Source organism: Amblyraja radiata, chromosome 36, assembly GCF_010909765.2.
Source record: "Amblyraja radiata isolate CabotCenter1 chromosome 36, sAmbRad1.1.pri, whole genome shotgun sequence".
Lineage (NCBI taxonomy): Eukaryota > Metazoa > Chordata > Chondrichthyes > Rajiformes > Rajidae > Amblyraja > Amblyraja radiata.
Window position 1 is genome coordinate 2,805,347 of NC_045991.1, and position 72,089 is coordinate 2,877,435.

The following is a 72,089-nucleotide window of genomic DNA, read 5'->3' on the forward strand; positions in this document are numbered from 1 at the left end:
CGCTGCATCAGTGGACATGAAGTTAAAGCAACAACTTCTATTCAAAAACACTTCCAGGTCCAAATTCATCATTATTTGGCAACTTCAGTAGGTTCTCCACTCGACACAAATGCATTATGGGGGGGGGGGGGGGGGGGGGGGCATAGGTTACAGAAGTGAAACATTTATTTTTACACCAGCACAATATAACTCGAAAAAACCGTCCGCTATTCTATACCTCCTGCCCGATTCGCCATCCGACGAGATCGGTCCTGATTTGCGAGCATGGGTCAACTTTAATTAAGTTTATTATTGTCACACGTACCGGGGTATGGCGAAAGGCGTCTTTGATGCGTGCTATCTAGTTAGGGTACTAAGACATCTAGACGGCAAATCTTCAACCAATACATTTATACAATAATTATTTGTTTAATAATGAAGCAGTATTAAACCAGAAATCGACGAATTGAAAAGCATAAGATAATTATATCAGAGAAATATGCGTAAAAGCAAAATGTTCCTGTAACATAAGCCACACTACACCCATTTTTCGTTTAGTTTGGAGATACAGCGCGGAAATTGGCATTTCGGCCCATCGTTTCAGCGCCGACCAGCAATCCCCGCACACTAACGCTATCAATCACACACTAGGGCCAACCCTAACCCTGACCCTAACCCTAACCTTAACCATAAACCTAACCCTAACACTTACCCTAACCCTATCCCAAACCCTAACCCTAATGCCAAGCCGATTAACCTAGACATCAATATGTCTTTTGACTGTGGACGGAAACCGGAGATCAAGGAGAAGTCCCGCGGAGGTCACGAGGAGAACGTACACACTCTGTACAGACAGCGCCCGTATTCAGGACCGAACCCGGATCTCTGGTGTTGTAAGTCAGCAACTGTATCCCGGCGCCACTGCGCCACTCTAAACCTGGAGGCAATCCCGCTCATAGATACTTACCAGGAACGCTAACAACTGCGAGCAGGGGATAGTAAACACGTTGAATCGCCCGAAAAGCTTGTTTAGTCCTCACCACTTCCAGCCAGTGTGATGTGAGCTTGGCTGATTCTATGACTGCCATGTCTCTAGCGGTTGTTGAAGGTACATCTGTGACCGTGTGAAGTGACTTAAGTATAGTGCGCCCCTTATTTGTACACGCGGGAAATCCACGAGGGACAACCTTTGGCGTCATTTTAATTCGAATTAACCATAACTGCTGAACAAACAAAATGCAAATCACTATGTGTAGGAAAGAACTGCAGATGCTGGTTTAAATCGGAGATAGACACGAAATGCTGGTGTAACTCCGCTGAACAGGCGGCATCTCTGGAGAGAAGGGATGGGTGACGTTTCGAGTTGAGACCCTTCTTCTTGAAGAATGACAGATGGTGATAAGCCAGAATTTAGAAGTGAGATCGATCGATTGACCAAATGGTGCCAACACAACAACCTGGCTCTCAATATCAGTAAGCCCAATGTCTAATTGCAAATCACAGTCGGATCAGGAGACTCTCATGATTGAATTTCCGTTGGCCTTGTTCCAACGAAACTGAAAAAGTGGGCGAAAGAATGAGAACTTGTGCATGGACACAATATAGAAACATAGTTAGGGCGGTCACGGTAGCCTAGCCGTAGAGTTACTGCATTACGATGAATGAATGAATGAATGAATCTCTTTATTGTCATTGCACATGGTACAACGAAATTTAAAACTCAATCCCACGGTGCGATTCACAAGAGCAATTTTAAATATATAAGAAAAGGTAAAAATATAAACATATTAAAAAACAATTACAGATAAATAACAATAGCAGCTGAGGTAGAACCATTCAGTTGAATGTGAGTGCTATTTCTTATTTTGCATTGTTAAGTTCACGTATGGCTGTGGGGTAGAAGCTGTCTCTGAGTCTGTTTGTGCGAGTTTTGAAAAACCCGTGCCGTCTGCCAGAGTGCAGCAGGTGGAACAGGTTGTGTCCAGGGTCGGAAGGGTCCTTCAGGATGTTGGCTGCCCTGCCAAGGCAGCGAGAGCTGAAGATGTCCTTCAGGGAAGGCAGTGGGCAGCCAGTGATTTTTTTGTGCGGTGTTGATGACCCTTTGAAGGGCTTTCCTGTCCGCTGCTGAGCAGACGGCATACCATGTGGTTATCCAGTACGCCAGCACACTCTCGATGGAGCAGCGGTAGAAGGACACCAGCAGCTTCTCCTCCAGATTGTTTTTCCTGAGGATCCTCAGAAAGTAGAGTCGCTGCTGGGCCTTCTTGACTGCTGTGGTGGTGTTTGTAGTCCAGGAGAGATCCTCCGTAATTAGTGTGCCTAGGAATCTGAAGTCTGAGACCCTTTCCACAGTCCCCATTGATGAATAGGGGTTTGGGGGCTGCACTGTTCTTACGGAAGTCTATGATAATTTCCTTTGTTTTTGTGGTGTTTAGGATGAGGTTGTTGTCTGAACACCACTCTGCCAGTCTTTAGACTTCCTCCCTGTAGGCTGTCTCATCTCCTCCTGAGATACGTCCAACCACAGTCGCGTCGTCCGCAAACTTGACGATGGTGTTGGTGGAGTGGGCGGGGGCACATTCGTGGGTGTAGAGGGCGTAGAGGAGGGGGCTCAACACACAGCCCTGTGGGGAGCCGGTGCTGAGTGTGATGGGGGTGGAGAGGTGATGGCCCAGTCTGGCGGTCTGGGGGCGGGTAGACAGAAAGTCCTTGATCCAGAGGCAGTTGGGTTGGGAGAGTCCTAAATCCATGAGTTTGGTGACCACTCTGCTGGGGATGATGGAATTGAAGGCGGAGCTAAGGTAAATGAAAAGCATCCTCACATAGCTCCCCTGGTGTTCGAGGTGGGTCAGTGCAGTGTGAAGAGCAGTGGCGATGGCATCCTCAGTGGACCTATTTGCTCTGTAGGTAAACTAGTGTGGATCGAAGGTGGGCGGGAGGCTGGCTTTGATGTGCTGCTGGACCAGCCTCTCGAAACACCTCATGATGAGTGGTGTGAGAGCGACCGGTCGGTAGTCGTTAAGGCCGCTGACAACAGGCTTTTTTGGTAGTGGGATGATTGTGGCAGACTTCAGGCACGGTGGGATGATGGATTTGGACAGGGACAGGTTGAAGATTTCGTGAAGACCTCGGAGAGCTGGTCTGCACATTCCTTCAGAACCTTTCCTGTCACGCTTTCCGGGCCGGCAGCCTTCCTCGGGTACACCGCCCTGAGCACCCGCCTCACTTCATCCTCCTGCACAGTGAGGGTGTAGTTGTTGTCGTTAGGGGCTGGTGGGAGAATGGTGACGAACTCTTCTGGTTCTGCCTCGAAGCGAGCAAAGAAGCAGTTCTGCTCCTCTGCCAGCGAGTCGTCGCCGTCGGCCGTCGTGCTGTTGCTGGGCTTGTAGTTGGTGATGTGCTGGATGCCCTGCCACACCCGCCGTGGATCTTTGTTGTTAAAGTGGTCCTCTATCTTCCTCTTGTGGGCCGCTTTGGCATCCCTAATGCCTTTCTTCAGGTTGCCTCTAGCAGCGCTGTACAGGGCTCTGTCGCCAGACCTGAAGGCGGTGTTGCGGTCCTTGAAGAGAATTTGGACCTCTTTTGTCATCCACGGCTTTTGGTTGGGGTACACCCGGATGAGTTTGTCGACGGTGACGTTGTCAACACAGTTCTGGATGTAAAAGAGTACCGTGAATGTGTACTCCTCCAAGTCCTGATTTCCAAAAATGTCCCAGTTTGTCCATTCAAAGCATTCTTGTAGCTGTGAGGAAGCTCCTTCAGGCCAAGGTTCAACAGTCCTGGTGGTGGGTTGAGCTTTTCTACAGAGGGGGTGTATGCTGGTGCTAAGTAAATGGATAGGTAATCCGACAGAGGCCCGGGAGCCGTTATAGAGGCCCGGGAGCCGTTACAGAGGGAGGAGCGACCTTCGTGTGGTGAGTTAAAAAACCCATCGCGGGGCTTGTCTCAATAGAGGCCCGGGAGCCGTTACAGAGGGAAGAGCGACCTTCGTGGAAGGCCCGGGAGCCGTAACAGAGGGAGGAGCGACCTTCGTGTGGTGAGTTATAAAACTCATCGCGGGGCTTGTCTCAACAGAGGCCCAGGAGCCGTTACAGAGGGAGGAGCGACCTTCGTGTGGTGAGTTAAAAACCGCATCGTGGGGCTTGTCTCAACAGAGGCCCGGGAGCCGTTACAGAGGGAGGAGCGACCTTCGTGTGGTGAGTTAAAACACCCATCGCGGGGCTTGTCTCTACAGAGGCCCGGGAGCCGTTACAGAGGGAGGAGCGACCTTCGTGTGGTGAGTTAAAACAAAACCATCGCGGGGCTTGTCTCAACAGAGGCCCGGGGGCCGTTACAGAGGGAGGAGCGACCTTCGTGTGGTGAGTTAAAAAACCCATCGCGGTGCTTGTCTCAACAGAGGCCCGGGAGCCGTTACAGAGGGTGGAGCGACCTTCGTGTGGTGAGTTAAAAAAACCATCGCGGGGCTTGTTTCAACAGAGGCCCGGGGGCCGTTACAGAGGGAGGAGCGACCTTCGTGTGGTGAGTTAAAAAGCTCACAACGTTCCATTCGCAGATCACACTTCAAATTAAGGGGGGTGGTGGAAGCCTCTGATTGGTCGAACGGACTAGAGGAAGCAGCCGTTACAAGACTAGAGGAAGCAGCTGATTGGCTTGTATCCCGGGTAAGGCTTTATTGTATTCGGATAAGGGGGAGAATGAGGGTCAGGGCAGTTTACTCCGGTAGGCGGCGCGGCTCTCGCCAGCAGCGGCCTCTGCAGTCCGTCTGCGTTTTTATTATTTTATGTCTATGTTTTAATGTAGTTTTTGTTATTTTTGTTGGGGTATGTGTGTGGGGGGGGTGGGGGTGGTGTGGGGGGGAGGGGGAAACTTTTAAATCTCTCCCTGCACGGGAGACCCGACCTTTTCTTTGTCGGGTCTCCGTTGTCGTTGGGGCTGCAACGAGGAGCGGCCTCCAACAGGAAAACCGGGGACTCCAGTGCCGACACTCACCTCACCGTCGCGGAGCTGGCCGAGTCCAGAGCGGGTGGAGCTGTGGTGGACGCTGCTGCGGCCCGACCCCCGGAGATTCGGTGGCTGCAACTGCGGGTTTGGCGGACGGCACCGGGAGCCCGCGGGTCCCTGGAGGGAGACCGCTTTTCGGGGCTTCCGCAACGGCGACTTCTCCCGCCCGAGTTGCGGGGTTGAAGAGCTCCTGGAGCGGGGCCTTACAGCACCGCCCCGCGCGGCTTGGAATGGCGGCGGGCTGCGAGCGCGCACCGGGGGCTCTAACACCAAGACCCGGTGCGCGAACTTGCATTACCCGGCGTGGTTTAATGGCCACGGGACAATTCGCCATCGCCCGCCGGGGGCTTTGACTTTGACTCTGACATGGGGGGGGAGAGTGCAGTGGAGAGAGAAGTTTTTTTGGCCTTCCATCACAGCAATGTGATGGATGTTTATGTAAAATATGTTGTGTCTTGGGTCTATTTGTTGTAATGCATGGCTGCAGAAACGGCATTTCGTTTGGACCTCACGGGGTCCAAATGACAATAAATTGAATTGTATTGTATTGTATTGTATGTATTGTATTGGATGTCAGATGTGGGAGGTCATGGAGTCTGCGTGCCCTCCAGACGTCCACATCTGCGCCAGGTGCGTCGAGATGGGGCTCCTAAGGGACCGTGTTAGGAACCTGGAACAGCAACTCGATGACCTCTGTCTGCTCAGGGAGAGCGAGGAGGTCATAGATAGGAGTTACAGTGATATGGTCACTCCAAGACCACGGGAGACAGAAAACTGGGTCACAGTTAGGAAGGGCAACGGGCAGAGGCAGGGACTGGTGAGTACCCCGGTGGCTGTACACCTTGAAAATAAGTACTCATGTTTGAGTAAGGGTGGGGGAGACGGCCTACCTGGGTGCAGCGACAGCGGCCGGGCCTCTGGCATAAAGACCGGTCCTGTTGCTCAGAAGGGTAAGGAAAAGAAGAGGAGGGCAATTGTAATAGGGGACTCTATAGTCCGGGGGTCGGATAGGCGATTCGGTGGACGCAGACAAGAGACCCGGATGGTAGTTTGCCTCCCTGGTGCCAGGGTCAGGGATGTGTCTGAACGGGTCCAATAAATCCTGAAATGGGAAGGAGAGGAGCCTGAAGTTGTGGTACATATAGGTACCAACGACATAGGTAAAAAAAGAGAAGAGGTCCTGAAAGAAGAATTTAGGGAGTTAGGTAGAGAGTTAAGGAGAAGGACTGCAAAGGTAACAATCTCAGGATTACTGCCTGTGCCACGCGATAGTGAGAGTAGGAATGTAGCGAGGTGGAGGATACATGAGTGGATGAGGGACTGGTGCAGTGGGTATGGATTCAAGTTTCTGGATCATTGGGACCTATTTTGGGGAAGGTGCGACCTGTACAGAAAGGACGGGTTGCACTTGAACTCGAGGGGGACCAATATCCTGGCGGGGAGATTTGCAAAGGCTACTGGGGAGACTTTAAACTAGTATGGTTGGGAGGAGGGACTCAAATTGGGAAAGCTAGTAGTCAGTGTGTGAGGCAGGAGGCAGAGAATGGTAGCACTCTGACCCAACATGTAGGGGAGAGAGAAGAAAAAGACAATAAACAGAGAATAAGAGAGGGTGGGATTCTTAAATGTGTATATTTTAATGCTAGGAGCATTGTAAGAAAAGTGGATGAACTTAGAGCCTGGATTGACACCTGGAAGTATGATGTTGTGGCGATCAGTGAATCATGGTTGCAGGAGGGCTGTGATTGGAAACTAAATATTCCATGATTTCGTTGCTTCAGGTGTGATAGAATTGGAGGGGCAAGAGGTGGAGGTGTTGCATTGCTTATCAGGGAAGATATTACAGCAGTGCTTTGGCAGGATAGATTAGAGGGCTCGCCTAGGGACGCTATTTGGGTGGAACTGAGAAATGGGAAAGGGGTAGCAACACTTATAGGGGTGTATTATAGACCGCCAAATGGGGAGCGAGAATTGGAAGAGCAAATATGTAAGGAGATTGCAGATATTAGTAGTAAGCACAAGGTAGTGATTGTGGGAGATTTCAATTTTCCACACATAGACTGGGAAACACATTCTGTAAATGGGCTGGATGGGTTGGAGTTTGTAAAATGTGTGCAGGATAGTTTTTTGCAGCAATACATAGAAGTACCTACTAGAGAAGGGGCGGTGCTGGACCTCCTCTTAGGAAATGAGACGGGTCGGGTGGCAGAGGTATGCGTTGGGGAACAGTTCGGGACCAGTGATCACAATACCATTAGTTTCAATATACTTATGGATAGGGTCAGAACTGGACCTAGCGTTGAGATTTTTGATTGGAGAAAGGCTAACTTTGAGGAGATGCGAAAGGATATAAAAGGAGTCAATTGGGACATTTTGTATTATGGGAAAGATGTGGAAGAGAAATGGAGTACATTTAAAGGTGACATTTTAAGAGTACAGAATCTTTATGTCCCTGTTCGGTTGAAAGGAAATAGTAAAAATCGGAAAGAGCCATGGTTTTCAAGGGAAATTGGACACTTGGTTCGGAAAAAGAGGGAGATCTACAATAATTATAGGCAGCATGGAGTAAATGAGGTACTTGAAGAGTACAAAGAATGTAAAAAGAATCTTAAGAAATAAATTAGAAAAGCTAAAAGAAGATATGAGGTTGCTTTGGCAAGTAAGGTGAAAGTAAACCCAATATTAATAGCAAAAGGATAACGAGGGATAAAATTGGTCCATTAGAGAGTCAGAGTGGACAGCTATCTGCAGAGCGAAAAGAGATGGGGGAGATATTGAACAATTTCTTTTCTTCGGTATTCACCAAGGAGAAGGATATTGAATTATGTGAGGTAAGGGAAACAAGTAGAGTAGCTATGGAAACTATGAGATTCAAAGAAGAGGAAGTACTGACACTTTGAGAAATATAAAAGTGGATAAGTCTCCAGGTCCGGACAGGATATTTCCTAGGACATTGAGGGAAGTTAGTGTAGAAATAGCAGGGGCTATGACAGAAATATTTCAAATGTCATTAGAAACGGGAATAGTGCCGGAGGATTGGCGTACTGCGCATGTTGTTCCATTGTTTAAAAAGGGGTCTAAGAGTAAACCTAGCAATTATAGACCTGTTAGTTTGACGTCAGTGGTGGGCAAATTAATGGAAAGGATACTTAGAGATAATATATATAAGCATCTGGATAACAGGGTCTGATTAGGAACAGTCAACATGGATTTGTGCCTGGAAGGTCATGTTTGACTAATCTTCTTGAATTTTTTGAAGAGGTTACTCGGGAAATTGATGAGGGTAAAGCAGTGGATGTTGTATATATGGACTTCAGTAAGGCCTTTGACAAGGTTCCTCACGGAAGGTTGGTTAAGAAGGTTCAATGGTTGGGTATTAATGGTGGAGTAGCAAGATGGATTCAACAGTGGCTGAATGGGAGATGCCAGAGAGTAATGGTGGATGGTTGTTTGTCAGGTTGGAGGCCAGTGACTAGTGGGGTGCCACAGGGATCTGTGTTGGGTCCACTGTTGTTTGTCATGTACATCAATGATCTGGATGATGGTGTGGTAAATTGGATTAGTAAGTATGCAGATGATACTAAGATAGGTGGGGTTGTGGATAATGAAGTAGATTTTCAAAGTCTACAGAGAGATTTATGCCAGTTGGAAGAGTGGGCTGAAAGATGGCAGATGGAGTTTAATGCTGATAAGTGTGAGGTGCTACATCTTGGCAGGACAAATCAAAATATGACGTACATGGTAAATGGTAGGGAATTGAAGAATGCAGGTGAACAGAGGGATCTGGGAATAACTGTGCACAGTTCCCTGAAAGTGGAATCTCATGTAGATAGGGTGGTAAAGAAAGCTTTTGGTGTGCTGGCCTTTATAAATCAGAGCATTGAGTATAGAAGTTGGGATGTTATGTTAACATTGTACAAGGCATTGGTGAGGCCAATTCTGGAGTATGGGGTATAATTTTGGTCGCCTAATTATAGGAAGGATGTCAACAAAATAGAGAGAGTACAGAGGAGATTTACTAGAATGTTGCCTGGGTTTCAGCAACTAAGTTACAGTGAAAGGTTCAACAAGTTAGGGCTTTATTCATTGGAGCGCAGAAGGTTAAGGGGGGACTTGATAGAGGTCTTTTAAATGATGAGAGGGATAGACAGAGGTGACGTGGATAAGCTTTTCGCACTGAGAGTAGGGAAGATTCAAACAAGGGGACATGACTTGAGAATTAAGGGACAGAAGTTTAGGGGTAACACGAGGGGGTACTTCTTTACTCAGAGAGTGGTGGCTGTGTGGAATGAGCTTCCAGTGAAGGTGGTGGAGGCAGGTTCGTTTTTATCATTTAAAAATAAATTGGATAGTTATATGGACGGGAAAAGAATGGAGGGTTATGGTCTGAGCGCAGGTAAATGGGACTAGGGGAGAATACGTGTTCCGCACGGACTAGAAGGGTCGAGATGGCCTGTTTCCGTGCTGTAATTGTTATATGGTTATATATGGTTATTACATCCAGAGTAAGTTTAAGTTCTGGTAAATTGAAAATATAAGTAATGCCCAGCGTATGTCAGCCATAACAGTATAACGATGCCGGATATGCTGAAAAGTAAAATGATTGATGTTCTCCGGTTAGGTTAGGCTAGGTTAAGTTAGAGATAATGCGCGCAAACAGACCCTTCGGCCCAACGAGTCCTCACCGACCTGCAATCCCCACACACCAACACCGTTCCACGCTCAATATGGACATTTTGCACATACACCAAGCCAATTAACCTGTACGTCTTTGGAGTGAGGGAGGAAACCGAATTTCTCTGAGAAAACCCAACCTGTCACGGGGAGAACATATGAAGGTCCCCTTGCACTCCGGCAATTGCAGCGCCCTAACTAAGGTTATTTTCGGGTGCTACGGCATGGGCTACTACTTTTGTATTGCACATGGGGGTCGGCAAGAGGCTGTGTCGGTGGCTCGCTTGATGCCGGCCCATTTGGACCTGAGTGAGGCAGGCCAGGTGGCCCAACCACGCCGTCAAGGGCGTTCGCCGTTTCGGGTCCCACCTAATCCTTCCTTGCAGGGTAGCCCCCCTTTGCGTGGGAATGTACGTACAAGGTCCGGCCGCCTCGTTCGGACTGCCAGTCCGTTTTTGTGCCTCTGGTTCTGGGAGGGGGTCATATGGCGGCCTCCATGTACTGTGGAGGTGAGCCATGCACAGTACATAACCTTCTGCTCTGGGGGGGTGTCACGTGTCCCGTTGACGAGAGTTAGGGGGCACGGAATGGTCACAGGTGCCCCTGGGGCTATTTAAGGCGGTAATCGCGCGCGCACGGGGTGCGGATTTGGGAGTCTTAGGGTAGGAATAAAGAATTCTGTGTTCGGACAAACTTGGCGTCCTGCCTCATTCTTTGACGGACAGCTCCGTGTCCACTACAGGTATCAATAATGTGTGTGTTTCTGCCACGTCTTGATGACTAACGATATATGAAGTGTACGGTGATCTGATTGAACACACAATTGCACTAATTCGTAGAGGAAGTACTTAAAGGTAACAACAAATGGAGACGAGGTTGAGAATTTTGGAATGAAACTTTGATTCACCTGGAACGGTGTTTTCACACCCGGATGTTGGTGAGGGGGGAAGAGTGTGATAATTTTAGTTCGCCCAGCCATAACCAGTTCTCCAATGCGCTCCCATTCACAATTCAATTTCCTGTCAATCACCGCTGCACGTTGGGGCAGCCGTGGGGTTCCTGCCTTACGCCGATTACAGCGCCAGAGACCGGGATTGATCCTGGCCAAAAGTTGTGTCTATACGGTGTTGCTGTCCGTTCTCCCCGTGACCGCGTGGGTTTCTTCAGAGATCATCGCTTTCCTTTCACACTTCAATGACGCACAGGTGTATCGCGTTAATTGGCTTGGCAAAATTCGCTTTGTTTTATTGTAAATTGTCCCTAGTCTGCGTAGGATAGTGTTAAAGTGTGTGGATCGCTGGTTGGCGTCGACTCATTGAAACATAGGTGCAGTAGAGCAAGGCACCGTCATTCAATATGATCATGGCTGATCATCTAAAATCGTGCTTTCCCCCCAGATTCCTTGATTCCTTTAGCCATAATAGTTAAATCTAACTCTCTTTTGAAATCATCCGGTTAATTGGCCTCTACTGCCTTCAGTGGCAGCGAATTCAACAGATTCACACCTCAACAGATTCACACCTCGTCTGTCTTAAATGCCTTATTCTTAAACTGTGACCTCTGGTTCTGGACTCCGCCAACAACGGTAGCATTTCCCATCATCTAATCTGTCCAATCATTTAAGAATTTTATATATTTCTACAGGACCCCTTCTCCTACTTCTAAATTCCAGTGAATACACGCCCTGTCGCTCAATTTTTTCATCATATGTCTGGCCCGCCATACCTGGAAATAACCTGGTGAAACTACCCTGTACTCCCTCAATAGCAATAATGCTTTCCTCAAATTGGAGACCAAAAGTACACACAATGCAACGGGGTGCGGACACTGTGGGCTGAAAGAGCAGTTTCCCACTGGTGTTATTAAACTAAAATTAAAACCACCAGAGAACGATCCTCGGGTTAACCAGTTCTAGATTGTCTTAGCCCTCACAGAAAAATCCAGGTAACATCAATAATGTCTTTCGTTTGGTTCGTCAAATTGAAAATACTACGCGGTCTTCTGGCATCATTAAAACCGGTTTCCGTAAAGAATGAATGGCTCCGAATCTACCTGTTGATTCAGTAAACTCCGGAGCACTGCTTGGTTAGCCCTGTCAATATCCTACTTTTGTAATGCTGGGCCATTTGAATTTTACTCGCAGTAATACAAGTTTCTACTGACCCTGTGGATGCTCCGAAACACAAACGACGTCATGTCTGTGGAAGGTCATTTTTGTAATGTTTTTTGTTGTGCACAGAAAAAAAAATGTTGGCAAGGAAGTTGCTAATTTCCCTCGACTTGAATTAACATCAGTCACTGCGGGTGCAATTTGCGCCACTGGGGAGATATTCCCTTCTAATAATAGGGGATTTATTCGTGGCCTTATTCCATAGTGTTGATGAGAGCAGCACTAGCGGCTTTAATCGATTTGAGCGGGTTCTCGACATGGAGACAACGAGGAGTTTCAACGAATTTCATCTTTATCTGTTCCTTCTGAAAGCACAACGGATATATTATAACCATATAACCATATAACAATTACAGCACGGAAACAGGCCATCTCGACCCTTCTAGTCCGTGCCGAACACATAATCTCCCCTAGTCCCATATACCTGCGCTCAGACCATAACCCATAACCCGCTGCTCGCCGTCATTGCTGTCCCCGGTATGTGCCTTGATGAAGACATTAATTCATCATATCATGCTTTGGTATAAGGATGCTGTCGTTTTGTAAGCTCCGGAATTCAAACAGATATCGTATTCTTTTGCTCAGCTTTGTATTGGTTTTGTTAAATCTTACGTTTAGATTATTTCAGTTACACATTCATTGTTCTGAGATCCCAAAAGGCGCAAGATGAAAGAAAAAGCATTTCCCAAACAGTGGAGTCCTCTCAATATTAACAACTCCGCATGTGTACAGCGCAGAAAAGGCTACATATATTTGTTGGGTCCTTAAAAAACTAGTCTAGCCAAGTGGACCATACAGTGGCGCAGCTGCGAGGGTTTAGTTTAGGTTAGCGACACAGCGTGGAAACAGGCCATTCGGCCAATCGAGACGGCACTGACCAGCGATCTGAAGAAGCGTCTCGACCCGAAACATCACCCATTCCTTCTCTCCAGAAATACTGCTTTCCCGCTAAGTTACTGCAAATTGTTGTGACGGTATTCGGTTTAAGCCAGCATCTACAGTTCCTTCTGACACAGGTACCAGTACGTGGGGCTGTACCCTACGTAAATTTTGATTCTGATGTCAGAGATACAGCGCGGAAACAGGGCCTTCTGCCCACCGACCAGCGATCCCCGCTCACTAACACCATCCTACACACTTGGGCCAATCTACAATTTTACCAAAGCCACTTAACCTACAAACCTAAAAACCTGTATTTTTGGGGGCGTTTGGAAGGAAACCGGAGCACACGGAGAACCCACACGCGGACACAGGGAGAACCTACAAACCCCGTGTAAACAGTACCCGGTTCAGGATCGAACCCGGGTCTCTGGCGCTGTAACGCAGCAACTCTACCGCTGTACCACTCTATTTGACACAGTATTTTCGTTACGTTTCCTTTCGTGGCGTTTAGTTTAGTTTAGTTTAGTTTAGTTTAGTTTAGTTTAGTTTAGTTTAGTTTAGTTTAGTTTAGTTTGTTTTAATTTAGTTTAGTTTAGTTTAGTTTATTGACACAGAATGTGAACCGCACTTTCGGCCCATCGTGACCATGTTATCTATGTGATAGTCTTGTGTTTCGTCCTGGTGCTCCGGCTTCGTCCCACATCCTGAAATCCCGCTGGTTTATAAGTTAATCTTTCCCTTGTAAATTGTATACAGTATCCTTAAAGAGTGGACGAGAAAGTGGGAGAGACCATGTGAGATTGGGTCTTCCAGGAAGTAGTTGTCCGAAGGTTCTGTTCCCACCCACGCCGCCTGTTTACATTTGTTCGCTGTTATGTCATCCACTCCCTGCAAACAGATACAATTGACAGAAGCCCATTAACCTGTAATCCCGCACGTATTTGGAACGTGGGAGGAAACAGGATCACCATTTGAAACGTCAGTCGGTCATAGGGGAACATGCAAACTCAACACAGGCAGCACCCGAGGTCAGGATCGAAATCGAATCTGAGCTGAAACGTTATTCTTGCGATAGTCATCATTCACTGGTGAAGCGGCGGATTGAACAAACATCAGAGACCCGGGGAGCCGTTGGTGAGAGGAGGAGTTGCCTGGAGCTGTAAGTATAAAAACAGCGCGGGGCTTGCGTTTACAGAGGCCCGGGGAGCCGTTGGTGAGAGGAGGAGTTGCCTGGAGCTGTAAGTATAAAAACAGCGCGGGGCTTGCGTTAACAGAGGCCCGGGGAGCCGTTGGTGAGAGGAGGAGTTGCCTGGAGCTGTAAGTATAAAAACAGCGCGGGGCTTGCGTTTACAGAGGCCCAGGGAGCCGTTGGTGAGAGGAGGAGTTGCCTGGAGCTGTAAGTATAAAAACAGCGCGGGGCTTGCGTTTACAGAGGCCCGGGGAGCCGTTGGTGCGAGGAGGAGTTACCTGGAGTTGTACGTTACCCAAATCTGTAACGTTCCATCTCACTTCCAGAGAAGGATTCTGGTGGAAGCCTCTGATTGGTGGAAGAGGATCAGAGGAAGCAGCTGATTGGCTTGTATCCCGGGTAAGGCTTTGTTGTATTCGGATAAGGGGGAGAATGAGGGCCAGGGCAGTTTACTGTTCTGGATGTCAGATGTGGGAGGTCATGGAGTCTGAGTGCTCTCCAGACGTCCACATCTGCGCCAGGTGCGTCGAGATGGGGCTCCTAAGGGACCGCGTTAGGAACCTGGAGCAGCAACTCGATGACCTCTGTCTGCTCAGGGAGAGCGAGGAGGTCATAGAAAGGAGTTACAGGGAGGTGGTCACTCCAAGACCACGGGAGACAGAAAACTGGGTCACAGTTAGGAAGGGCAATGGGCAGAGGCAGGGACTGGTGAGTACCCCGGTGGCTGTACACCTTGAAAATAAGTACTCGTGTTTGAGTAAGGGTGGGGGAGACAGCCTACCTGGGGGCAGCGACAGCGGCCGGGCCTCTGGCACAGAGACCGGTCCTGGTGCTCAGAAGGGTAAGGAAAATAAGAGGAGGGCAATTGTAATAGGGGACTCTATAGTCAGGGGGTCTGATAGGCGATTCTGTGGACGCAGACAGGAGTCCCGGATGGTAGTTTGCCTCCCTGGTGCCAGGGTCAGGGATGTGTCTGAACGTGTCCAAGAAATCCTGAAATAGGAGGGAGAGGAGCCTGAGGTTGTGGTGCATATAGGTACCAACGACATAGGTAAAAAAAGAGAAGAGGTCCTGAAAGAAGAATTTAGGGAGTTAGGTAGAGAGTTAAGGAGAAGGACTGGAAAGGTAACAATCTCAGGATTACTACCTGTGCCACGCGACAGTGAGAGTGGGAATGGAGCGAGGTGGAGGATAAATGTGTGGATGAGAGACTGGTGCAGTGGGTATGGATTCAAGTTTCTGGATCATTGGGACCTCTTTTGGGGAAGGTGCGACCTGTACAGAAAGGACGGGTTGCACTTGAACTCAAGGGGGACCAATATCCTGGCGGGGAGATTTGCAAAGGCTACTGGGGAGACTTTAAACTACTATGGTTGGGGGGAGGGACTCAAATTGGGAAAGCTAGTAGTCAGTGTGTGAAGCAGGGGGCAGAGAATGGTAGCACTCTGACCCAAAATGTAGGGGAGAGAGAAGAAAAAGAAAATAATCAGAGAATAAGAGAGGGTGGGTTTCTTAAATGTGTATATTTTAATGCTAGGAGCATTGTAAGAAAAGTGGATGAACTTAGAGCCTGGATTGACACCTGGAAGTATGATGTTGTGGCGATCAGTGAAACATGGTTGCAGGAGGGCTGTGATTGGAAACTGAATATTCCAGGATTTCATTGCTTCAGGTGTGATAGAATTGGAGGGGCAAGAGGTGGAGGTGTTGCATTGCTTATCAGGGAAGATATTACAGCAGTGCTTTGGCAGGATAGATTAGAGGGCTCGTCTAGGGAGGCTATTTGGGTGTAACTGAGAAATGGAAAAGGGGTAGCAACACTTATAGGGGTGTATTATAGACCGCCAAATGGGGAGCGAGAATTGGAAGAGCAAATATGTAAGGAGATTGCAGATATTAGTAGTAAGCACAAGGTAGTGATTGTGGGAGATTTCAATTTTCCACACATAGACTGGGAAACAAATTCTGTAAATGGGCTGGATGGGTTGGAGTTTGTAAAATGTGTGCAGGATAGTTTTTTGCAACAATACATAGAAGTACCTACTAGAGAAGGGGCGGTACTGGACCTCCTGTTAGGAAATGAGATGGGTCGGGTGGCAGAGGTATGCGTTGGGGAACAGTTCGGGTCCAGTGATCACAATACCATTAGTTTCAATATAATTATGGAGAGGGACAAAACTGGACCAAGGGTTGAGATTTTTGATTGGAGAAAGGCTAACTTTGAGGAGATGCGAAAGGATTTAAAAGGAGTAAATTGGGACAGTTTGTTTTATGGGAAAGATGTGGAAGAGAAATGGAGTACATTTAAAGGTGACATTTTAAGAGTACAGAATCTTTATGTCCCTGTTCGGTTGAAAGGAAATCGTAAAAATTGTAAAGAGCCATGGTTTTCAAGGGAAATTGGACACTTGGTTCGGAAAAAGAGGGAGATCTACAATAGTTATAGGCAGCATGGAGTAAATGAGGTGCTTGAGGAGTATAAAGAATGTAAAAAGAATCTTAAGAAAGAAATTAGAAAAGCTAAAAGAAGATATGAGGTTGCTTTGGCAAGTAAGGTAAAAGTAAATCCGAAGGGTTTCTACCGCTATATTAATAGCAAAGGGATAACGAGGGATAAAATTGGTCCATTAGAGAGTCAGAGTTGCCAACTATCTACAGAGCCAAAAGAGGTTTGATGAGAAAGAGATTAGTTAAAACAAATGTAGGTCTCATGCAGTCAGAAACAGGTGAATTGATCATGGGGAACAAAGACATGGCAGACCAATTGAATAACTACTTTAATTCCGTCTCCACTGAGGAAGACATAAATAATCTGCCAGAAATAGCAGGTGACCGTGGGTCAAATGAGGTGGAGGAACTGAGTGAAATCCAGGTTAGCCGAGAAGTGGTGTTAGGTAAATGGAATGGATTAAAGGCCTATACATCTCCAGGGCCGGAGAGGCTGCATCCCAGAGTACTTAAGGAAGTAGTCCCCAGAAATAGTGGATGGATTAATGATAATTTTTCACAACTCATTATATTCTGGAGTAGTTCCTGAGGATTGGATGGTAGCTAATGTAACCCCATTTTTTAAAAAGGGAGTGAGATAGAAAACGGGGAATTACAGTCCAGTTAGTCTAACATCGGTAGTGGGGAAACTGCTAGAGTCAGTTATTAAAGATAGGATAGCAGCACATTTGGAATGTGGTGAAATCATTGGACAAAGTCAGCATGGATTTACGAAAGGTAAATCATGTCTGACAAATCTTACATAATTTTTGGAGGATGTAACTAGTAGAGTGGATAAGGGAGAACCAGTGGATGTGTTATATCTGGACTTTAGGAATGCTTTCGACAAGGTCCCACATAAGAGATTAGTATACAAACTTAAAACACACGGTATTGGTGGTTCAGTATTGATGTGGATAGAGAACTAGCTGGCAAACAGGAAGCAAAGAGTAGGAGTAAACGGGTCATTTTCTCAATGGCAGGCAGTGACTAGTGGGGTACCGCAAGGCTCAGTGCTGGGACCCCAGCTATTTACTATATATATTAATGATCTGGATGAGGGAATTGAAGGCAACATCTCCGGTTTTGCGGATGACACTAAGCTTGGGGGCAGTGTTAGCTGTGAGGAGGATGCTAGGAGGTTGCAAGGTGACTTTGATAGCCTGGACGAGTGGGAAAATGCATGGCAGATGCAGTATGATGTGGATACATGTGAGGTTATCCACTTTGGTGGCAAAAACAGAAAATTAGACTATTATCTAAATGGTGGCCGATTAGATCTCCGTATCATAGCTCCGTCCGCACTGCGGCCTGTCAACGAAGAGCTGGAGGCATCTACTGGAGACTGACTTCGGCAGCTTCAACTGCGGCATCTTGCGGACGTTAAATCGCGGAAACCGCGATCCCCGCCGGGGATCGATCTTGGAGCTCCAACCGCGGGAACGTGCGGATTTACCATCGTGGAGTTTGCCGGCTTTGGTCGGAGACCGACTTCGGGAGCTGCAAGCCGCACGAGCTTCGCCGCCCCGACGGAGGAGCTTCGATCGCCCAGACTGCGGATGTTCCGACTGCCCCGACCGCGGGAGAATAAAGAGGAAATTGGTTAGACTTTAGTGCCTTCGATCGTAGTGAGGAACGTGGGGAATCCGCTGTTGTGGATGTTTACGCTGTATTTTATGCGGTTGTGTGCCTTGGTGTTTTTTTTCCGTATAGCTGTATGGTAATTCGAATTTCACTCTACAGGAAGTGGTGCATGTGACAATAAACTGACCATGACCTTGAAACCTTGAAATCTTGGACAGATGGAGGAAGGGAAAGAAGCGGGTGGAATTACTAACATCTGCAAACCATGTTGATAAATATGCGGAGACGTAGGTTTGAGTTGGATATGGGCTAAATGGGACTGGCCCATTATGTCAGCTTTGTCAGCGTTAAACAAGTGGAGCGAACGGCGTGAATTAGTGCCATGACTCTAGGATTCTACGACTTGCATTTTCTACTCCATTTTTCTTGCTGTCTGTATTGTTTCTGGTACCAACACAAAGGAAATCCGTGCAGGTCACATAATTTTTTATTGAATTCCGCAATTAGTACAATAGGATATTTCAACAGAATCTTCAACTATTCTTTGAACTTTGTCTGGGTCGCGGTGTATATAGCAGTGTTTAGGGGTAACATGAGGGGGAACTTCTTTACTCAGAGAGTGGTAGCGGTGTGGATTGAGCTTCCAGTGGAAGTGGTGGCGGCAGGTTCGTTGGTATCATTTAAAAATAAATTGGATAGGCATATGGATCAGAAGGGAATGGAGGGTTATGGTATGAGTGCAGGCAGGTGGGACTAAGGGAAAAAAGCTGTTCGGCACGGACTTGTAGGGCCGAGATGGCCTGTTTCCGTGCTGTAATTGTTATATGGTTATATGGTTATAGATCGGGTAAGTAAGCGCCATCTAGTGGCCAATACGCATATTGCACAATGGGGAGCCTATTTCCGTGTTGCAGTCCATTTAAACTATATATTATTATACATATATATATATATATATATGATTTGTAAATATGAATGTAATCATATATAAGTAAGTATAATCATATTATATAAAAATAATATAATGAATATAATTGTGTGTGTGTGTGTGTTGTATGAGTGCTGCAGAGGTCTGGCTCCTGTAGCAGCCTTATTAATGGGTGAGGGCAGTTCTTGTGGGTCCCTCCCTTTACTGAATCCCACTGACTGCCAGTGTGCAGAGTGGGGGTCACCGCCATAGTGGGACTGGGACACTGCCAGGCTGAGGGACAGACCTGCAATTCATCTTCCTGTCGCTTTAATAGGAAGTTGAATGAGACTGAGGTCCCTGGTTTTAAGGGCTCATGAACCTGCCTAATTAAAGGGTCAGTACAGATCCCCTGGGTTCCCGCGTTTACTGAACCCCACTGACTGCCATAGAGGGGGGGGGGTCACGGATATAGTGGGACTGGTACTGGGACTGTGCCAGGTTGGAAGACAGACCTGTAAGAGTAACATCTTATTTCTGATGTAGCTGTCACATCCTGACCAATATGAATACTCATCGAGTAAACATCAGATGTTCTGATGTTTACTCGATGAGTATTCATATTAAGCTACAATGAGCCTACATTTCTGTTAAAGACCAGCCCCCCCCCCCCACCAGGGTGCCTTTGCAAATCAAATGAGGGCTATTACCTTTAAACTATAAGAACCTAAAAAGTGTTTCATTGTTTGAGTATCTGCATTTTGTTTGTGTGTCTGTGTGATCCTGTCAAACGTGTATCTGCAGCTGTGTGGATGAAAATGTGTGGATGTGTGTGTGCGTGAATGGATGTATGTGTGCAAGTATGTGTGGATGTGTGTGTGGATGTATGTGTGTGTGTATGTATATGCGTGACTGGATGTGTGCACGTATGTCTGAGTGCGGATGTATGTGTGGATGTGTGGTTGTGCGGTGGTGTGTGTGGATGCGTGGATGTATGTGTCCATGTATTGTGTGTGCATGCAAGGAAGTGTGCGTACGGATGGATATAATACAATACAATCAATACAATCAGTTTAGCACATAAAATGCAAGTGAACTGAATTTGCCAGCAGCGGTACAATGATAAAGAACACACAAAAACACACAAAAAATTGAACATAAACATCCACCACAGCATTTATCACTGTGGCGGAAGGCAGAACATTTGTCCGGTCCTCCACCATTTCCCCCCGTGGTCGGGACCTCAATCCTCCGCAGTCGCCGCTGCGAGTGTCTAGATGCACAGACAGGTAAAAATCCAGGTAAGTCCAGAATCGGCACTTCCCCACCGGAGACCGCGGCTCAAGTTTGGTGTAGGCCGCAGGCCGTCGGTCGAAGATTTAAAGTCCCCGCCGCGCCGCAGCCAGAAGCACCGCAGGCCGCAGGGCCGGCAGTCAAAGCTCCCCTCCAGGGGCCCCGGCGAGGGACCACGCTCCTGATGCTAAGTCCACGCCGGGCCCGCGGTAGAAGTAGGCCGCGGCCGGAGGTGGAAGCTTCAACTTCTCCCGGATCCCCCACGAGGGATCCCAGGCTGCGGACGCCGCGCCAGCTGGAGCTCTGCAGACCGCGACTTCAGGATGCCGGCTGCCGCGGGCCAGCGAAACGGGGCGTTCCCCTCCGGCGAGCCCCGACGAGGGCTCGCCCGCTCCGCGCCGAGAGTCTGCGCTGCGCCCGCGCCTGAAGCCCCCGGCACGTGTCCGGGAAAGGCCACCCGATCCTCGTTGTTAGGCCACGGGGGAGGCGACCTGGAAAAATATGCTTCTCCGTGGAGGATGCAACCCAAACGGTTCCCCCCTCACCACCCCCCCCCCACCCCCCACACAAGACATGCAAAGAAACATTAATAACACACTTTAAACCACACTCTGTGTGTGGATGTGTGGATGTTTGTACGTACGTGTGGATGGGTGGGTGGACTGTCGCACTGTCATTCACCGGCACGACATTATCATAAGTAATTCACTCGTTGTTCAAATAAACAATGAAACGATCGACATTAAATTAAAACTTTATACAATCATTTATTTCCCCCAAACAAATGTTTACATTACGTCTGATCTTCATCTGAATATTCTTCATCAGATTGCAAGTTTTTTGCAGTAATAGAGTTTCTGCAGATAACACACTTACATAAATATGTACATGGGTCACCATGCTGTTAACATGACCATCTTCCTTTCCCTGTACTTGATTTCTCACAGCTTGGTTTATATAGATAGATAGATCCTTTATTGTCATTCAGACCTTTCGGTCCGAACGAAATTATGTTGCCTGCAGTCATACTCAGAATCTATAATAACAAATCATACAATAAACACAAATTACACATCCACCACAGTGAGTTCACCAAGCACATCCTCACTGTGATGGAGGCAACGTCTTAGTCTCCGTCTCTTCCCTCCTTGTTCTCCTCTGCGCTGAGGCGATCGATCCAGGCCGAAGATGCCGCTCTCCAGTCCAGCGGACCTCCGTGGTGATGTCGCCGCCGCCGAAAGCCGGAACGCCGTCTCCGCTCCCAGACGGCCCGCCACAGCATCAGCTCCGGGCAGCCGCCCCAGCTCCAGGTCCCGCAGTATCCGCTCCAGGCCGCCGCCCCAGCTCCGGGTCCCGCAGTCTCCGCTCCGGGCCGCCGCCCCAGCTCCAGGCCGCCGCCCCAGCTCCCGCAGTCTCCGTTCCGGGCCGCTGCCCCAGCTCCGGGTCCCGCAGTCTCCGCTCCGGGCCGCTGCCCCAACTCCGGGTCCCGCAGTCGCCGCTCCAGGTCCCGCAGTCACAGCTCCGAGCCCCGCTGCATCAGCTCCAGGCCGCCGCCGAAAGCCAGAACGCCGCACCAGCAAGTCGGGCCACCGCTGCCATAGCCCCGAGGACGGCCAGCCTCTCGTTGGTAAGTCCTGGCTGGCTCTGCCCCCGGAGCCTCGGGGTCGGTCGCAGGTTGGAGGCCGCCAGCTCCGCCATTAGGCCTTAACCATATAACCATATAACAATTACAGCACGGAAACAGGCCATCTCGACCCTTCTAGTCCGTGCCGAACACATAATCTCCCCTAGTCCCATATACCTGCGCTCAGACCATAACCCTCCATTCCTTTCCCATCCATATAACTATCCAATTTATTTTTAAATGATAAAAACGAACCTGCCTCCACCACCTTCACTGGAAGCTCATTCCACACAGCTACCACTCTCTGAGTAAAGAAGTTCCCCCTCATGTTACCCCTAAACTTCAGTCCCTTAATTCTCAAGTCATGTCCCATTGTTTGAATCTTCCCTACTCTCAGTGGGAAAAGCTTTTCCACGTCAACTCTGTCTATCCCTCTCATCATTTTAAAAACCTCTATCAAGTCCCCCCTTAACCTTCTGCGCTCCAAAGAATAAAGCCCTAACTTGTTCAACCTTTCTCTGTAACTTAGTTGCTGAAACCCAGGCAACATTCTAGTAAATCTCCTCTGTACTCACTCTATTTTGTTGACATCCTTCCTATAATTGGGCGACCAAAATTGTACCCCATACTCCAGAATTGGCCTAACCAATGCCTTGTACAATTTTAACATTACATCCCAACTTCTATACTCAATGCTCTGATTTATAAAGGCCACCACACCAAAAGCTTTCTTTACCACCCTATCTACATGAGATTCCACTTTCATGGAACTGTGCACAGTTATACCCAGATCCCTCTGTTCACCCACATTCTTCAATTCCCTACCATTTACCATGTACGTCCTATTTTGATTTGTCCTGCCAAGATGTAGCACCTCACACTTATCAGCATTAAACTCCATCTGCCATCTTTCAGCCCACTCTTCCAACTGGCATAAATCTCTCTGTACACTTTGAAACTCTACTTCATTACCCGCAACCCCACCTATCTTAGTATCATCTGCATACTTACTAATCCAATTTACCACACCATCGTCCAGATCATTGATGTACATGACAAACAACAGTGGACCCAACACAGATCCCTGTGGCACCCCACTCGTCACTGGCCTCCAACCTGACAAACAACCATCCACCATTACTCTCTGGCATCTCCCATTCAGCCACTGTTGAATCCATCTTGCTATTCCACCATTAATACCCAACCATTGAACCTTCTTAACCAACCTTCCATGAGGAACCTTGTCAAGGGCCTTACTGAAGTCCATATACACAACAACCACTGCTTTACCCTCATCAATTTCCCGAGTAACATCTTCAAAAAATTCAAGAAGATTAGTTAAACATGACCTTCCAGGCACAAATCCATGTTGACTGTTCCTAATCAGACCCTGTTTATCCAGATGCTTATATATATTATCTCTAAGTATTCTTTCCATTAATTTGCCCACCACTGACGTCAAACTAACAGGTCTATAATTGCTAGGTTTACTCTTAGACCCCTTTTTAAACAATGGAACAACATGCGCAGTACGCCAATCCTCCGGCACTATTCCCGTTTCTAATGACATTTGAAATATTTCTGCCATAGTCCCTGCTATTTCTACACTAACTTCCCTCAATGTCCTAGGGAAGATCCTGTCGGGACCTGGAGACTTATCCGCTTTTATATTTCTCAAAAGTGTCAGTACTTCCTCTTCTTCTGCCTCCGCCTTAGCGCAGTCGGAGGCAGAGAAGGGGGATACAACACGAAAAAGTCGCATTCCCCCGGAGGAGGAGACAGAGAACACGTTTCACCCCCTCTAACACAACCCAACAAACTAAAACTTAACCAAAACAAGACAAAAAAAACAAAGAAAAAATTAAAGACAGACGGACTGCAGGCGAGCCGCAGCTGTTAACAGCGCCGCCACTCCCGGATGATCTTGCATGAACAGTATGTTGATTCTAGCAATGTGCTAGGGGCTGGAGGCAGATCACCCCCAGTCAATGTCCAATTCACGACCTACAATTTTCCACTCAAGTCCATGTTTGTTGACCATCACCTGTCTTGGATCGAAGCAGTCTCTTTGGGACCGGCTCATCTGCTTCACCATCAGATACTGCCTCTTAAAGTGCTTCACCTGCTTCAGACTTTCCAGCGTCTTGAACTCTATTGAAAGAGGAAAAAGAAAACAGAAAATGAATGAAAAGTAAAATAAATCAACATCCTCAAATATAACTTTGCATTTTTCAAAGTAACATCATATGACCGTAAATAAAAATAATTGTTGTCTGAGTCCTATCATTACCTTTCTTCCTTCTAGACCTTGTTCGACGTATTTTTATGTTGCAGAAGTGACAATAGCACTCTGCATGCTAACCCGGGGTACACTGCTGCATCCTAATAATAGAAGATAACATGTATCAGGGAGTATTTTACATATTTTCATGTTTTATATTATGTAAGAAAATATCAACATATCAATAGGGAAATTATACATGTGCGCATGTCCAGTTAGATGAGAGGGGCAAAAGCTGCAGAAAAAAATCTCATGGTACTTACGTCTGCATGGCCTTCAATTCATAAAACGTCAACCTCTTCTTAATGTCAACGAGAATTACACTGTAATTTACTGCCATAGATAAGTTAGTTCAAGTTCAAGTGGAGGGGCAGATGCTGCAGAATATCTAGAGAAATAAACATCTCATAGTACTTAGGTCAGCATGGACTTCAATTCATAAAATTTCAACTTCCTCTTAATGTCAATTAGTCTTGCACTGTAAGTTACTACCATAGATAGAAACATAGAAGCATAGAAGCATAGAACATAGGTGCAGGAGTAGGCCATTCGGCCCTTCGAGCCTGCACCGATATTCAATATGATCATGGCTGATCATCCAACTCAGCATTCTGTACCTGCCTTCTCTCCATACCCACTGATCCATTTAGCCACAAGGGCCACATCTAACTGCCTCTTAAGTATAGCCAATGAACTGGCCTCAACTACCTTCCGTGGCAGATAATTCCAGAGATTCACCACTCTCTGCGTGAAAAATGTCCCCCTCATCTCGGTCCTACAAGATTTCCCCTTTAGCCTTAAATAGTGATCCCTTGTTCTGGACTTCCCCAACATCGGGAACAATCTTCCTGCATCTAGCCTGTCCAACCCCTTAAGAATTTTGTACGTTTCTATAAGATCCCCCCCGCAATCTTCTAAGATAAGTTAGTTCAAGTTCAAGTGGGGGGGCAGAGGCTACAGAAAAAAAAACAATCTCATAGTCACTAGTCTGCATAGATTTCAATTCATAAAATGTCAACCTCTTCTTAATGTTAATAAGACCACCATTAAGTTACTACCATAGATAAATTAGTTCAAGTTCTATTTCGCATACACTAATTCATTTCTTCATAAACATCAACCATTTCTGACCATTTATCACTCGATGGAAGCCAATTAAGTGCAGTCAATATTCCTCCGTTCTTCTCCCGTGGTCGGGGCCTGGAAACGGCCGCTACGGAAGGCACTATGTACACCCCCCCCCCCCCCCCCCCCGCCCCCCGCGGAGATGATCCAAATACACTCCGCTGCTCCGCCTTTGCGAAACGGCCGCTTCTTAATTGAGACCGCGGCTTGACTATGTTAAGTACGTAGGCCCCGCGGTCGGAGCACTTTTTCCCGGTAGGTTATCGCAGGCAGCTCCGATAATAGATGTTAAAGACGTATTAGACTTGAACAAGCTGGTTCAGTGACGATTTTAATTTTACGTTGCTATGAATACACATAGTTTAGGCCCTCAACTTCATGAATGAATTAATGAATTAATGAATTAATTAATTGATTAATTACTTAATTATTTCATTAAATAATGGATGAGTAAATGTACAGCCTCCAAATCTCTTTTTTTCACATTGTAAAAGGGTGCAATTGAATTACAGATTAATTTTCATAAATTCAGATCTTAGATCTTACCTTTCAGTTCCAGTTGATTCACAATGTTTCACTGGTTTCACGACTTGGCTGTCCTCTTTGTGTTGCAGCACCTTAGCAGCGACTTTGCTTTCAAGACTTTTTTCCACTTCTACCACTTAGCTGCACATTCTTCAGACTTCTTAATGCTTGTCTCATTAAATTCAATTACCCTGCTGCAAGTTTCTACGACATGTAATCCACAGAACAATAAAGAACCTTCATCGGAATCTCCAGTAAAACTGGCATCAGTAGAAGTACCCTCAGTCATAATGTGTGCTACCTGACTATCTACCGTGAAACAAAGCATGTGATGGGCCAAATGGCGTCCGACTCAATGGTAAACCTGCTCTGATTGGACTAAAAACACCGGAAATATTTCCGGTTTTTCTCTAATTTAATAAAAAATATGCAAGTTCTTGACGTTTCACTGATTATATATATCATATTTTTACACAATATATGAACATTTCATGTAGTTCTGTGAGTTGGGTCATGAAACTGCACAAAAAAGCTCCTCGGCCCACAGCCTACTATTCTTCAGGGGATATGTAGAACTATCCTGTGAACGGATGAAATACGGTTGACGTGGACTCGGTGGGCATATTGTATCACGACCCTGAACTTAAACTAAATAAAGTAAACTAAAGTAAACTAAAGCAAATTAAAGTAAGTAAAAGCAGACTACAACATAAACGAACCATATTATAGTCAAACTGTACTTCCTTTTAATGTGCGTGCATGTACCATGTTCCACCATATACCACGTTCCACCATGTACCACGTTCATCATCTACCATGTTCCAGCAATACCACGTTCCACCATGTACCATGTTCCACGATGTACCACGTTCATCAGATACCACGTTCCACCATGTACCATGTTCCATCATGTACCACGTTCCACCATGTACCACGTTCCACCATATACCACGTTCCACCATGTTCCATCGTGTACCACGTTCCACCATGTACCACGTTCCATCATGTACCACGTTCTACCATGTTCCACATTCCACCACATACAATGTTCCACGATTTTCCAGCATGCACCACGTTCCACCAAGTACCACCTTCCACCATGTTCCAACATGTACCACGTTTCACCATGTTACAAGTTCCACCATGTACCATTTCCACCATGTTCCACGTTTCACCATGTACCACGTTCCACCATGTAACACGTCCCACCATGGTACATAGACCATCCATCGAACTCAAAGAAAATGTTACTATTCAATTTTAATTTTCTAATGTGATTAATGTAAAACCATTACGGTGCACTTGCACAAATATGTATATCGAATTCGCCTGGTATTGCTTTATATTTAAAATGCAATTTGTGGAATTCGCAAATTCGACAATTCCCAGGAAAATATAATTCAGGGGAGATGTAGAACTATCCTGTGAACGGATGAAATACGGTTGACGTGGACTCGGTGGGCATATTGTATCACGACCCTGAACTTAAACTAAATAAAGTAAACTAAAATAAACTAAAGCAAATTAAAGTAAGTTAAAGGACACTACAACATAAACGAACCATATTATAGTCAAACTGTGCTTCCTTTTAATGTGCGTGCATGTACCATGTTCCACCATATACCACGTTCCACCATGTACCACGTTCATCATCTACCATGTTCCAGCAATACCACGTTCCACCATGTACCATGTTCCACAATGTACCACGTTCATCAGATACCACGTTCCACCATGTACCATGTTCCATCATGTACCACGTTCCACCATGTACCACGTTCCACCATATACCACGTTCCACCATGTTCCATCGTGTACCACGTTCCACCTTCCACCATGTTCCAACATGTACCACGTTTCACCATGTTCCAAGTTCCACCATGTACCATTTCCACCATGCTCCACGTATCACCATGTACCACGTTCCACCATGTAACACGTTCCACCATGGTACATGGACCATCCATCGAACTCAAAGAAAATGTTACTATTCAATTTTAATTTTCTAATGTGATTAATGTAAAACCATTACGGTGCACTTGCACACATATGTATATCGAATTCGCCTGGTATTGCTTTATATTTAAAATGCAATTTGTGGAATTCGCAAATTCGACAATTCCCAGGAAAATATAATTCAGGGGATATGTAGAACTATCATGTGAACGGATGAAATACGGTTGACGTGGACTCGGTGGGCATATTGTATCACGACCCTGAACTTAAACTAAATAAAGTAAACTAAAATAAACTAAAGCAAATTAAAGTAAGTTAAAGGACACTACAACATAAACGAACCATATTATGGTCAAACTGTGCTTCCTTTTAATGTGCGTGCATGTACCATGTTCCACCATATACCACGTTCCACCATGTACCACGTTCATCATCTACCATGTTCCAGCAATACCACGTTCCACCATGTACCATGTTCCACAATGTACCACGTTCATCAGATACCAAGTTCCACCATGTACCATGTTCCATCATGTACCACGTTCCACCATGTACCACGTTCCACCATATACCACGTTCCACCATGTTCCATCGTGTACCACGTTCCACCTTCCACCATGTTCCAACATGTACCACGTTTCACCATGTTCCAAGTTCCACCATGTACCATTTCTATCATGCTCCACGTATCACCATGTCCCAACATGTACCACATTTCACCATGTAACACGTTCCACCATGGTACATGGACCATCCATCGAACTCAAAGAAAATGTTACTATTCAATTTTAATTTTCTAATGTGATTAATGTAAAACCCTTACGGTGCACTTGCACAAATATGTATATCGAATTCGCCTGGTATTGCTTTATATTTAAAATGCAATTTGTGGAATTCGCAAATTCGACAATTCACAGGAAAATATAATTCATGGAAAATGGCTGCACAGCAAATCACCCACCGGACAGATAATCTAGAACTCGAAGAAGAGTTCCGATCCGAAGCTCCACCTAATTTTCTTTTTCTAGAGATGCTGCTTGACACGCTGACTTACTCCATCATTTTGTGTCTATCTTCGGTATGAATCAGTATCTGCAGTTCATTCCTACATAGATAATCTAACAGGATACACAATGAGAACAATGAAATGGGGGTTTGCCCGATGCGATAGGTTACCTGGGATACCAAGAGCAGAAAGGATTGGATAGCAAATTACATACAACGGGCCACCTGGCGGTTCGTGCACGTTTTGCCGGAAACGCTGCCTCGACGTCTGAGGGACAGACACTATATAGCATCATAAGGGAGAAGGTTAGATTTCATAATTAGTGACGCCAGTTCCAGCGCTTGCACGATCATACCAAGCGTGGTAACATTGGTTCAATAATTACATTTATTTATTGGATTGCATGGCAAATAGTCAAAGCAACAGTGGTTGTGTTAACGACAATCCATGCGGCAATAAATGAAGAACGATTTACAATATCAAAGAATGAATGCCAGCCTTTGATGGATTTAGGGAGAGACTAGACTAAGTGGGGCACGTTGGGTCCCAGCATCACACGAGAGAGCTGGTCAACCAACGCAATATTCCACCTCTCCACCAATTCCAATATTGCTGGCCAGTGGGCTTTCTGTTGCGCTAGTATGGGTGTTGTGGGCCGAATGGACTGATTTCCAGAGGGCTAGTATGGACATTGTGGGCCGAATGTATTTTTGGGCTGGCACCTCAGTCACTGAGGTCAGGCAGCTCAGTCACTGACGCCTGGCAGTACAGTCATTCAGACCTGGCAGGCTGGCAGCTAAGAAGCTTCCAGAAATTCTGACAAAACCAGGTGACATACTCTGTGAGAGAGGAGGGGGAGAGGGTGGACTGAATGGATTTTTGAGCTGGCAGTCACTTACGGCTGGTGGGCTGGCAGTTGACTTACTTCAATAGTGGAGAGTTCACTTCACTAGTGGAGAGCAATGAAGATATCTAAGGTGACATAGATGGAATAGAAAATAGGTGCAGGAGGAGGCAACCCCAGAAACCTGTTCATATCATATATGTTCATATCATATAATATGGTGGAGAGGGTCAATAATGTCAAATTCCTGGGCGTGCGTATATCAGAAGATCTTTCCTGGATCCAGCACACCGATGCAATTGTAAATAAGGCACATCAGTGAACCTACTTCCTGAGAAAATTACGGAGATTCGGCATTTCGAAGACGATTATCCTAAACTTCTACAGGTGCACGGCAGAGACCATTTTGACTGGTTGCATTGTGCATCGTTCAGCAACTTGAACGTCCAGGAGCGAAAATGGCGACAAAAAGTTGTGACCACTGCCCAGTCCATCACCGGCTTTGACCTTTAGATTCTGGAGTAATTCCTGAGGATTGGAGCGTAGCTAATATAACCCCACTTTTTAAAATGGGAGGGAGAGCGAAAACGGGGAATTACAGACCAGTTAGTCTAACATCGGTAGTGGGGAAAATGCTAGTTATAAAAGATGGGATAGCAGCACATTTGGAAAGTGGTGAAATCATTGGACAAATTCAGCATGGATTTATGAAACGCAAATCATGTCTGACGAATCTTTTAGTATTTTTCGAGGATGTAACTAGTAGAGTGGATAAGGGAGAACCAGTGGATATGTTGTATCTGGACTTTCAGAAGGCTTTCGACATGCTCCGACATAAAAGATTAGTATGGAGACTTAAAGCACACGGGATTGGGGGTTCAGTATTGATGTGGATATAGAAATGGCTGGCAGACAGGAAGCAAAGAGTAGGAGTAAACGGGTCATTTTCAGAATGGCAGGCAGTGACTAGTGGGGTACCGCAAGGCTCAGTGCTGGGACCTCAGTTCTTTATAATTCATCTTAATGATTTGGATGAGGGCATTGAATGCAACATCTCCAAGTTTGCGGATGACACGAAGCTGGGGGGCAGTATTAGATGTGAGGAGGATGCTAGGAGACTGCAAGGTGACTTGCATAGGTTGGGTGAGTGGGCAAATGCATGGCAGATGCAGTATAATGTGGATAAATGTAAGGTTATCCACTTTGGTGGCAGAACAGGAAAGTATACTATTATCTGAATGGCGGCCGATTAGGAAAAGGGGAGATGCAACGAGACCTGGGTGTCATGGTACACCAGTCATTGGAAGAAGGCATGCAGGTGCCGCAGGCAATGAAGAAAGCGAATGGAATGTTAGCATTCGTAGCAAAAGGATTTGAGTATAGGAGCATGTAGGTTCTACTGCAGTTGTACAGGGCCTTGATGAGACCAGACCTGGAGTATTGCGTACAGTTTTGTTCTCCTAATCTGAGGAAATACATTATTGCCTTAGAGGGATTACAGAGGAGGTTCACCAGACTGATTCCTGGGATGGCAGGACGTTCATATGAAGAAAGACTGGATAGACTCGGCTTGTACTCGATGGAATTTTGAAGATTGAGGGGGGATCATATAGAAACGTACAAAATTCTTATGGGGTTGGACAGGCTAGATGCAGGAAGATTGTTCCCGATGTTGGGGAAGTCCAGAACAAGGGGTCACAGTTTAAGGATAAGGGGGAAATCCTTTAGGACCGAGATGAGGAAAACATTTTCCACACAGAGAGTGGTGAATCTGTGGAATTCTCTGCCACAGTAAATAGTTGAGGCCAGTTGATTGGCTATATTTAAGAGGGAATTAGATGTGGCCCTTGTGGCTAAAGGGGTCAGGGGGTATGGAGAGAACGCAGGTACAGGATACTGAGTTGGATGATTAGCCATGATCATATTGAATGGCGGTGCAGGCTCGATGGGCCGAGTGTTGTCCTTCTGCACCTATTTTCTATGTTTCTATGACCTCCACACGTCGAAGGGATCTATCGTAGCCGCTGCTTCAAAAGGCAGCCGAATTCATCAAGGATTCACACCATCCTGGCCACATACATATCTCACCACTGTCATCAGCAAGAAGGTACAGTAGCCTGTACACTGTAACGTCCAGGTTCGGGAACAGTTGCTTCCCCACAGCCATCAGGCTATTAAACACAACGAATAAACGATGAGCTCTGAACTGCAAAAGACTGTATTATTATTTGTTATTTGCACTATATTTGTTATTTATTGAATTTTCTTTTATATGCGATGTAGCGATGTTACAATACCTACCTGCAGCGGCGCTGCAGTTCTGCCACTGACCGTGTGCGCGACTTTGGCGCCTTTGAGGGGGGGTGGGGGGGGCGGATTATAATGCCGTTTTCTCCTGCCTGTCGGAGTCGAATTTTCGCAGGCTGATCAGCTGCTGCAGAAAGATCGGTCCGACTTCCGTTCTCGGAAGTAAAATAAAAAGCTACTTCGAACGCCGTCAACGCCTACAACGGACCGGATCTCACGTAGGGGACAAAACATAAGTAAGTCGTTTATTTGACATATAAACTTGCTTCTTCGGATGACTTTAATCCAAATTTCATTGGCGAAAATTTGATTTTGCCCCCATACGAGCCGGATGTTTTTCCTGCTGATATGAGGTTCAAATTCACTGCAACCGCAACGTTCCAATCGATCGCGTTCAACAAAAACCCAGTCGCAAGTTAATGCCCTTTAATTTACGGGAATTAAACATTAAATTCCTTCCATTTGGGCAATAAATTAATGACAAGGTCATCCAAGTAAGATTGTCTCATTTTTGTGTGAATGTTATTTGGCCACTTAGGCTATTTAAAAATGTTAACCTTTTCTTAAGAAATGGATAAATGTTTAGATCTAGTAATTGAATGTTGTAATTAGTTACAATTGGATAACCATCTAATTATATGCTTTCATTATATTATTTCAGGTCATCCAAGTAAGATTGTTTCATATTTGATTCAGAATAATTCAGTCTATAATAACTGAAAATTTCATTCAGTTTTCTTAATTTTTAAGAAAGTAATGGGCGCTTGACTGTCCTCGATCACAGCTTTTGTGTTAAGTCAATGGAAAAGCAACAGGGAACAAGATGCTACTTTCAGAGTATGAAAATGGCCATAACTGTTTTACTACTGAAGATATGAAAGTGAATTAGGTGTCAAATTAAACTTGTTGTTATGGGGCTGTCCCAGTTAGGAGACTGGAACGGAAACCTCTGGAGACTTAGGGCCGCACCCAAGGTTTCCGTGCGGTTCCCGGAGGTTCCCGGAGGGTTTTGTCAGTCTCCCTAATAGTCGAAAGTGGTTTCCGCTTCTTCTATGTTCCGGCGATTATTTCAAAAACTACAAAACCGGCCGCGACTAAAAATAGGTTGCCGTTTTAAAAATCGGTAATTTTTTAGTCGAAGCCGGTTGCGATGCTAGTTGCCGGAGGTTGCCGAAGGTTGCCGGAGGTACAACCGGGAACCACCTGGAACCTCCGGGAACCGCACGGAAACCTTGGTAAGACCTCCCTGGTGAGAAAAGGGTTAATATTAACATAAGCATGTGACATTGGTCACACCTGGCCGTGCTCAATCATAATTGCAGAGTTTGGAAACGCCTCCCAGGTTTGTGTTTAAATTATTTAGAACCATGAGAGCAGAGAATCAAGTAGTTAGGTGGATTTTACTAAAAGTCCATCCACTGCTGTTAGCAGTAATAATAATAATAATAATAATAATGGATGGGATTTATATAGCGCCTTTCTAATACTCAAGGCGCTTAATACTCTAATACTCTAATACTCAGTAGCCCTTGTGCTTCATCAGCCTTTCAAGAAAGGCAGAAGGGAAAGCACAAGGGTGAAGAGGAAGCAGAAGAAGAGGTGTAATTGGGTGAAGCCCATCTTACAAAGAAGGTTAAGGCTTGGCCAATACGATAACTTAATGAAAGTGCTGCAAGAGGGGGATTTGGCAGCATTTAAAAACTTTCTCCGAATCACACCTGAGCTGTTTAATGAGCTGATAGAAACTGTGGGTCCCCTGCTGAAAAAAAAGGAGACCTGTATGAGGAAGCCACTGGAACCGGGACTGCGCCTAACCATCACACTCCGCTATTTGGCATCAGGGGACTCTTACAAGAGCCTCAGCTACAACTTTCTTGTAGCCCACAACACTATCAGTAAAATTGTACGAGACACCTGTGAGGCAATCATTGACGTATATGGGGATAATGTGATCGACTGCCCCAGAACACCAAATGATTGGAAGAGAGTGGCGCAGGGCTTTGATAAACGGAGGAATTTTAAACATACATGTGGGGCAGTGGATGGCAAACATGTAGCAATCCGGTGTCCACCTAAGGGAGGTTCAAAATATTACAATTATAAGAATTTTCACTCCATAGTAATAATAATAATAATGGATGGGATTTATATAGCGCCTTTCTAATACTCAAGGCGCTTTACATCGCATTATTCATTCACTCCTCAGTCACACTCGGTGGTGGTAAGCTACTTCTGTAGCCACAGCTGCCCTGGGGCAGACTGACGGAAACGTGGCTGCCATTCTGCGCCTACGGCCCCTCCGACCACCACCAATCACTCACACACCTTCACACACAGGCAAAGGTGGGTGAAGTGTCTTGCCCAAGGACACAACGACAGTATGCACTCCAAGCGGGATTCGAACCGGCTACCTTCCGGTCGCCAGCCGAACACTTAGCCCATTGCGCCATCTGTCGTCCCAAATAGTACTGCTAGCTGTGGTGGACTCGGACTACAAATTCCTGTATGTGGATGTGGGCACACCTAGCAGTGTAGCAGATGCCAGGATCTGGCGAGAGCGCCCCCTCGAGCAGTCAATGGAAAATGGAACAGCAGGCATGCCTGATCCCGAACCTCTGCCAGGAGAAGCCAACCCGGACATATTCTACAGAATGGTTGGTGATTATGCCTTTGCACTCAGGCCGTGGATGATGAAGCCATATCCACACAGGAATTTGACAAGGGATCACAGGATCTTTAATTATAGGTTTTCCAGGGCAAGGAGGGTTGTTGAAAACGCATTTGGAATCCTCTCAAGCAGATTTCGTTGCTTGCTGTATGTGATGGAGCAGGAGCCCAAGAATGTTGAGACGATTGTGTTTGCAGCATGTGTCCTCCACAACCTGATCCGTGTCAGATGTGCAGCAGCATCATCTCCAACCATGAAGCAGGGTGACTTCTTTGACGTCCGCACGGGAAACATAACACTAGGTACTTGGAGGGCAGGAGTTAATGCTGCTCCTATGGTATCAGTGCTGGGATTGCCAGGTAACACCGGTTCAAGGAGTGGCAAAAAGCAGAGAGAACATCTCTGCTCTTACTACAACTTAGCCCTGGGTGGTTTACCAAGGTGTGTGACAATGCCCTTGTATGTTGGATATTGCAGTGCCTTTTCAGAGATGTGGAAACACTTTGTTTTCCAACTAGTGTGCTGCTTGTTTTATTTACTGATTTATCAATAGGTGTAATAAAATTCCCTTGCAAATGCAGAGCACTCGTGGCGTTGTGTTTTTATCACTCATTGTAGCACATGTGAGAGGCTGAGAAATCCCTCCCTTATCTGGTGTGCTCAATAATCCGTAAACATTATTCATGATTTTTGAGACTTAAAGAGATGAGATGTTCTGCTGCTATTGAAAAAAATGGTTCCTAGACAACATTTTGGTTTGAATAAACAATTATTCTTCATTGTGCAAAGTTTACAAAAGTGATCAACCAAATTATTATCAAAACATTTTTAAACAGGCTTCATAGATTTTACATTTCAAAATGACATGACTTCAGAAAAAAACACAAACAAGTCAAGGCAGCATGAACAACAAACTTCAACAATATTTTATCAAACGGTAAACAACCAGATCAAACGTTACATTATTCATTCTCCATGTCCCGGAAGAAATCTCTTGGAACAGGTGATGCGCCTCTTGAGGAAACACCTTGATCAGAATAATCTGTGGCGATTGCAGCCAACACAGGTCCTGTGGGTTGGAAGTCAGTGTACTGCCTCTGAAATAAAAAACAGGTTTTAAAGTTTTCAGCAACACTGACCATCAAAAGCTGCAATTGACATGTATTTACACATTCTTGAACATCTCATTGTCTCTGCGGTCAGATCATGGGCCACTTGTTGATACAACTTATTAGCATGTACGGGAGCAGGATGAATTACATTGTCTTATAAGGGCTTGAACAACACATGATAACATTCAAGTGAAAGCTTATAAAGTTTTATATGTTGAGGCTGTGGTCTGGATGAAAGCCTTTGAAACATAGATCCAAATCTTAGTTGAACTTAACAAAATTCACTGAGGAATTAATTTGACACAGAGTGCAATCATTAAAGTTTCCATTATATATTTTGAACCTGCTCAGAATTGTGCCAGCGCTGCGGCATCGGATTAATTTGACGTGGTGCAACCCGCCGACGTGGCAGTTGTGGATCTGGCTGGGCATACTACAACATAAATTAAATCATAGTGATTATCTCCTCTAAATTACAGAGATTGCAGCACGGTGATCATATGAATGACAGAAAATCTAGATTGCATTTTACCGTGTCGCAGTGATTCATCATTTACATGTTCTCTACATATTTACATGTATTGCACAGGTGGGTGGACGTGAATCATGGTGGCGATGAACTCTGTCATCCTAAATAGGAACTCCTCCAGAGGTGTTTTACCCCTCCGGTCATCCTCTATGTACTTTCGGATTTCGCTCAACTGCTCCAAGATCTGAAAAATAAATAAAAAATAAGCAGCACAATGGTGGATGGAGGCATTGATTAATGAGATGTTAAATGTTCTGAAATGTTAAACTGTGCACTTACAAAACTCACGCCAACATTTTGTCCGCCAGGGTGTGGCGTACCAACAGGTGCCGATTCCCTACTTTCAGTATTGCGTTGAGCACGCCTTCTGGAGTGCCCTTCACTGGTGGAGGGGTTCATGGTTGAAGTGCCCTCCAGTGGGTCCTCCACCTCCTCACGGGGCGCAGTGGCCAATTGAGGCGCATGTTGAAAGGGGAAGAGATTTAGCTAGTGTGAGCAACATTATGTGAGCAACATTACGACTATGTCATAAGAATTACCTTTGTCCCTCTCTTTCTGCTTCTCACTCGCACAATGTGCGAGGCCAGGAATCCCCACTTTTCATTCACCCACTTCTGCCTTGGGGTGAGGTTGCTTCCAGCAGCCCCAGACTAGGTGGCCTTGGTAGTTATCCTCCCAAATATTGTTCTTTGACGCTTCACCGATTGGTAGAGCTGTTCATCTGCATGAGATGGCAATACACTGTGTTAAAATCACCTCTGAATGGTGCATTCATTTCTTCCAAAGGTAAATGTTTTAGGCACTGCAGGAGGCAAACAATCATTTGATAAAAGACCATTGAGTCATGAGTTAATTGCTGGCTAAAAGCTTCCTATAGATCAGTGATTCCCCACTTGGAGCCATGGCACATTTCAGGGGGGCACAGAAAATTTTTGGGGATTTAGGGGGCCACAGGTTCAATGAAGGGTGTCACAGAGTTGCCTCCAAAATGTCAGTTCTAATAAATTTAAATCTACATAGTTGAAATATTTTTGATGTTTGTCGAATGGAATAAAAGAGAATATATGTGCAATTAATAGACATTGATATTTTTATGGAAGGTATTATAATATCTAAGTACTTTTTTCCCGCTAATAATGTCAGGGGGGGCGGGGGCCACTAAAAAATTGAAAGATCGCAAGGCGTGCTCAACGCAATACTGAAAGTAGGGAATCGTCACCTGTTGGTACGCCACACCCTGACGGACAAAATGGTGACGTGAGTTTTGTAAGTGCATAGTTTAACATTTCAGCACATTTAACATATCATCAATCAATGCCTCCATCCACCATTGTGCTGCTTACTTTTTTATTTATGTTTCAGATCTTGGAGCAGTTGAGCGATATCCGAAAGTACATAGAGGATGACCGGAGGGGTAAAACACCTCTGGAGGAGTTCCTATTTAGGTTGACAGAGTTCATCGCCACCATGATTCACGTCCACACACCTGTGCAATACATGACAATATGTAGAGATCTTGTAAATGATGCCATGAATCACTGCGACACGGTAAAATGCAATCTAGATTTTTTGTCATTCATATGATCACCGTGCTGCAATCTCTGTAATTTAGAGGAGTTAATCACTATGATTTCATTTCTGTTGTAGTATACCCAGCCAGGTCTACAACTGCCACATTAGCGGGTTGCACAACGTCAAATTCATCCGATGCCGCAGCGTTGGCACAATTCTGAGCAGGTACAAAATATATAATGGAAACTTTAATGATTGCACTATTGGTCAAATTAATCATGTGTTTTTCAAGCCCTTATAAGACAATGTAATTCATCCTGCTCCCGTACATGCTAATAAGTTGTATCAAAAAGTGGCCCATGATCTGATCGCAGAGACAATGAGATGTTCAAGAATGTGTAAATACATGTCAATTGCAGTTTTTGATGGTCAGTGTTTCTGAAAACTTTAAAACCTGTTTTTTTTATTTCAGAGGCAGTACACTGACTTCCAGCCCACAGACTATTATCTAAATGGTGGCCGACTAGGAAAAGGGGAGATGCAGCGAGACCTGGGTGTCATGGTACACCAGTCATTGAAAGTAGGCATGCAGGTGCAGCAGGCAGTGAAGAAAGCGAATGGTATGTTAGCTTTCATAGCAAAAGGATTTGAGTATAGGAGCAGGGAGGTTCTACTGCAGTTGTACAGGGTCTTGGTGAGACCACACCTGGAGTATTGCGTACAGTTTTGGTCTCCAAATCTGAGGAAGGACATTATTGCCCTAGAGGGAGTGCAGAGAAGGTTCACCAGACTGATTCCTGGGATGTCAGGACTGTCTTATGAAGAAAGACTGGATAGACTTGGTTTATACTCTCTAGAATTTAGGAGATTGAGAGGGGATCTTATAGAAACTTATAAAATTCTTAAGGGGTTGGACAGGCTAGATGCAGGAAGATTGCTCCCGATGTTGGGGAAGTCCAGGACAAGGGGTCACAGCTTAAGGATAAGGGGGAAATCCTTTAAGACCGAGATGAGAAGAACTTTTTTCACACAGAGAGTGGTGAATCTCTGGAACTCTCTGCCACAGAGGGTAGTCGAGGCCAGTTAATTGGCTATATTTAAGAGGGAGTTAGATGTGGCCCTTGTGGCTAAGGGGATCAGAAGGTATGGAGAGAAGGCAGGTACGGGATACTGAGTTGGATGATCAGCCATCATCATATTGAATGGCGGTGCAGGCTCGAAGGGCAGAATGGCCTACTCCTGCAAATAATTTCTATGTTTCTATGTTTCTATCTGTGTTGGCTGCAATCGCCACAGATTTCCTCAAGAGGCGCATCACCTGTTCCAAGAGGTTTCTTCCGGGACATGGAGAATGGATAATGTAACGTTTGATGTGGTTGTTTACCGTTTGATAAAAGATTGTTGAAGTTTGTTGTTCATGCTGCCTAGACGTGTTTGTGTTTTGTCTGAAGTCATATTATTTTGAAATGTTAAATCTATGAAGCCTGTTTAAAAGTGTTTTGATAATAATTTGGTTAATCACTTTTTGCAAACTTTGCACAAAGAAGAAGAATTGTTTATTCAAACCAAAATTGTTGTCTAGGAACCATTTTTTCAATAGAAGCAGACAATCTCATCTCTTTAAGTCACAAAAATCATGAATAATGTTTACGGATTATTGAGAAACACACCAGATAATGAGGGAATTCTCAGCCTCTCACATGTGCTACAATGAGTGATAAAAAACACAACGCCACGAGTGCTCTGCATTTGCAAGGGAATTTTATTACACCTATTGATGAATCAGTAAATAAAACAAGCATCACACTAGATGGAAAACAAAGTGTTTCCACATCTCTTAAAATGCACTGAAATCTCCAACATACAAAGGCATTGTCACACATCTTGGTAAACTCAACACCACAACAAGTAAAAGGAAGTGAATTGCTAAAAGGGGTTCATCAAACATTGAAATAATGATGTAAGTTAAAAGTAAAAGCAAAATAGCTCTTCTCTGTGATAACCCCAAATTAAGCTCTGCAATAAAACGCTTGCATAATGAAAAAATATTAACAGACCACATGATGTTATCTACAAATAAATGTTCTTACATTTTTCTAAGATGAGCACAGTTTTTGGATAAAACAACTGCAAATATGTCTTTCTGTCAAATTAGAAGAGAAGGTCACTCTTCATCTGGAATTAAACAGAATTAGCTTGATTTCAATTGTCTTCAAATAAAACTTTTCTTTCCTTCACTGCGGTCTCCTCCTGCAGTGCTTCACCACAGATTGGGCAGTGTGATGCTGACTTTGTTCCTCAAATACCGTTGTTCTGCCATGGCACACTACCCAGGGCTGAGTTGTAGTAAGAGCAGAGATGTTCTCTCTGCTCTTTGCCGCACCTTGAACCGATGTTACCTGACAATCCCTGCAACGATACCACAGGTGCGGCATTAACTCCTGCCCTCCAAGTACCTAGTATTATGTTTCCCGTGCGGACGTCAAAGAAGTCACCCTCCTCCATGGTTGGAGCTGATGTTGCTGCACATCTGACACTGATCAGGTTGTGGAGGACACATGCAGCAAACACAATCGTCTCAACATTCTTGGGCTCCTGCTCCATCACATACAGCAAGCAACGAAATCTGCTTGAGAGGATTCCAAATGCGTTTTCAACAACCCTCCTTGCCCTGGAAAGCCTATAATTAAAGATCATGTGATCCCTTGTCAAATTCCTGTGTGGATATGGCTTCATCACCCACGGCCTGATTGCAAAGGCATCATCACCAACCATTCTGTAGAATATGTCCGGGTTGGCTTCTCCTGGCAGAGGTTCGGGATCAGGCATGCCTGCTGTTCCATTTTCCATTGACTGCCCGAGGGGGCTCGCTCTCCAGATCCTGGCATCTGCTACACTGCCAGGTGTGCCACATCCACATACAGGAATTTGTAGTCCGAGTCCACCACAGATAGCAGTACTATGGAGTGCAAATTCTTATAATTGTAATATTTTGAACATCCCTTGTGTGGACACCGGATTGCTACATGTTTGCCATCCACTGCCCCACATGTATGTTTAAAATTCCACCATTTATCAAAGCCCTGCGCCACTCACTTCCAATAATTTGGTCTTCTGGGGCAGTCGATCACATTATCCCCATATACGTCAATGATTGCCTCACAGGTCTCACGGAAAATTTTACTGATAGTGTTGTGGGCTACAAGAAAGTTTTAGCTGAGGCTCTTTTAAGAGTCCCCTGATGCCAAATAGCGGAGTGTGATGGCTCGGCGCAGTCCTGGTTCCAGTGGTTTCCTCATATAAGTCTCCTTTTTTTTCAGCAGGGGACCCGCAGTTTCCTTCAGCTCATTATGCAGCTCAGGTGTGATTCGGAGAAAGTTTTTAAATGCTGCCAAATCCTCCTCTTGCAGCACTGTCATTAAGTTATCGTATTGGCCAAGCCAAGCTAAGCTTTGCAAGAAGGGCTTCACTCACTGACACCTCTTCTTCTGCTTCCTCTTCACCCTGTGCTTTCCCTTCTGCCTTTCTTGAAAGGCTGATGAAGCACAAAGGCTACTGCTAACAGCAATGGATGAACTTTTAGTAACATCCACCTAACTACTTGATTCCCTGCTCTCATGGTTCTAAATGATTTAAACACAAACCTGGGAGGCTTTTCCAAACTCTGCAATTACGATTGCGCACCGCCAGGTGTGACCAATGTCACATGCTTATGTAAATATTAACCCTTTTCTCACCAGGGAGGTCTTACCAAGGTTTCCGTGCGGTTCCCGGAGGTTCCCGGTGGTTCCCGGTTGTACCTCCGGCAACCTTCGGCTACCTCCGGCAACCTCCGGAAACCGCCGGAAACCTCCGGCAACTAGCATCGCAACCGGCTTCGACTAAAAAATTACCGATTTTTAAAACGGCAACCTATTTTTAGTCGAGGCCGGTTTTGTGGTTTTTGAAATAATCGACGGAACATAGAAGAAGCGGAAACCACTTTCCACTATTAGGGTGACTGACAAATACCTCGGGGAACCTCCGGGAACCGCACGGAAACCTTGGGTGGGGCCCAAAGTCTCCAGAGGTTTCCGTTCCAGTCTCCTAACTGGGACAGCTCCATTATGCTTTATCCGATGGGATAAATTGCAGAATTGATTTTTAAAATCTCAAAATTTTGTAACATTGCTATACAATGTTTACATATTCACATATTCTGTTGTGCTGCAGCAAGTAAGAATGTCATTGTCCCGTCCGGGACATTTATATACTATTAAAACTCTGCGGCTGCCGCCTGTCGTCCGGCTGCCGCCTGCCGCCCGGCTGCCTTTCTGCCTTTGATTCCTTGCCACGCCGAATCCAGACGAACAATCGCCGAGATCTTTCCCATTTCGGTAGAGATTTCAATTTTCTTTCTAAGTATCAGCTGCTCATTACATTTCGTCGTGTTTATGTCCACATTTTTCATTAAATCCTTCTCCGCCCCCCCCCCCCCCCCCCCCCCCCCACCCTCCCCCCCACTCACTCATTTTGTCGCCTCCTGCTGGCCAGCGACCATAGCGGCTGCTGGCGCCCGCATCTCGCCTCAAATACGTCATTTAAAGCCAGCCGCACTGCTCATTCCTGAGCCGCTTCAGTTTGAGGACCACGTCTCCCGTGGGGGCTACGGGTAGGGTACGGCTGCGTTGGGGGAGCAACGGGTCTTCCCTTGGTCTAGTATGACGAAAAACTCTCTTGACTCTAGTCTCTTGACTCTAGACCCACGCGAGCCCCAAATCTGGTCGACTAAGTCGAACATACTTGAACGTGCTTAAAGCACCTGATGTGCCCTCAACTGCTGAGTTGTTCTGAGCTGCTAATAAACCGTTGACCTGAGGTCACTTATGACTTTGACAACTTGTCCTCGTTTTCAGTGATCCCAAGGGAGCTGGACGTAGCTTTGTTTTTATTTAAAGATTTTATTTGTTCGATTCTTTTGAGATAATGTATTGATTCGAGGTGAACCGTCGATATGAAATGCTCTGTGACAGTATGAAGACAGTATATCCCGGATTGCCTTTGGGCAAAGAAGGTTCAACTGTTGGGTATAAATGCATGAGTAGCAAGATGGATTCAACAGTGGCAGAATGGGAGACGCCAGAGGGTAATGGTGAATGGCTCTTTGCCGGGTTGGAGGCAGGTGACTAGTGGGGTGCCCCAGGGATCTGTGTTGGGTCCTTTGTTGTTTGTCATGTACATCACTGATCTGGATGAAGGTGTGGTAAATTGGATTAGTAAGTATGCAGATGATACCAAGATAGGGGGTCTTGTGGATAATGAAGAGGATTTCCAAAGTCTACAGAGTTATTTATGCCATTTGGAAGAATGGGCTGAAAGATGGCAGATGGAGTTGAATGCTGATAAATATGAGGTGCTACACCTTGGCAGGACAAATCAAAATAGGGCGTACATGGTAAATGGTAGTGAGTTGAGGAATGCAGTTGAACAGAGGGATCTGGGAATAACCGTGCATAGTTCCTTGAAGGTGGAATCTCATATAGATAGGGTGGTAAAGAAAGCTTTTGGTATGCTAGCCTTTATAAATCAGAGCATTGAGAAAGAAGCTGGGATGTAATGTTAAAATTGTACAAGGCATTGGTGAGACCAAATCTGGAGTATGGTGTACAATTTTGGTCGCCCAATTATAGGAAGGAAGTCAACAAAATAGAGAGAGTACAGAGGAGATTTACTAGAATGTTGCCTGGGTTTCAACAACTAAGTTACAGAGAAAGGTTGAATAAGTTAGGTCTTTATTCTCTGGAGCGCAGAAGGTTAAGGGGGGACTTGATAGAGGTCTTTAAAATGATGAGAGGGATTGACAGAGTTGATGTGGACAAGCTTTTCCCTTTGAGAATAGGGAAGATTCAAACAAGAGGACATGACTTCAGAATTAAGGGACAGAAGTTTAGGGGTAACATGAGGGGGAACTTCTTTACTCAGAGAGTGGTAGCGGTGTGGAATGAGCTTCCAGTGGTGGAGACAGGTTCGTTGGTATCATTTAAAAATAAATTGGATAGGCATATGGATGAGAAGGGAATGGAGGGTTATGGTATGAGTGCAGGCAGGTGGGACCAAGGGGAAATAATTGTTCGGCACGGACTTGTAGGGCCGAGATGGCCTGTTTCCGTGCTGTAATTGTTATATGGTTATATGGTTATATCGTTTACAGTTATCAAAATCATTTGCAATTGAGTCTGAATGTCAAAGTTAGTTCGGAATAGTTCATAGTTCTGTGAAACCGTGTGGTGAGGCGCATTATTGTCGTAGATGAGTGAGAGGGAGGAGCTATATGTTTCAGGCGCTCCGTTGTGAGTCAAAGATGTTCCTGGAAGAAGACAATCGAATCCGTCGGGTCATTCTTTATCTCAGTGGAACAACGTGGCGGTGCTGTTGGTGATAGTGTGGTAATGCGGACGGTGCTGGATCTCGTGTGAGTGCGGTTATGGGTCCAGAAACTACTGGAGTTTCGGTGGGGCAGAAGAAGAGATCATCGTGGCGGAATCGGGGGGCTTGCCAAGTTCACAAGTCGCATCCGTGGATCAGGTCACTGATGATCCACAGCGTGTCGGGGAGTGAGGGGGGAGGGTGAGCAGATGGGGTGGAGAGGGCACGGATTGCTAAACCCTGCGGCGCTGAGTGTAATTTACCATCAGACTAAAGGGCGATTTCACCACATCTTTGAACTGCTGCCTGAACTTATTCTGGGTGATGGTGTAAAGAGTCGTGATTGAGCAGCAACTCAGCGTCTACAGCATGTAGGCCAGTTCGCCGATGGCCTATTCCGGATAGTTCCAGCTAGGAATCAATCCAGCCAGTCTGAACCACACAACAAATATCGTATGGAGCGCCCACAACACGATGACATTCCCCGAGATGACCAGCAGTAAAATGAGGGATTTCCTGCGGCTCTCCATCTCTGGGTGTCTGCCAATTTCCCCACTGCTGGGACCCCGTAGTCTCCTGTAGGTTCTGCTCGCCACTAACACGTATCTGATGGTCGAAGTGTTGAACAAAACAATGAGGACAAATTGGATCACGGGGGTGATGAGATGCTGGAGAAACTCCCCGATTCCCTAGACCAGTGAGGATCGAACACCGCGTCTTGCCCAACAAAACCAGGGGGCATTAAATAGCAAGTACCTACCGCTCTACATAAAATACCAGAACTTGTTCTTTAAACAGCTCAGCACGGCCACTGTCCCCAGAACCACAGCCGCTGTTCTCTCGGTGCAATAGTTTGTTTTCAGCTTCTGGCAACAAATGGCCACAAATCGATCAAAGGTGAAGGTGACGGTGAACCAGACAGAACAGTCGGTGACGGCGTAAAGCAACACGGCGTGGATATTACAACACTAGGACGTAGAGTAGGAATACAAATGTTTGATAGTACGCAATGGGAATCTGCCTCAGTATCAGGTCCAGAATAATGACCAGTAGATCGACCGTTGCCATGGCCATCAGGTTGCGAGTGACACCTGCGGAGAGATCGCAATTTCCCCGGGACAGGACCACAGTCGTCAGCGTGTTCACTGTGAGGAGAGAAGTAAACATACTTGACAGCGGACAAAGTAAATTCGGCTGATTCATCGAGGGGAAATCAAATGCACAGTCCTGTTCTGGGATTCAGAGCTTTAGAAGGTTGTCTAACAATTTTGTCTACTAGTATCTATTCAACGAAATACATTTATAATGGTAAAATAACCTCATCTACTCGACTAATTAACAAATGAGAAGCAGCAGTCAGGCGGTTCGGCTATAGAATCTGGCCGGTTTCTGACCAATGCTCACTTCACCATGGGAGTTTAGCTCATTGGTTCACTGCGAATCTGGTTCAGTGTTGGCTGGAGAACAAATACTCGTCCTGCTCGTAATGCAGGGACGTTGCGTTAGTGTGAATCAATCAGCGCAGGATTCTCCGTCTATTAATTGACCAATGCGCAAGTGTCTGTTGGGGACAGTAATGATTTCGAGCATTACCCAGATACAGTGATATTGGGCGAAACTGGGGCAGATTTCAGCAGGAACTGTCCCCTTCAGTCGCACCTGGGAGGAGGAGGGAGGCGAAGGAAAGCGTGTCAGTCTCTCAAGATTGCATTAAACCTGTAAAAACATCTAAAACCTGTAAAAATCTAATTACATTAATTTACTGTTTGCAGTGGACAGGTTCGACAGCTGCATGTAGCTCGCCAAGCGCACGGCAGCAGTGGATTACAACAGGAGAGTGAATTACAGGAACTTGAATGCCGTTAACGATTGTGTACCGTATTAATAACAGACATTTATACCGGATCTCGTAACTGCCGCTTCTCACCTTTGCTGCTAGGGACTTTGGCCGGGAACTTACGGGAAAGGCAACAAAGGCAAAGAAGGGATAAAAAGACAGGCTGAATAGTCATGAGTAGACCATAGATCCGCATATTTAAGCTGTACCCAGACTCAATAATATCGCCAGCCAAATAGAAGACTCCCTTCTCCATCGCGGTAACATCCCAGTCTACCGTTTTCAGAGACCGATCCATTTCTGTAACACCGCACTCACTGTTCCTCGATTGCACTCAGTAACAATCACTTCACCCTCTAATATTCTCAGATTCCTAAACAGCCATCTAACATCCCACTTTATTGTTCAGATATTCCCAATGGTTTTCTTCGTCTGCGGGGCTGCTGCTCTGTGTCGGTGACGGACGGGATGCTCTCACTAACACTAGCATATCGAATCAACAGGAATCGTTTTTATTGGAACAAGTTAGAGCCCCCGTGACACAACCGGGCTCCGTGCGGACTGACTTTAAGTATACTCACTGAACAAACATCTACTATTAACTCGGTTGTGTCCGGACACAAATTGCCGCACGAATAGGGGAGCAATCCTCATTGGTGATGATGGCCATTATTTATGTTCTGTCGAGTAGACTGGTGTTGCCGGGGAGCAATCTACGGAGCTAATAGAGTCCGCACCTTTCCTTCGCAATCCCAATAATCGTGAAAACACGGGACGTCTCTTTTATTTTCACACTTTGCCTTCTGCCAACCAGCCAACCTGCTATCCATGCTAGTATCTGCCCTTTGAAGTAATGGGCTCATGTCTTCATTAGCAGCCACGCGTGTGGCATCTTATCAAAGGCTTTCTGAAACTCTGGGTAAACAACATCTACTGACTCTCCCGTTGTCTGTCCTGCTATGTATTTATTCAAAGACTTCCCGCAGATTTGTCAAGCAAACCCTCCCATCATAAACCGACTGTTTTATGAAACCCATGTAGACTAGATGAGATGTTTTCTGTGTGCTCTCACGATTTTAGGTATAATTTCTAAGGCGACTGCTCCTCACGTGAAATCCTGATTTAGGGTGGAGGTCAAACACACCACCAGCAGAACGAAGGTTGTGCTTCTGTGCGTTATGGCTCCACGACTATATGTTACACAAGAGAGTGCTCTCGCAACCTGATGGCCATGGCTAAAAATATGGTCCAGCAGTCATGCCGATACAAATCACAACGAGATCTCCAACAACGTTACATGTTATTCGCTCTCTCTCCATCCCACCCCACCCAAGTCGTACCAGCCGCAAAGTCTTCTTGATGAGTCACATTTTACTTGTTCTCGCCCAGCAAACCACTAACAATGGCCTGTTTCCTTTATCGTCGTTACCTTTTTGCATATCTTTCATTCATTTATTCAATATCTGTCCATATTATCCCTATCTCTCTTTTCCCTTTCCACTGGCGCTCAATTTGGAATAGGATTTCGACCAGAAATGTCACCTATAGAATAGAATAGAATAGAATAGAATGCCTTTTATTGTCATTCAAACAGCCTGGTTTGAACGAAATTGCATTTTCTATAGTCTTATATTCCCCAAAAAACAAGCCCACACTTAACACAGTTTACATAAACATATTCCTTTTCTCCAGAGATGCTGAGTTTCTCCGGCTTTCTGCATCTATCGACATGTTATTGGAACAGGTTGATCACCAGGTCGAACATCATAAGGATATGAAAACGATGTGAGGTGGGGAGGCTTAATCTCAACAGAGCCTAATCGGTGAGGACGCTGAAAGCATGAACTGTATTCGAACAGTTGATTTTGAAACGCCGGCAGTTTCTAACAACCTTGAGGGGAAATCTTTTCTCCCTTTCCTCAAGTGCAATCAAACTGTTGTCTCGCGTCCGATGTCCTTGTCAATGACCGGGAAATATTCAGCTCATTGGAAAGTTCACGAGTGTTCAAACTACATCGGAATATTTAGTCTAAATGAATTGCTCAGATGTGTACACACACTATCAATATTGTATAATTGCATGAGAAAAACTGCGCGTTTGGTCTCAATGAATCAATGTCACTGCTTCTCTATATTCTCGGCAACAGACCTGAATGAATACGCCACAGTCGTTACAGACTTCGTAGGAAATGTGTGGCGGACTGTGTTCCAACAAAAACCTTCCGAGTGTTTCCTAACCAGAGGCCTTCGATGAAGCATGAGATCTGCATTCTTCTGAAGGTAAGATCCCGGATATTCAGGTCTGGCGATGTAGAGGTCTATAAGAAGTCCAGATACGACCTTGGTAAGGCCATCAAAAAGGCCAAAAGGGACCTGCTCTAAGCTGGAGGAGGAGACGGATGTTCGGCAACTGTAGCAGGGCTTGAATGCCATCACAAGGCAACATCAGGAGGCGGCTCAAACGACCAGTGGCCCTAACTTATGTGGTGATGAAATGCTTTGAGAGGTTGGTTATGGTGCACATCAACTCCTACCTCGACAAAAACCTCGACCGACAACAGTTCGCATACCGCCACAACAGGTCAACGGTAGATGCAATTTCACTGGCTCTCCATTCCACACTGGACCACTTTGACAATCAAAACACTTACGTCATGCTGTTGTTTATAGACTACAGCTCGGCTTTTAACACCATCATCCCGTCCAAGCTGGTTAACAAGCTCACGGAACTGGGCCTCTGCGCATCCCTCTGTAATTGGATCCTCGACTTACTCATCCACAGATCACAGTCTGTTCGAATTGGAGGAGCCACTTCATCCTCAGTAACAATTAGTACGGCAGCACCTCGAGGCTGCTTGCTCAAGCCCCCTGCTTTACTTATTCTATACTGCGTAGCCGGTCATAGTGCGACCTCTGCCATCAAGTTCGCTGATGACATCACTGTGGTTGGACGAATCACAGATGGGGACGAGTCAGAATATAGAAGTGAGATCGACCGACTGACCAAATGGTGCCAGCGCAACAACCTGACTCTCAACATCAGCAAGACCACGAAACTAATTGTGGACTTTAGTAGGGGAAGGATGAGGACCCAGAAACCTGTTTATATCAACGGGACGATGGTGGAGAGGGTCAATAACTTCAAATTCCTGGATGTGTGTATATCAGAAGAAATTTCCTGGACCCAGCACGCCGATGCAATTGTAAAGAAGGCACATCAGTGAACCTTCTTCCTGAGAAGATTATGGAGACTCGACATTTCGAAGCGTATTCTCCTAAACTTCTACAGGTGCACGGCAGAGACCATTTTGACTGGTTGCATCGTGGCCTGTTTCAGCAACTTGAACGTCCAGGAGCGAAAAAAGGCGACGGAAATCTGTGACCACTGCCCAGTCCATCACCGGCGTTGACCTTTAGATTCTGGAGTAGTTCCTGAGCATTGGAGGGTAGCTAATGTAACCCGACTTTTTAAAATGGGAGGGAGAGAGAAAAGAGAAAATTACAGATAAGTTAGTCTAACATCGGTAGTGGGGAAACTGCTAGTCAGTTATTAAAGATGGGATAGCAGCACATTTGGAAAGTGGTGAAATCATTGGATAAAGTCAGCATGGATTTATGAAACGTAAACCATGTCTGACGAACCTTCCTTCCTGTCCAATTCCTTAAGAATTGTATATGTTTCTATAATATCCCCACATCCTTCGAGATTCCATATTTAGGCGGGTTATCTAAAAGCCCTAACAATCTAAGTACTTGGACTGTAAGGTTTCGTGGTTCAACAACACGCCCCATGATCTACCATTCACTGTATATCGTCCAGCCAGGTTTAACTTCCCAAAGTGCACAATTTCACACGAGCCTGAGTGACATTCTAATACCCATTCGCTTTCCAACTTTCCCAGTTTTATCTGGATCCTTAGCTAATGTTAACCCACTTTTCAAGAAAGGAGCGAGAGAGAAAACGGAGAATTACAGACCAGTTAGCCTGACTTCGGTGGTGGGAAAGATGATGGAGTCAATTATTAAAGAGGTAATAATGCGGCATTTGAATAGCAGTAAAATGATTAGTCCTAGTCCACATGGATTTATGAAACGGCAATCATGCTTGACTAATCTTCTGGAGTTTTTTGAGGATGTGACAAGTAAAATGGACGAGGGGGAGCCCGTGGATGTAGTGTTCAGAAAGCCTTTGATAAGGTCCCGCACGAGAGACTGGTGACTAAAATTAGAGCACATGGTTTTGGGGGTAGGGTGGTGACATGGATAGGAAATTGGTTCACAGACAGGAAGCAAAGCGTAGGAGTGAACGGGTCATTTTAAGAATGGCAGGCAGTGGCGAGTGGAGTGCCAAGTCTCGGTGTTGGGGCCGCAACTGTTTACCATGTATATTAATGATATGGAAGAGGGAATTAGGAGCAACACTAGCAGGTGTGCGGATGACCCAAAGCTGGGTGTCAGTATGAGCTGTGAAGAGGATGTTAGGAGGTTGTAGATTGACATGGACAGGTTGAGTGAGTGGGCAGAAGCGTGGCAGATAAAGTATAATATAGATAAATCTGAGGTTTGGCGGAAAAAAACAAGAGAGCAGATTATTATGTCAATGGGGTTAGGTTAAGTAAGGTGGGATGCAGCGAGACCCGAATGTCCTTGTACACCAGTCACTGAAAGTTGGCGTGCAGGTACATCAGGCAGTGAAGAAAGCTAATGGAATGTTGGCCTTCATAACAAGATGATGTCAGTAAAGGTGTAAAGAGGTTCTTCTGCAGTTGTATAGGGCTCTGGTAAGACCACATATGGAGTATTGTGTACAGTTTCGGTCTCCTAATTTGAGGAAGGACATCCTTGTGATTGAGGCAGTGCAGCGTAGGTTCACGAGATTGATCCCTGGGATGGCGGGACTGCCATATGAGGAAAGATTGAAAAGACTGGGCTTGTATTCACTGGAGTTTAGATGGATGAGGGGGGATCTTATAGAAACCTACAAAACGATAAAGGGACTGGCAAAGCAAGATGCAGGAAACAATTTCACAATTTTGGGCGACTCCAGAACCAGGGGCCACAGTCTTAAAATAAAGGGGAGGCCATGTAAGACTGAGGTGAGAAAAAAGTTTTGACCCATAGAGTTGTGAATTTGTGGAATTCCCTGCCACGGAGGACACTGGAGGCCAAATCACTGGATGGATTTAAGAAAGAGTTAGATAGATCTCTAGGGGTTAGTGGAATCAAGGGATATGGGGAGGAGGCAGGCACGGGTTATTGATTGGGGACGATCAGCCATGATCACATTCAATGGCGGTGCTGGCTCGAAGGGTCGAATGGCTTCCTCCTGCAGCTATTTTCTATTATATCTATGTCCCCGTAGAGATCTTCATTGCTGTTCACTATGCCATCAATTCCGTTGTCATCTGCAGAATTGATGACGACACATTAATCATCTTGGGCTGAATTAATACTTTGTTAACGTGAAACTACATTAGGTTTATTTCAACGTACTTTCTTTTTCACAAATGATGTACAGTAGATTAATCCTGCAGACGGTAGCCAAACAATGCATGAAGGTGATCTCGCTTTCCCGAGCTAGTACCGTAGCCCCTATAGTCAATGGCATTTCGGGAATTCGACTACAATGCTTTAAATGTGGAGAGACTTTTAGCCACGTGTTTGCACGATTTCGATAGAACTATGAAATAATAAAAGTTGGACAGGAATGATTTAAACTGGAATTGGTCATTGAAGGCCTGCTTGATGAATGAATGAATGAATGAATGGATGATACTTCATGTGACAAACCACAGTGATATTATTTATTTGGCATACCCGAGGTATGCAAAGAGTTGCAACGTAAAGGGCGCCGAAAAGTTACAAAGTCTCCCACGACAGGTGCTCCTTGGCCCCATCCCATCCCCCATGACGCTCCCACTCCGCCCCCCTCACGGCAGTTCCCCCTCGCCGTGTCCTCCGTTATGCTCGGCGGCTCTTCCGTCATCGCGCACCCACATGGCCCGTCCTCGACCGCTCGCTCCCTGGAACTGGAAATGGAGCGCCCCCGATCCAGGTAGCACAGTTGTCTATGTATCTCCTTTTCCCCTGACATAAGTCTGAAGAAGTGTCTCGACCCGAAACCTCACCCATTCGTTCTCTCCAAAGATGCTACCTGCCCGTTGAGGTACTACAGCATTTTGTGTCTATCCGAGGTTAGCACAGGGCAGTTAATTCGTTAGTTAGTTAGTTAGTTTGTTTGTTACCGCGGTACAGTGAAATGCTTTTGTTGCATGCTGACCAGTCAGCAGAAAGACAAATTATGATTACAATCGATCCATTTGCAGTGTACAGATACATGAAAATGGAATAAGGTTTAGCATCATGCGCGTTCAGAAGATCTATTTGAATTCAATGTGGTTAAACCAATTCTTCACCATAACAATTTTATCAACATTGTCTATTAATGTCATTGAGCCTCAATCACATGGGGTGAAAATATAAGTCTATTTTTTGTTTTAAATTAATCCCATATAAGGTTGAGCCGCAATTATTTTTCAACTGTTCCTTACCAATATTACTAATGATGTTGTACTGGGAATCCACTGCGGGACGTCCCTCAACTATATATCAGGATGGGTTCAACCAGTCACTGCGTGTGGCGCAACAGAGCTCTTCAAAACACCGAATCAAAGACAAGATGCACGAACCGGTTAGCGGCGTGGTTTATGCCATTTATTATACAATTCTTGCAGCAATTGGGATCCCAGGTAAGTCTTTTTATTGTTTAAGAAGGAACTGCAGATGCTGGAAAATCGAAGGTAGACAAAAATGCTGGAGCAACTCAGCGGGTGAGGCAGCATCTATGGAGCGAATGAAACAGGCAACATTTCGGGCCGAAACCGTTCTTAAGACTTTTTAAAAAAAAATTAAAAACAATTTCCTTTCTTTTTTTTTTTTTTTAATCTTGTCACAAGGTAATACGTGATCGGAATAGAATTAGGCCATTCGTCCCATTAAGTATAATCCGTTATTCCATTACGGCGGACCTATCTCACCCTCCCAACTACATTCTCCTGCCTTCATCCCACAACCACTGACATCCGTACTCATCAAGAACCTATCTGTCTATGCCTTTAAAATGCCCATTGACGCTGGATGTACGGAGTTTCGACGTTCTCCCCGTGACCATCTGGGGTTTATCCGGTTGCTCTGGTTTCTTCCCGCCTACCCAACCCGTACGGTTTGTAGGATAATTTGACTTTGTTGAAAATGTAATTTCCCCTGGTGTGTAGGATAGTGCTCGTGTATTGGGTAATCGTTGGTCGGCGCGGACGTGGTGAGCCAAATGGTCCGTTTCCGCGTTGTATTTCTGATCAAAACTAAACGAAACGAAACGAAACTAAGGAGACCGATTCAAATGTTCAAATTGAGTAAAAGTGAAGGATCAGGTCAAGTGAGTGAAGATGGTTGGCCAAATATATAAAACTGACAGTAAAATAATTGTTCGACACAGCAAATAGCGGAGGACACGGCAGTCACGGTGGCGCAGCAGTCGAGTTGCTGCCTCACGGTGAATTAAGCGCCTGAGACCCGCGTTCGATTACGACTACGGGTGCTGTCTGTACGGAGTTTGTACGTTCACCCCGTGACCTGGCTGGGTTTTCTCCGAGATCTCCGGTTTCCTCCCACATTCCCAAGACGTACAGGTTTATAGGTTAATTGGCTTGGTAAATGTCAAATGTGTCCTTAGTGTGTGTGGGACAGTGCGGGGATCGCTGGTTGGCGCGATCCGGGTGGGCAGAAGGACCTGTTTCCGTACTGTATCTCGAAAGTAAACTAAAGACAATTCATCAGGAACTTTATGAGAAACTTCGAGCTCCTGCGAGGAGAGTAGCTCTACATATTTACGTTTTGCATATGTCTATTTTGTTTTTGCTTACGTATAATAATCCATTCAACCCATAAAGTCTATGACGGCATTCAGACAATCAGTGCTTTATCCGAGGAATGGTGTGCTGGCTCTGGAGAGGGTCCAGGGGAGGTTTGGGAGGAATGAGTGGGTAAACTGATGATGAGCGTTTGACAGCACTGGGCCTCTACTCGCTGGAGTTTAGAAGGATGAGGAGGAACCTAATATGGAATAACCGAAAAGTGAAAGGTTAATTGGCTTCGGTAACAATAGTAAATTGTTCCTTGTATGTACGATAGTGCTAGTGTTTGAGCATCGCTGGTCGGTACGCACTCGATGGGTCGAAGGGCTTGTTCCCGCGCTGCACTTCTAAATTTAACAAACTAAACTTAACTTAGTTCTGCCCATTTGCGTATGTTGCCAATTGCGTCCGGTTAAGGTGGTATCGAATACGCATCACAGTTCAAGAGAATTTGAACAGTAGCGTTAAAGGACTGAAAGGGTCATTCATAGAGTCATACAATCATGCAGCGTGGAAACAGGTGTTTGGCCCAACTTGCCCATATCGGCCAACATGTCCCAGCTACACTAGTCCCATCTGCCTGCGTTTGGCCCAAACACCTCCAGGTATATTCTACCCATGTGCCGGTCTAACTGTTTCTTAAACGTTGCAATTGTCCCAGCCTCAATGACCTCCTCTGGCAGCTCGTTCCTTACGTATGTTGTTAATTTCTCCTTACGGATATATGTTAGATTTTAATTTGACCGCTTCAGATCATATAGATGTATATTGGGTAACAGCGCAGAGGAGACAATCTGTCCGGGTCATTTAGAAATGGTGAGATGTTTTGCTCCATCTGAGGAAATAGCATTCGCACGGGTTAGTACGCGTCTCATGGATTATGGGGAGAAGACAGAAGAATTAAATTAAGAGGGAAATATAGATCAACCATGAATGAATGGCGGAGGAGACTCGACGGGCTGAATGGCCTAATTCTGCTCCTATAACATGAACTTACTAATGTTTTCCGAACTATTTTCGTAGAGAGGCTCGCAAACCCACTATTCTAATGCAACGACCAAATAACTTGGTATAAAGGGTGCAGAAGTCACCGTTAGTCCCGCCATTCACGAAGGCGTCCGCTTGCAAATCAGTACTTGAGCATGTCCTGGTATTTGATTCAATCGTGACATTAACACCGATTTCATGCTCTCTCTGCTCGCTGGTGTTGGTCTCGCCTTGAGTGATTGTCTTGCATGTGTCATAATTCATAAATTCATACCTTCTAGGAACACAATTAGACCCTAACCCTAACCCTAACCCTAACCATAACCCTTACCCTAACCCATCAAGTCTACTCCGTCATTCAATTCTGACTGATCTATCTTCCCCTCTCGACACCATTTTCCTGACTCTGCCCAATAACCCGTGACATCCGTACTAATCAAGAATCTGCCCATATCCGCCGGAAACAGGCCCATTGACGTGGCCTCAACTGCCATAATGAATTCCACATAACCACCACACTGTGATTGAATAAATTCCTTCGTCTCTCCTTACTAAAGGTACGTCCTTTAACTCTGAGGCTATAAATCGATACGTCTTTCGTTTCCGCTCTCTGAGCATGTAATATTTGTAAATAATGTTTTCTCAGATGGAAACAAAAACCCCTCTTCATTTCTAATTCTGAACCAAGGGAATATTACTTTCCGTAATCTCACTATATATGATATATAAACTCAGGGATGGCTTTGAACATCAAATGGAAATGTTGACCAGGAATATTACATTGTGTGTGAATAGATATCGACACGAGTTTGTGCAAACACACAAGTAGAAAGACCTTCTTGTTATCATAATTATATATATATATAGATTTGAATATACATATAAGATACACATCATATAAAATTAGAGACATACTGTATGCACATACATATAGTGAGATTACAGAAAGTAATATTATTTTATGTCCGGTCAGGGGGAGTTCCCCTCGCCACGGGTACCATGTAATCCCGTGCTGCCCTAGGTCTTTATTCTCTGGAACGCAGAAGGTTAAGGGGGGACTTTTTAGAGGTCTTTAAAATTATGAGAGGGATAGACAGAGTTGATGTGGACAAGCTTTTCCCTTTGAGAATAGGGAAGATTCAAACAAGAGGACATGACTTCAGAATTAAGGGACAGAAGTTTAGGGGTAACATGAGGGGGCACTTCTTTACTCAGAGAGTGGTAGCGGTGTGGAATGAGCTTCCAGTGGAAGTGGTGGAGGCAGGTTCGTTGGTATCATTTAAAAATAAATTGGATAGGCATATGGATGAGAAGGGAATGGAGGGTTATGGTATGAGTGCAGGCAGGTGGGACTAAGGGTAAAAAGTTGTTCGGCACGGACTTGTAGGACCGAGATGGCCTGTTTCCGTGCTGTAATTGTTGTATGGTTATATGTGGTTATATGGTTATTACTTTCTGTAATCTGATTATATATATCTATCTGAAATATACAGTCAAATATATATATATAACTAGTCCAAGTGCAGGCCTTTTGGGTCTGTTCGCCCAACGTGCGGTTGTGGGGGGGGGGGGGGGTTAGTCACACACACTAACTATAACCCCCCCCCCCCGCACTCACGCTAATTACCCCCCTTGTTATTATATTAATATTATTAATTTGCTCCTTTTACCCCATAACCACCCTATCTACTGACGCATAGCCCCCAACTTGCAGGCACATCTAGAGAGAGGATGGGGGTGGGGGGGGGGGGGGGGTTAGAGAGTGAGGGCACAGAGAGAAGGGGAAGAGACAGAGAGAGACATATACACCGAGAGAGGGGCAAGATGGATAGGGGGGTGGAGAGGAGGAGAAGAGGGAGGGTGGGTGAGGGGGAAAAGGTGGGGAAGGAGGGGAGGAGAGAGAGAGGGTGAGAGTGAGGGGCAGAGAGAGGGGGTGCTGAGAGGGGGGTGAGGGGTAGAGGTGGGGAGCATGGAGGGGGAGGGTGGAGGGAAGAGGGTAGGGGGTGTGGAGGGGAGAGCATTTTGGGGAGGGAGGGAGGGTGGGGGAGGGGATGGAGGGGAGGAGGGGAGAGGGAGCGGAGAGAGGGGGCGAAAGAGGGAGGGGGAGAGGAGAGAGGGGGAGGAGAGAGGGGGGAGGAGGGGGAGGGGGGAGAGAGAGGGTGTGCTGAGAGGGGGGTGAGGTGAGGGGAGGGGGAGTGGTGGGGAGCAGGGAGGGGGAGGGAGGGTGGAGGGAAGGGGGTAGGGGAGTGTGGAGGGGAGTGGGTTTAGGGGAGGGAGGGTGGGGGAGGGGATGGAGGGGAGGAGAGGGAGAAAAAGAGGGGAGAGAGAGAGGGGGGAGGGGGGGAGGGAGGGAGAGGAGAGGAGAGGGGGGAGAGGAGAGGGGGGAGAGGAGAGGGGAGGAGAGGGGGAGAGGAGAGGGGGAAGGAGAGGGGGAGGAGAGGGGGGGGAGGAGAGGGGGTGAGAAGAGGGGGGAGAGGGGGGGAGGAGAAAGGGGGAGGAGAGTGGGGGGGGGGAGAGGGGGGGGGGGGGGAGAAGGGGGGGGGGAGGAGAGGGGGGATGGGGAGAGGGGGAGGAGAGGAGAGGGTGCCTTTTTACTTCAACCCAAACAACCATTTGCAGGCAGTGCTTTTTTCCTCAAACTAACTATACTATCATTTTCAAACCACAATATGGGTACTATGAGCTGAGGAGACATTTGTTCAGTGTTATTCACAGCTGTGATTGAGGCACACCGCTTGCAGAGACTGATTGAGGCATACCACTTGCAGAGACTGATTGAGGCACACCACTTCCTGGTTTTATAGTCCATTCCCCTCCCTCCAGCAGGGGCAGCAGAGAGAATGGGGAATTTTGTAAAAACATTAATATATCTGTCAATTTTCATCGACGGGAAAAATCCTCGACACACATGCGGCGGAGCGGGGCTCTGAGCGAGGTGGCCAAAAATGACGGCCGTAGGTGGCGGCGTTCTCTCGGAAATCGCAGCACAGAAGGCCAAAAGCAGTCAAGAACAGAGGTTTAGTAATATAGATTATGGTGAAAGGAAGGTCTATTGCAATTGAGGAATTGCAGCGTAGGCTCATAAGATTAATTCCATGGATGGCGGGACTGTCATATGCTGAGAGATTGGAGCGGCTGAGCTAGTGTACTCTATAATTCAGATGGATGAGTGGGAATCTTATTGAAACATATAACATTATTAAGGGTTTGGACACGTTGGAACCATGTTCCCGATGTTGCGGGAGAACAGAACCAGGGGCCACAGTTAAAGAATACGGGGTCGCCATTTAGAACCTAGATGAGGAAACACTTTTTCACGCTGTGAGTTGTGAGTCTGTGGAATTCTCTGCCTCAGTGGGCGGTGGAGACCGGTTCTCTGGATACTTTCAAGAGAGAGCTACAGAGGGCTCTTAAAGATGACGGAGTGATGGGGAACGTTGTGGATGGTCAGCCATGAGCACATTGAATGGCGTTGCTGGCACATATTGTCTATTGTCTATTGTTTGTCCACTTGTGTGTTTGCACAAACTCGCAAAGCGAGCAAAGTTGGATGAAGGATATATGTACGTTATATATATGTACGCTATATATATATATATAATAAAGAGGCTCTCTCATGCACTGAAACATTACATTTCGCCGAATTTATTAATCACGCCAAAAGCAATCATCCTTTTTTCTTCTTTCAGTTAATTTGACAGCGATTGTTATCCTGAGTGGGGGAAGGTGCGGACTCTCCAAGTGCATCACCCACTACCTGTTGGCCATGGCAGTGGGAGATCTACTGGTCGTTATCGCCGGCGTCATAATGAACAGGGTGATTGGTATCTATTTCCCAATGAGCGCTTTGTCCAACACTTTGGCTTGTCGTCTCAAAACTGTCCTGGTTTTCATGACCAGGGACTTTTCTGTCTGGTTGACTGTCGCTTTCACCTTTGACCGGCTCGTTGCTATTTGTTGTCAGAACCTGAAAACTAAATATTGCACTGAGAAAACAGCGGTTGTGAACATATGCATTGTGTTTGGTTTGAGCTGTTTGCAATACGTTCCTTTGTATTTAGGAATGGAACCTTTGTACTTTGTTAACAGTGTCCCAATGTTCTGTGCCACTATACCGGGATTTTATACCGTCCCCGTGTGGGTAGCGTATTCCTGGATTAATTATATTTTAACACCGTATCTAGCATTAACCCTCCTAATACTGTTTAATGCACTGACCATAAGACACATTTTCGTTTCCAATAGAGTCCGCCGATCATTGAGAGGCATCAATTCAGGAAGTGACGTTGATCCCGAGCTAGAAAGCAGGAGGAAGTCCATCATTTTACTGTTCAGCATTTCCGGAAACGTCGTCCTGTTATGGGCGACATACATGGCGCACCATCTGTACTACCGGATTACGAATACTTTTGTCTATTCAGATTACAACGACCCTATATTTATATTTCAAGAATCTGGGTACATGCTTCTCCTTCTCAGCTGTTGCACAAATACGTGCATTTATGTTGTGACACAGAAGAAATTCAGGGAGGAGTTGAAGAACGGTTTGACATATCCGCTGGCATTGATAATTAAACTAACTAAATGAACAAGCACAGAGGAGATCCCGATTTCTGTACGTGTATTGCATATAATCTCCTAAACTCTGATTATGCAAACGAGTGTTTCCATATGACGGTGTGGCACTTATGGTAGATGTGGGCGGTGATGGTGTGACCTGCGAACCCATCTGACCAGGGATCGATCCTGACTGTGGGTGCTGTCCGTCCGGAGCGTGTACCCTGTGACTGCGTGGGTTTTCGCGGGTGCTCCGGTTTCCTCCCACACTCCATAGTCGTACAGGTTTCCAGGTTATTTGACTTCGGTAAAACTTGCAAATTGTCACTTGTGTGTAGGACAGTGATAGTGTGCGGGGATCCCCTCGCGGCGCGGACTCCGTGGGCCGAAGAGCCTGTTTCCGCGTTGTATTTCTAAACTAAATTTAAATGTATTCCATAATTTTCTATTTTATATACATTTACCGGCGTGTGAAAGATTTGTTGGCTGTTTTTTCCTTTAAGAAAGAATTAAAGAAATGCCCCTTCATTTACTATGTTAAGTTACGTCCTTTTATTCGGGGGCTGTGCTATCTGGTCCTAGACTCTCCCACCAGTAGAAACAACCTCTCCACATTTTACTCTATCCAAGCCTTTCACAATTCGCACGTTTCAATGATGCCCCCCCCCCTCATTTTTCCAAACTACAGCGAATAAAAGACCAATGCCGTCAAGCGCTCATCATATGTTAACACACTCATCACGAGATTATTCCCGTAATCCTCCTCTGGACCCTCTCAAGGGCCAGCACATCCTGCATATATGGGGCCCATAATTGCCAGAATGCCGTCATAGACCCAAGGAGGTGAATAGATTCTTCTGCATAAACAAAACAAACTAGAAATAGGATACAAAACAGAAACACGCAAAGCTGCACCCCTCGCCGGAGCTCGAAGTGTCTCGTGAAGTTTCAGATGAAGTGCCCTCGCGCTATTTGTTCTGTCGGGCGTTTATTTTACCGTCAGTTTTACATATTTGGCCGACCATCTTCACTCCACTTGACCTGGTCCTTCACTCTTACTCATTTTCAAAATTTGATTGAGTTTAGTTTAGTGATACAGCGCGGAAACAGGTCCTCCGGCCCACTAAGACAGCGCCGACCAGCGATCATCCCGTGCACTAGTCCTATCCTACACACCAGGGACAATTTACAATTTTTAGCGAAGGTCATATTAACCCTCAAACCTGTACATCTTTCGAGTTTGGAAAGAAACCAGGGCACTTGGAGAAACCCTACAGGGTGACGGGGAGAACGTAGAAACTCCATACATACCTATATCGAACCAGAATCGAACCATGGTCTCGAGCGCTGGATGGCAGTAACTCTAATGCTGCGCCGCCGAACAGAATTACCCCTGCAAAATCTTCCAATAAAATAGTAAGCTATCTCTCCAGGATCCCTTGCGAACTGGGTGGCGCGACTCTCGTCAGCAGCGGCCTCTGCAGTCCGTCTGTGTTTTATTATTTTTTGTCTCGTTTTTATGTAGTTTTTGTTATTTTTGTTTTTTTTTGTTGGGGTATGTGTGTGGGGGGGGCGGGGGTGGGGGGGGAGGGGGTAACTTTAACTCACCGTCACGGGGCTGGCCGAGTCCGGAGCGGGTGGAGCTGTGGTGGAGCGCTGCTGCCACCCGACCTCCGGAGCTCCGGAGGCTGCAACTGCAGGTTTGGCGGACGGCGGCACCGGGAGCCCGCGGGTCCCTGCTGGGGGACCGCTTTTCGGGGCTTCCGCAACGGCGACTTCTCCCGCCCGAGTTGCGTGGTTGAAGAGCACCTGAGCGGGGCCTTACAGCACCGACCCGCGCGGCTTGGAATGGCCGCGGGACTTTGCGAGCGCACGCCGGGGGCTCTAACACCAAGACCCGGTGCGCGACCTTGCATCACCCGGCGTGGCTTTAATGGCCGCGGGACAATCGCCATCGCCAGCCGGGGGCTTTGACTTTGACTCTGACTCTGACATCGGGGGGAGAGTGCAGTGGACAGATAAGATTTTTTTTGCCTTCCATCACAACGATGTGATGGATGTTTGTGTGAATTGTGTTGTGTCTCGGGTCTTTTTGTTTTGTAATGTATGGCTGCAGAAACGACATTTCGTTTGGACCTCAAGGGGTCCAAATGACAATAAATTGAATTGTATTGTATTGTATTGTATAACTAATGGCCCACAGCAGCCCATCGTGCAGAAGCGTATGAAATAGTTCACTGGAGTCCATTTAGGTTCAGCAACCTTCATTAAAAAAAGCTCAATCGAACTCGTGAGATACATTGTCACGTTGGAACGGGCACAGAGAACATTTACGAAGAAGGTGCCAGGACTAGAGGGTCTGAGCGATATAGAGAGGTTGGAGGCTGGGACTCTATTCCATGGTGCACGAGCAGGATCTTAGGTAAGTGCATTAGATCATGAGAAGAAGAAAGATTCCAAGGGGAGTAAGGAGAGATCGTGGCTGACAAGAGAAGTCAGGGACAGTATGAAAATAAAAGAGAAGAGTACAACATAGCTAAGATGAGCGGGAAGCCAAAGGATTGGGTAACGCTTAAAGAGCAACAGAAGGTAACTAAAAGGTAATATGTGAGGGGGGGGGGAGATGAGGTACGAAGATAAGCTAACCAAGAATATACAGGAGGATGGTAAAAGTTTCTGTAAGTATGTGAATAGGAAAAAAAATAGGTAAGAACAAAGTTGGACTAGCCGAAGACATTTCACTGCCACATTTGCGCCATTTATGTTAATTTGTTAAGATTGGATAAACACAGACGGTCATAAGTGAAAGTAGCAGAATTAGACCAATCGACCCATCAAGTGTACTCCGCCATTCAACGCTGGTCTGTCTCTCCCTCCCGATCCCATCATCCTGCCTTATCCCCATAACCCCTGATACCCGCACTAATTAAGAATATATATATCTCTTCCTTAACAATATACACTGAATTGGCCTCCACCGCCGTTTTTCGCAAAAAAATCCACAGATTCACCACCTTCTGACAAAATAAATTCTTCCATATCTCTTTGCTAAAGGAATTTCCTTTAATTCTGTGGCTGTGACCTCTGGTCCTAGACTCTCCCACGAGTGGAAATGTCCTCTCCACATCCAGTCCATCCAAGTCTTAAATGAGTAGCATTTAAGTGTCACTCCATCAGACGCGACAAAGATGTTTTAGCACTACACAACATTAATAATATCTCTTAAGTGTCATTTTCTAACAGAACGACAAATCGTCAACGGAACAGAGTAGCCGAAATAAGTGATTTCTCCAAACGACTTTACAACAAATAAAATTAATTCATATCTTCTAGATAAGCAGGGGTAAACACTAATATGGAGCGTTCGAAGTTAATTACAAATAGTTTACAATTCATATGTTTTGACACCATGTAAATAATATCATTGTTCCATATCAAAGAATATAATATTTAGGAAAATTAATTTCCCTTGTAACACGTGTATTATTGAAGATTGCCCAGTTCCACAGTGAGTGCGTGAACGATCAATCCTTCCTGGCGAATGCATGTGATATGGGTTGGTAAGTGCAGGATGGAATTGCAGAAGGAAAGCAGGAGATGCAACACCAGTCCTTTACCCTCCCCTCGACTCCGTCCAAGGACCCCGATAGACTTTTCAGGTGAGGCAGGGGTTCATTTACACCTCCTCCTTCCTCAGCTAATGTATCTGCTCTTCCAGGTGAGGACTCCTCTTTATCAGCGAGACAAAGCGCAGGCTCGGCGAACATTTCGCTGAACACCTCCGCTCAGTCAGCCTAAACCTACCTGACCTCCCGGTTGCTCAACACGTTAAACCCCCCCCCCCCCCACCCCCCACCCCCTCAGAGTGAGGACCAGCGCAAATTGGAGGATCAGCACCTCATATTTCACTTGGGAAGCTTACAACCCAGTGGTATGAACATTGACTTCTCAAACTTCAAGTAGCCCTTGCTTTCCCTCTCTCTCCACCCCCTATCCCTTCCCAGTTCTCCTAGCAGTGTTACTGTCTCCGACTACGTTTTATCTCTGCACCGGCCACTCCCCTGACATCATTCTGAAGAAGGGTTTCGACCCGAAACGTCACCCATTCCCTCCCTTCGGCGATGCTGCCTGTCCAGCTGAGTTGCTCTCGCATTTTGTGTCTATGTTCGATTTAAACAAGCATCTGCAGTTCTTTCCCACACAAGGAATTGCAGCTGCTAGTTTACACCGAAGATAAACACAAAATGCTGGAGTAACTCAGTAGGACAGGCAGCATCTCTGGATAGAAGGAATGGGTGACGTTTCAGGGCGTGACCCTCCTTCAAACTGAAGAACCGACCAGAAACGTCACCCAAACCTTCTATCCACAGATGCTGCCCCTCCAGCTGTGTTACTCCAGAATTGTGTGTCCATCTATGGTTTGGTAATCCAGGTATCTTGTCCAAAATAAGTGAGCTAAGGTCTCATACTTTGTGTATGAAAGTACTGCAGATGCTGGTACAACATGCTGGAGTAACTCAGCGGGACAGACAACTTCTCTGGAGAGAAAGAATGGGTGACGTTTCGGGTCGGGACCCTTCTTCACTCATACTTTGTTACATTTTATAAGATTAATCTGTTGAACTCCAAATAAATACCCGTTTAGATTTCCGCAAAAGATTCAAAAGCTGGATGTGATTCAAAGTATTATGGAAACATAAATTCCTTCTTATCCTCAAGGGGGGTCCTTTAATGTTGAGGCTATTACCTCTCGTCCAAAGTGCTCCCATTAGTGGAAACTTCCACTCCATCCAATCCTATCTAACCCTAACTACCCTATCCCTAACGAACCGTAGCCACTTTATCTAACCCTAATTGTGTTGGAGACCAGTATAGTCGAACGAACAATTGCGCTGTTTCCTGAATGAACGTTGTTTTTTTAATCCTTGAACAAATACGTTTTAACGGGCGCCAGTGTGACCGTGACGAATACCCCGCTGGGGATATTGTTGGGACATATATAAAGGATTTCGTCGTCACTGGCAGCATTTATCGCACGGCCAACGCCCTTCGAGATTTATACCAGTAAACCAATGCACGAGCCAGCGAAGGGTTTACTTTATGCTATTTGGTATCCCGTTCTTGCAGCTGTCGGTATTCCTGGTAAGAGATTGGTTTAATTTTAATTGTGCGTCTTCGGTTCAGTTGTTTTAGCCACGTGTTATATTCCTTACGTTTTTGCATTTACCAGATTGTGCTTCCCACACCTCCCTCGTTTGGGCAGATTAATCCACATACGTGGCTCGTTTTGTTTAGAGATACAGCGCGGAAACAGGTTCTTCGGCGACCGACCAGCGATCTCCGCACATTGACACTCTCCTATAATAGTATCCTACGGACACTTTTGAGTGTAAAAGGAAACCGAAGCCAAGTAACCGGCACACCAGAAAGTCTTTGGAGTATGGAGAAACGGAAGTGCTCGGAGAAAACCCAGGCAAGTCACGGGGAGAACATACAAACTCAGTACAGACAGCACCCGTGGTAAGGGTCGAACCTAGGACTCTGGTGCTGTCAGCGCTCTAAGGCAGCAACTCTACCACTGCGCCATCGCGAACATTACATCACGAAAATGTATCGATTTGATGCAGACCACTCTATCAATGCCAACGTTGGTCTCTGAACAATGTGTGTTACTCACCATGTAGTGACTTAGACTCTACCAACGTATAAACGCAGAGGATTTGAGGCACCGTCTCAGGCCTCCCCTCCTTCAGCGAGTTAACTGGTCGGAAAGACCCAGCCGGCGACGACCGGCTACGTGACGGTCGATTCAATGATATGTTATCCGATTGTCAATCTTTTGTCCTGTTTCTACGTTCTACGTCAGTTCACACATAGCTGGTCTGAAAAGTCGAAATGCCTCTTTTTTCGCTAAAAACCTTTAAAGATCTTCAAAAAATAAAAACGTCGTGTTTATGCTATATTCATAAGGTCATTAGTGTTAGGAGCACTATCTCGTCTTGCGTGTGCTCCGCGATTCAATCATGGCTGATCTATCACTCCCTTTTAAGCCCATTCTCCTGCCTTCTCCCCACAATCCCTGACACGTAATAATCAATAATCTATCTATCTCTGCCTTTAAAATATCAATTGACGTAGCCTCCACAGCTTTCTGTGGCAAATAATTCCAGAGATTCACCACCGCCTGACTAAATGAATTCCTTCTCATCTCCTTCCTAAAATAAAGTCCTTCAATTCTGAGGCTATGACCTCTAGTCCGAGACTGTCACTACTGAAACATCCTCTCCACGTCTATCCAAGACTTTCACAATTCAAAAATATGTTTCACTACTGTGGAGTTGTTCTTCCATGCAATGTCTCTTTGCTTAACCCGGAATGTTCTGTCGCGGTTTGAATTTGAATGGAATTGGAATGAATTGCCGAGGGAATGCATATACTCGTTCTATTCGGTCGGGCAAGACACGGTTCTTTGGTGCAGAATCAAAAAGATGAATATTCTTTTCTGCAACTCATTCCTCCACTTTTTCGCTGATAAAATCAGCACCATCTATCAATCTTTATCCCCTGTACCCGACTCCCCAGCATCTACTCCACCACCTACCAAGGCCCCTCCTTTCAACATCTCCACTGACCTCCTTACCCCTCCTCCACACTGCTTCCTCTCCCAGTTTGACCTGGTCACCCCTATTGAAATCTCCAAACTCATCAGCTCTTCCAAACCCACTACCTGCTCCCTCGATCCCACTCCCCTGCTGAAGTCCTGTCTCCACGTTCTCTGCCCCTACCTCACCAATCTCTTCAACTCCTCATTGTCCCAAGGAATTGTCCCCTCCGCTTTCCAAACTGCTGCTGTCACAACAATCTTAAAGAAACATGGTCTTGATCCCTCCTCTCTCATTAACTACCGCCCAATCTCAAACCTCCCCTTTCTTTCAAAAACCCTGGAGCGTATCGTTGCTTTGCATCTTCATTCCCACCTCCTTGCGTATAACCTACTTGAACCCCTCCAATCTGGCTTTCGCCCCTCCATAGCACAGAAACTGCTCTCCTCAAAGTCCTCAAAGACCTCCTCACCTCTGCTGACACTGGTTCCCTCAACATCCTCATCCTCCTCGACCTGAGCGCAGCCTTCGATACAGTGAACCATAACATCCTGCTCACCAGACTCAAAGACCTCGGCATTGAAGGCTCTGCACTCAACTGGCTCCGTTCCTACCTTTCCAACAGATCCCACTTCATCCCTCTCCACAACCACACCTCTGCTACATTCACAGTCACTCAAGGCGTTCCCCAAGGCTCCGTACTCGGCCTCCTCCTCTTCATCATCCACATCCTCCCCCTAGGTCAGATACTCCGCCACTTCAACCTGGACTTCCACTGTTACGCCGATGACACCCAGATCTACCTCGGCACCAAATTCCCCCCCCCCCCCCCCCCCACAACCCCCCCCCCCCCCCCCCCTCTCCCATATCAACTCCTGTTTGTCAGCTATAACAACCTGGATGCAGCATAACTTCCTCAAACTCAACAACGATAAGACAGAATTCCTACTCATAGGCTCCAAAGCCACACTCAGCAAAATCAATAACCCCACTCTCACCATCGACGGCACCACTGTCTCCCCATATCCCCAGGCCCGCAACCTTGGCGTGATCTTTGATTCCACCCTCTCCCTTGAGCCTCACATCCGCCATGTCATTAAAAGCTAATTCTTTCATCTCCGCAACATCGCCAAACTCACACCCTCTCTCATACCTCCCGCTGCTAAAAGACTCATCCATGCCTTAATCTCCTCCCGACTGGACTATTGCAACTCACTTCTCCTTGGCATCAGATCCACCTACATCAACCGACTCCAACTGGTCCAGAACGCAGCCGCCCGACTCATCACCCACACCAAATCCTGGCATCACATCACTCCAGTCCTCAAACAACTTCCCATCTCCCACCGGATAACCTACAAAATCCTGATCCTCACCTACAAAGCCCTCCACCATCTGGCCCCCCCCCACATCTCACTGACCTCATCTCCCCCTACCAACCCTCACGGTCCCTCAGATCCACATCAGCCGGTCTCCTCATCATCCACAAGTCCAACCTCCGCAGTTTTGGGGACAGAGCCTTCTCCTGTGCAGCTCCCAGCCTCTGGAACTCCCTCCCCCAACTGATCCGCAATTCCGTGTCCCTCACCATCTTCCAGTCCCGCCTCAAGACCCATATCTTCACCTCTGTCTGTCCTTAGCCCCACGTCCCCCTCCCTTTTCATCTGTGCATTAACTGCCTCATATTGTGTTTTGAATTGTATTCTGTCTTTACTTTGTGTACTAGTAATGTCTCTACTATTTATTTCATTCCCCTTACATGTTTTTCCTCTACCTGCTAACTTTTTGTAAGGTGTCCTTGAGACTCTTGAAAGGCGCCCATAAATAAAATGTATTATTATTATTAATCCCTTGGAAACCTTACCCCATTACTCAAACCTTACGGCAAGATCCTCGGCGTGATATTTGACTCATCGTTGAAACTTGCCAAACAAGTCAATGCCGTGGTAAAAGCTGGCTTCTTCCAGCTTCGGACGATAGCTAAAATAAAACAATTCCTCCAATTTGACGATCTCGAAAAGATCATCCACTCATTTATCTCCCCCCGCCTCGATCACTGCAACTCCCTTTACCCTGGCATCTTCCCTGTCCCGCCTGCAACTGGTCTAAAACGCCGCAGCGAGACTCCTGCCGTCACCCGAAAAAGGCACCACATTCTGCCTCTCTTCAGTGGCTCCCGGTGCGGTTCCGAATACATTTCAAGCTCCTTCTTTATGTTCACAAAGCCCTTAACGGGCTTGCCCCCACCTACATCAACATTCTGCTTACCCACCACACCACCTCCAGGTCCCTCAGATCGGCCGACGGGGTTACTGACCATCCCGCGGTCTAGGCATAAGCTCAGGGGCGACCGCGCTTTTGCGGTTTCAGCTCCTAGACTATGGAACAACATTCCTCTTCCCATCAGAACTGCCCGCTCCATCGACTCTCTTAAGTCGAGGCTTAAAACTTATTTTTACTCTTAATCTTAAGCCTTTCCTGAGGACCTCTGAGGCAGCGCTGTATGTATGTATTTATGTATGTATTGTTGATCTATGTATCACTGTTTGTATAACGTTAGTACATGTACCAATGTAAAGCACTTTGGTCAATGAGAGTTGTTTTTTTTAATGTGCTATAGAAATAAAAGTGACTTGACTTGACTTCTACCCGATTATATTTAAGAGAAATGTGCACATAACGTAAATACTATAGCTGTACAGCTATAGCTGGTGATAGCTGAATCCGTGTAGTTGTTGTGAATATAGGCACACAAAATGCTGGAGTAACTCAGCGGGACAGAGAGCATCTCTAGAGAGAAGGAATGGGTGACGTTTTGGGTCGAGACCCTTCATCGGATTGGAATGTCGCCCACAGCTTCTGTTGATATTCTCCTTTGGAACGCGTTTTTTAGAGGAGCTAGTGTCATTCTTGAAAGCGGACTTCGCAGTGAGAATAACAATGGCTACATATTCTAGGGTACGCTCACAGCGCAGGTCATTTGATAGGAGCAGAATTGCGCTATTCGGCCCATCAAGTTTACTCCGCCATTCCATCATGTTCGATCTGTCTCTCCCTCCTAACCTCGTTTTTCTGCCTTCTCCCCATAACCTCTGACACCCGCTCTAATGAAGAATCTATCTATCTCCGCCTTTAAAATATCCATTGACGACATCAAAGGCGTTCATTGGCAATAACTCCACATTTTTACCACCCACTGACTAAAGAAATTCTTCCTACTTCCAGAACGTCCTTTAAATCTGAGGCCATGACCTCAAGTCTTGGACTCTCCCACAAATGGAAAGATCGGCTCCACATCGATTCTATCCAAGTATTTCACTAATCGTAACTTTCAATGGGTTACCTCTGACACCCAGAACAAATATGTTTTAATTGTGCACCGTGATTTTCATTGTTTCCCAAACCAACCTTCTGCTTTAAACATTTGATGTTCGGCTGCTTATTTAGTGATCCCGTTGATTCATATGGATTAAAGTAATGACAGTACTTCATTTTATATTCAACGTTTCCCTCCTATATTCTGTTCTACTATGAATGTAACTTGTAATGTAAGAACCATGGGCGGCACGGTGGCATAGCGGTAGAGTTGCTGCCTTGCAGCCCTTGCAGAGCCAGGGAATGGGTTTGATCCCGACTACGGGTGCTGTCTGTACGGAGTCTGTACCTTCACTCCGTGGCCGCCTGGAATTTATTCGAGATCTTCGGTTGCCTCCCACACTCCAAAGACGTACAGGTGTGTGTTAGTTGACTTCTATAAGTGTAAATTATCCCTAGTGTGCGGAGGATAGTGTTAATGAGCGCATCTCAGGTCGGTGCGGAAGCGGTGGGCCAACATGCCTGTTTCCGCGCTGTATCTCTAAATTAAACTAAACATAGACGTTCGGCATCTGTTCTCATTCAGGATCCGTGTGCGCTGATTAATTCTCAGGGGCGTACAAAAATATCTGTAATGGAAAACCTGTTCTGTAGCCCGGGCAGTGGGGTGTTGTTGTTGTATATATAAGTGGAGATGGAGAGACAGATGTCCCAGGTATGACCGACATTCCGCAATTAATGGCAGGCGAGGAAGAAAAAAAATCAAGGCAAATTGTGTAGGAAGGAAATGCAGATTCTGATTTAAACCGAAGACAAAAAGCTGCAGCAACTCAGCGGGACAGGCAGCATCGTTGGAGGGAAGGAATGGGGGACGTTTCCTGTCGAGACCCTTCTTCACGCTAAGGGAAACGGTAATTATGGACGATGGTGAAGAGAGATAAAGAACAATGAGTGAAAGATATGCAAAAAAGTAACAATGATAAAGGAAACAGGCCATTGTTCGCTGTTGTTGGGTGAAAACGAGCTGGTGCGACCTGGGTGCGGTAGGGATAGAGGGATAGAGGGAAAGATTTGTCATAAAGTCATAAGGTCATGAGTGATTGGAGTAGAATTAGGCCACTCTGCCCATCATGTCTTCTTCGCCATTTAATAATGGCTGATTTATCTCCTCATCCTTACCCCATTCTCCTACTTTCTTCCCATAACCCATCAGAGCAAAGATTGTCATATGGAAAGCGATGCCTGAAAACATAAGCATTTAGTTGAGCGCTGAATGCGATCATGGTTGTCGGTTTGGACGTGGGGGCAGCTAAACTGCGAAGGTACCAGCACCCTGGTCCTGTTCTCATCGTGTATGTTCCTGCAATCGTGTGACCACCGCAGCAAACAGCTTACGCTATAAAGTTGTAGCAAATTATGCAAAACGAAAACATAGAAACATAGAAATATGGAAAATAGGTGCAGGAGTAGGCCATTCGGACATGAGGCCATTCGGCCATTCGGACATGACTTCAGAATTAAGGGACAGAAGTTTAGGGGTAACATGAGGGGGAACTTCTTTACTCAGAGAGTGGTAGCGGTGTGGAATGAGCGTCCAGTGGAAGTGGTGGCGGCAGATTCGTTGGTATCATTTAAAAATACATTGGATAGGCATATGGATGAGAAGGGAATGGAGGGTTATGGTATGAGTGCAGGCAGGTGGGACTAGGGGAAACAAGTTGTTCGGCACGGACTTGTAGGGCCGAGATGGCCTGTTTCCGTGCTGTAATTGTTATATGGTTATTAAATGGTTATTCGGCCTTTCGAGCCTGCTCCGCCATTCAATATGATCATGGCTGATTATCCAACTCAGTATCCTGCCTTCACTCCATACCCCCTGATACCTTTAGCCGCAAGGGCCACATCTAACTCCCTCTTAAATATAGCCAATGAACTGACCTCAACTACCTTCTGTGGCAGAGAATTCCAGAGATTCATCACTCTCTGTGTGAAAAATGTTTTTATCATCTCGGTCCTAAAAAAATTCCCCCATCCTTAAACTGTGACCCCTTGTTCTGGACTTCCCCACCATCGGGAACAATCTTCCTGCATTTAGCCTGTCCAACCTCATAAGAATTTTGTAAGTTTCTATAAGATCCCCCCTCAATCTTCTAAATTCTAGCGAGTACAAGCCGAGTCTATCTAGTCTTTCTTCATATGAAAGTCCTGACATCCCAGGAATCAGTCTGGTGAACCTTCTCTGTACTCTATGGCAAGAATGTCTTTCCTCAGATTAGGAGACCAAAACTGTACGTAATACTCCAGGTGTGGCCTCACCAAGACATTGTACAACTGCAGTAGAACTTCCCTGCTCCTATAATCAAATCATTTTGCTATGAATGCTAACATACCATTCGCTTTCTTCACTGCCTGCTGCACCTGCATGCCTACGTTCAATGACTCAAAAGGAATGAAGAATCTATCTATCTCTGCCTTAAATAAATCCACTGAGTTGTCCTCCACATCTTTCTGTGGCAAATAATTCTACAGATTTACCACCCTCTGACTAAAGAAATTCCCCTTCACTTCCTTCCTAACAGAACGTTCTGAGGCTGAGGTTAAGACCTCTAGTACTAGACTCCCACAAGTGTCTCTCCACATCAACTCTATCCGACCCTTTCACACTGTGTACGTTTGAATGATCTCCCCTCCTCATTCTTCTAAACTTCAGCGAGTATAGGCCCAGTGCCGTCAAACGGTCATCATATGTTATCACTCCCTCGTCGCTCACCACTCTCCTATTAATGCTTCCTTCCCTGCTTTCACATTTTCTTCTTAT